Source organism: Atractosteus spatula, chromosome 13, assembly GCF_055471065.1.
Source record: "Atractosteus spatula isolate fAtrSpa1 chromosome 13, fAtrSpa1.hap1, whole genome shotgun sequence".
NCBI classification, from domain to species: domain Eukaryota; kingdom Metazoa; phylum Chordata; class Actinopteri; order Semionotiformes; family Lepisosteidae; genus Atractosteus; species Atractosteus spatula.
In genome coordinates this window covers 551422-618664 of record NC_142718.1, presented here as the reverse complement: position 1 = coordinate 618664, position 67243 = coordinate 551422, and the positions used below count along the sequence as shown (strand labels likewise).

General features: G+C 53.5%; 7 protein-coding genes across 8 annotated transcripts in view; 3 read left to right on the top strand and 4 right to left on the bottom strand.

Moving 5' to 3' along the window:
- Nucleotides 1-2181, top strand: part of LOC148821490 (heme-binding protein 1-like) — a 4941-nt gene extending 2760 nt beyond the window's left edge. Inside the window, exons 2-4 of the mRNA XM_088930952.1 lie at nucleotides 197-335; nucleotides 425-605; nucleotides 1022-2181. Coding sequence (XP_088787078.1) covers nucleotides 197-335; nucleotides 425-605; nucleotides 1022-1199 — 498 coding nt within the window. The 3' untranslated portion in view covers nucleotides 1200-2181. The remainder of the gene's footprint in view (nucleotides 1-196; nucleotides 336-424; nucleotides 606-1021) is intronic.
- A 311-nt stretch (nucleotides 2182-2492) lies between these two features.
- On the bottom strand, nucleotides 2493-12765 carry wbp2nl (WBP2 N-terminal like). Its single transcript, XM_088930930.1, has 8 exons — nucleotides 12172-12765; nucleotides 10007-10115; nucleotides 5686-5821; nucleotides 5471-5563; nucleotides 4349-4546; nucleotides 4021-4125; nucleotides 3753-3829; nucleotides 2493-3632 (listed from the first exon to the last, which is right to left on the bottom strand). The coding sequence occupies exons 1-8, from the start codon at nucleotides 12228-12230 to the stop codon at nucleotides 3576-3578; spliced, it is 834 nt and encodes a 277-aa protein (XP_088787056.1). The 5' UTR covers nucleotides 12231-12765; the 3' UTR covers nucleotides 2493-3575.
- A 530-nt stretch (nucleotides 12766-13295) lies between these two features.
- Nucleotides 13296-23337, bottom strand: septin3 (septin 3). The gene is given in 12 exon segments (XM_088930883.1): nucleotides 13296-15747; nucleotides 15749-15776; nucleotides 16230-16281; nucleotides 16725-16821; nucleotides 17481-17576; nucleotides 17682-17799; nucleotides 18024-18161; nucleotides 18914-18995; nucleotides 19292-19420; nucleotides 20691-20939; nucleotides 21972-22344; nucleotides 23285-23337. Coding segments are annotated over 10 exon segments (1092 nt in total). The 5' UTR covers nucleotides 20929-20939; nucleotides 21972-22344; nucleotides 23285-23337; the 3' UTR covers nucleotides 13296-15633.
- Nucleotides 23338-33262: 9925 nt separating this feature from the next.
- Nucleotides 33263-36206, top strand: cenpm (centromere protein M). Of its 2 annotated transcripts, none has more exons than XM_088930950.1 (6): nucleotides 33263-33570; nucleotides 33724-33803; nucleotides 34294-34392; nucleotides 34521-34600; nucleotides 35003-35094; nucleotides 35710-36206. In XM_088930950.1, the coding sequence occupies exons 1-6, from the start codon at nucleotides 33514-33516 to the stop codon at nucleotides 35872-35874; spliced, it is 573 nt and encodes a 190-aa protein (XP_088787076.1). In that variant the 5' UTR covers nucleotides 33263-33513; the 3' UTR covers nucleotides 35875-36206. The 2 variants fall into 2 exon arrangements, with proteins under 2 accessions (XP_088787076.1, XP_088787075.1); XM_088930949.1 differs by having other exon boundaries at nucleotides 33265-33570; nucleotides 35688-36206.
- Nucleotides 36207-36789: 583 nt separating this feature from the next.
- LOC148821486 (uncharacterized) lies at nucleotides 36790-56368 on the top strand. The gene is made up of 6 exons (XM_088930942.1): nucleotides 36790-37658; nucleotides 37902-38180; nucleotides 52730-52845; nucleotides 52936-53025; nucleotides 53380-53466; nucleotides 54520-56368. The coding sequence occupies exons 1-6, from the start codon at nucleotides 37604-37606 to the stop codon at nucleotides 54580-54582; spliced, it is 690 nt and encodes a 229-aa protein (XP_088787068.1). The 5' UTR covers nucleotides 36790-37603; the 3' UTR covers nucleotides 54583-56368.
- LOC148821485 (40-kDa huntingtin-associated protein-like) lies at nucleotides 56358-62673 on the bottom strand. The gene is made up of 12 exons (XM_088930913.1): nucleotides 62585-62673; nucleotides 61344-61390; nucleotides 60947-61019; nucleotides 59957-60116; nucleotides 59772-59840; nucleotides 59559-59679; nucleotides 58701-58793; nucleotides 58325-58389; nucleotides 58089-58170; nucleotides 57850-57896; nucleotides 57438-57493; nucleotides 56358-57348 (listed from the first exon to the last, which is right to left on the bottom strand). The coding sequence occupies exons 1-12, from the start codon at nucleotides 62671-62673 to the stop codon at nucleotides 57267-57269; spliced, it is 984 nt and encodes a 327-aa protein (XP_088787039.1). The 3' UTR covers nucleotides 56358-57266.
- A 1740-nt stretch (nucleotides 62674-64413) lies between these two features.
- On the bottom strand, nucleotides 64414-66008 carry LOC148821484 (germ cell-specific gene 1-like protein). The gene is made up of 3 exons (XM_088930953.1): nucleotides 65846-66008; nucleotides 65216-65327; nucleotides 64414-64744 (listed from the first exon to the last, which is right to left on the bottom strand). Exons 1-3 carry the CDS (start codon nucleotides 66006-66008, stop codon nucleotides 64414-64416), a joined length of 606 nt encoding a protein of 201 aa, XP_088787079.1.
- Between the last annotated feature and the right edge of the window lie 1235 nt (nucleotides 66009-67243).

Below are 67243 nucleotides of genomic sequence, written 5' to 3'. Positions count from 1 at the left end.
TCTCTCTCTCAGTGCAGTGTCAGTGTACAGTAGTGTGCAGGAGGAGTGTGTGTATTAACCCCTCTCTCTCAGTGCAGTGTCAGTGTACAGTAGTGTGCAGGAGGAGTGTGTGTATTAACCCCTCTCTCTCTCAGTGCAGTGTCAGTGTACAGGAGTGTGCAGGAGGAGTGTGTGTATTAACCCCTCTGTCTCTCAGGATGGCGTGAGCTACGAGGTGCGCAGGTACGAGGGCGGGCGCTTCGCCAGCGTGGAGTCGGAGGGCCGGGGGTTCGACGAGGTGGCGGGGGAGAGCATGAAGAAGCTGCTGAAATACGTGGGCGGCTCGAACGACAGAGGTGAGCGCGGGTTCGTCCGCTGGGCCGGGCCGGGCCGGGCCGCGGCGCCCGGTGGCTCACCCGCCTGTGCTGTCTGTCTGTCCTGCCAGGGCAGGGTCTGGGCATGACGGCGCCAGTCTGCATCACCGCCTTCCTGCGAGACGACGGCTCCTGGACGCGTCGCTTCATCTTCGGGCTTCGCGTCCCCAGCGGCTTCCAGGAGAGTCCGCCCGTTCCCACGGAAACGGGTGTCCGCATCGACGACCGGCCAGGAATGACCGTCTACGCCTTGTGAGTGTCCGTCCCTCCCTGTCTCCCTCTCTACCCCTGTTCCTCATCTATCTCCCGTCTCACTCTCTCCTCCCCGTCTCACTCTCTTCCCCTGTTCCTCGTCTACCTCCTGTCTCACTCTCTCCTCCCTGTCTCACTCTCCTCCCGTTCCTCCTCTTCCTCCTGCATCACTCTGCTCCTTTCTCACTCTCTCCCCTGTCTCACTCTCTCCTGCCCTTGTCTCACTTTCCTCCTGTCTCACTCTCTCCTGCCCCTGTCTCACTCACTCTCCTCTGTCTCACTCTCCTCCATCTCACTCTCTCTCCCCTGTCTCACTCTCTCCCGTCTCACTGTAACTCTCCTCCTGTCTCACTCTCTCCTCCCTGTCTCTCTCTCTCTCTCCCCCTGTCTCATTCTCTCTCTCCTCCTGCTCTCAGACAGTTCGGCGGGTTTGCCAAGGAGGTGGACTACCGGACACAGGCAGCGCGTCTGGCCACGGCCCTGGGAGACAGCGCCCCCTACCAGCGAGGGCTGTACCTGTGCTGCGGCTACGACCCGCCCATGAAGCCGTATGGCCGGCGCAATGAGGTGTGGTTCCTCCAGGAGGAGCCCTAGAGCTGTGTGGGGAGCCTCAGGAGACGCAGCTGGACTGGACTCAAGCGAGCGAGACTGGAGCCGTGTTTCAACTGGATTACACTGCTGTGGGCTGGACTGGATTCTATCTGCTCTGGACAGGACTGGACTGGACTGGACTTGATTCTATCTGCTCTGGACAGGACTGGTGTGGACTGGACTCTATCTGCTCTGGACAGGACTGGTGTGGACTGGACTGGACTCTATCTGCTCTGGACTGGACTCTTATCTGCGTTACATCAGTGAGGACTTGAGGACCCTAACAAACCACACAGGACAGAGCAACTGACACAATCACAGATACACTAACACAACTCCACACACAGTACAGTCCAGCATATGATTAAGTAGTTTAACTCTCTCTCTTCAAATTTAATGTGAAGATGTGACAATCATTCTAACTTCAGCATACTTCTGTATTAATGGATGTGTGTCAAATGTTATTTAGTGGGATTAGCAGTAGTAGAAAGTAAAATATCAGTTTGTATTGAAGATTTGGGGTTATGTATTTTATGCTGTTATATATTTTTATTATTGCAATTTCTGAGATCTATTTTTTCAGTGTGATTTTTCTGTGATTTGCGGCAATACCAGTTGTGCATCAGGACTGACCAATCGTGATTCTCATCTTCCGCGGTAGTGTGCGCAGGGCACACACTAGTGCACAGAGCTGGTAAACCGGGGCGCCACGCCAGGCACAACACAGATCAGACCCTAACACCTCAGCGCGGTCTCTGGTGCAGCCTACAGGGCCTGACAGGCACGAAGCTAGGACCGCCGCGCTCAGGAATTGCGCTGTGGAGGTCCGGGTTCGAGCCTGCAGTGTGGCGCTGAAGGATGGGACAATGATGTAACTCATGGGTGGGGCCAGCTCCTGTGGAGGACGTTACTGTATAAATCTGTAATGCGCGCTGTAGCTACCTTGTGAAGAGCACTGATGCAAATAAATTGATTGTTGAGTAATTGATTGATGGATTGATTACTGCTGCTTGGGATGACTGGCTTGCTGAGCTGCATCATGTTGTGAAATAATCTACCAGCACAAAGCAAACTGTGAGGTTCACCCAGAGAGCCCAGCCCAGCCCTGTGGTCCGACCTGCTGTCAACACAGCTGCTGGGGGTGTCTGGGGTGCAGTGGGGAGAGAGTGGGGTGTGGGCGACTGTGCACGAGGGAGGAGTGCGTGCTGGTGACCGTGCGCGAGGGAGGAGTGTGAGTGGGTGACTGTGCACAAGGAAGGAGTGCGTGTTATGAACTTATGAAAAGAAACAGTAGTCTTGGAAATAAAGCAGGTTTATTGAAAATCACTGCTGCCCTCTGTACTGTCACTAAGAGAGCCACAGGAGCAGCATCAGTATTTTGGAATGACTCACGCAAAGGAGACAAAAAAACAGGATTCTAGGGTAGATACAAAGTGCAGTTATATCTTAACATCAAAAAATCTGTGCAAAGAGTAAAAACAGCCCCAGCTCCCCAATCCCTACTGAACACAGCTCAGGGTACCCCACACCCCAGCGGCCAGACCGCAGCGCCCCAATCCCCACTGCACACAGCTCAGAGTACCCCACACCCCAGGTCAGTCAGTGCAGCCTGGCTCAGGTCAAAGGGTGCTGGGGGAGATGTGAGCCACACATTCCTGCATCCTACCCTCTGATACCGTCTGCACCGCGCGTGTGTCAGTACACAACACTGGAGCACCGGCTCAGCTCATCTGAGCCACACAGAGAATCCCTCAGCAGCAAACACACACAACAGGACAGGAGACGCAGCGAGAGAGAGAGGGGAGATCACAGGGAGTCCCTCAGCAGTAAACACACACAACAGGACAGGAGACACAGTGAGAGAGAGGAGACCGCAGAGACTCTCCTGGTAATAGACACACAGCACCGGACAGGAGACACATTGAGAGAGAGAGGAGATCACAGGGGATCCCTCAGCAGTAAACACACACAACAGGACAGGAGACGCAGTGAGAGAGAGGGGAGATCACAGGGGATCCCTCAGCAGTAAACACACACAACAGGACAGGAGACGCAGTGAGAGAGGAGATCACAGAGAGTCCCTCAGTGATAAACACTCATTAGGATAAGGGAGAAACAAGCAGTAGATGATATAACCTAAAGCTTTAAACTTGTGCACTGTTTGTATTGAAAGTTCAGTTAGTCTGCAGGCCAGAACAAAGTGCCCTAACTGGGACCCCAGCCAGTTCCTGTCTGAGGTTACAGGTGCGAGGGGGGTAAGCCAAGTCACTGCCTCGCGCCTGCAGCCTGTGTGGCCCGGCGGTCCAGGAGAACCGCTGCCTGGCCTGGTCCTGTGGGGGGGTGTCTGTGCTGAGGGAGTCAATCCAGCAGTTCAGTGCCTCAGTTGTTCTTCTTGTCCGGGGTGGGGGCACAGGGGGCGTAGGGGGGTGGCTGGTCCTGAGAGAGACAGACAGGACACAGGGGTCAGTGATACAGAGACAGACAGACAGGACACAGGGGTCAGTGATACAGCAACAGAGGGGTCAGTGGTACCGGTGGACAAACGGACGATCTTACCATGGGCATATAGACGCTGTGAGGGTTACTGGGGTTGTAGTAGGCACTGGCCGCAGCCTCGGCTGCCTTGGAGTTACCTGAGAGAGACACAGGGGTTAATACAGACACACGGGCAAGGACACTCAGGCAGAGAGACAGACAGGCATTAAGAGAGACGGGGGCAATGAGAGAGAGACGGGTGTGACAGGAGGGCAGTCAGAGAGAGAGACAGAGAGAGGTGTGACAGGAGGGCAGTCAGAGAGAGAGACAGGTATGACAGTGGGGTTACCTGCTGGGGGTGTCCAGGTGGAGGGGGCAGCGCTGGGGGGCCCAGGGTAGGGAGGAGGGGGTGGCATGTAGGCCGGATTCATGGGCGGAGCCGAGGGGTAGCCACCTGCAACACAATCCACCAATCAGAGCACAGCTTAAGGTACCAACCAATCATCAGCCCCGGGCTCCGGCCAATCAGAGACCAGCACACATTCAGAGGAACCAATCAGAGCAGCAGAACTCCTCCCCAAACAGCCAGCTGGAGGGAGTGGCCTGACACTGCGAGAGAACATGGCGCCGCAGTCCGCAGCTGGGAGTCTCGTCAGCCAACCCAACGCCAGGCTTACCTGCTGCAGGGGGGGGGTAGGGATAGCCCACGTTGCCCTGTGCTGGAGGGGGGGCGGGGTAGAATCCATTTGCCGGGGGAGGTGGGGCATAGGGGTACATGCTTGGAGCTGGAGCGGGGCCGTATCCATTTGACACCCCCCCTGGAGGGCAGTACCCAAACGAGGGACCTCCACTTTGAGCTGGAGGGGTTCGAGACGCTGAAGAGAGAGAGAGAGAGAGAGGGGTTAATACAGACACACTGACTGGACACTCCAGTACATTAACACTGCACTGAGAGAGAGGGGTTAATACAGACACACTGACTGGACACTCCAGTACATTAACACTGCACTGAGAGAGAGAGGGGTTAATACAGACACACTGACTGGACACTCCAGTACATTAACACTGCTCTGAGAGAGAGAGGGGTTCATACACACACACTGACTGGACACTCCAGTACATTAACACTGCACTGAGAGAGAGAGGGGTTAATACAGACACACTGACTGGACACTCCAGTACATTAACACTGCACTGAGAGAGAGAGGGGTTAATACAGACACACTGACTGGACACTCCAGTACATTAACACTGCACTGAGAGAGAGAGGGGTTCATACACACACACTGACTGCACACTCCAGTACATTAACACTGCACTGAGAGAGAGGGGTTAATACAGACACACTGACTGGACACTCCAGTACATTAACACTGCACTGAGAGAGAGAGGGGTTAATACACACACACACTGACTGGACACTCCAGTACATTAACACTGCACTGAGAGAGAGAGAGGGGTTAATACAGACACACTGACTGGACACTCCAGTACATTAACACTGCACTGAGAGAGAGAGGGGTTAATACAGACACACTGACTGGACACTCCAGTACATTAACACTGCACTGAGAGAGAGAGGGGTTAATACAGACACACTGACTGGACACCCCAGTACATTAACACTGCACTGAGAGAGAGAGGGGTTAATACAGACACACTGACTGGACACTCCAGTACATTAACACTGCACTGAGAGAGAGAGGGGTTAATACACACACTGACTGGACACTCCAGTACATTAACACTGCTCTGAGAGAGAGGGGTTAGCGTTGTGCATATAGCATGGCTCTCCTTACCATTGGTAGCAACTTTGAACATCAATTGGCCAAACTCAATAGCGCCCCCACTGTTGAAGGATAACTTGAAGTTGGCCTGGCCCTCCCAGCCCCCTGCAGGAGGAAGAGAGTGTATCAGCTCAACAGGAAGTCAGACTGCGGTGTGGTATTCCACCCGAGACGGAGACACACTCGCAGACGTGCACACGTGCGCACACGCACACCGCTTCACTGACCTCCAGGCTCCGCCTTCACCGTGCCCCGGATGTAGTTGGCAGCGAAGACTGGCTGTTCGATGGAGCAGCCCTTCACCAGATAGAAGGGCATCATGAAAGACTGAAGAACATCCTTCCCCCGAGACACAAACACCAGCTGACAGAGAGAGAGAGAGGGGTTAATACACACACTCCTCCTGCACACTACTGTACACTGACACTGCACTGAGAGAGAGAGGGGTTAATACACACACTCCTCCTGCACACTACTGTACACTGACACTGCACTGAGAGAGAGGGGTTAATACACACACTCCTCCTGCACACTACTGTACACTGACACTGCACTGAGAGAGAGAGGGGTTAATACACACACTCCTCCTGCACACTACTGTACACTGACACTGCACTGAGAGAGAGAGGGGTTAATACACACACTCCTCCTGCACACTACTGTACACTGACACTGCACTGAGAGAGAGAGGGGTTAATACACACACTCCTCCTGCACACTACTGTACACTGACACTGCACTGAGAGAGAGAGAGGGGTTAATACACACACTCCTCCTGCACACTACTGTACACTGACACTGCACTGAGAGAGAGAGGGGTTAATACACACACCCCTCCTGCACACTACTGTACACTGACACTGCACTGAGAGAGAGAGAGGGGTTAATACACACACTCCTCCTGCACACTACTGTACACTGACACTGCACTGAGAGAGAGAGAGGGGTTAATACACACACTCCTCCTGCACACTACTGTACACTGACACTGCACTGAGAGAGAGAGAGGGGTTAATACACACACTCCTCCTGCACACTACTGTACACTGACACTGCACTGAGAGAGGGGGTTAATACACACACTCCTCCTGCACACTACTGTACACTGACACTGCACTGAGAGAGAGAGGGGTTAATACACACACTCCTCCTGCACACTACTGTACACTGACACTGCACTGAGAGAGAGGGGTTAATACACACACTCCTCCTGCACACTACTGTACACTGACACTGCACTGAGAGAGAGGGGTTAATACACACACTCCTCCTGCACACTACTGTACACTGACACTGCACTGAGAGAGAGAGAGGGGTTAATACACACACTCCTCCTGCACACTACTGTACACTGACACTGCACTGAGAGAGAGAGGGGTTAATACACACACCCCTCCTGCACACTACTGTACACTGACACTGCACTGAGAGAGAGAGAGGGGTTAATACACACACTCCTCCTGCACACTACTGTACACTGACACTGCACTGAGAGAGAGAGAGGGGTTAATACACACACTCCTCCTGCACACTACTGTACACTGACACTGCACTGAGAGAGAGAGGGGTTAATACACACACTCCTCCTGCACACTACTGTACACTGACACTGCACTGAGAGAGAGAGAGGGGTTAATACACACACTCCTCCTGCACACTACTGTACACTGACACTGCACTGAGAGAGAGAGGGGTTAATACACACACTCCTCCTGCACACTACTGTACACTGACACTGCACTGAGAGAGAGGGGTTAATACACACACTCCTCCTGCACACTCCTGTACACTGACACTGCACTGAGAGAGAGAGGGGTTAATACACACACTCCTCCTGCACACTACTGTACACTGACACTGCACTGAGAGAGAGGGGTTAATACACACACTCCTCCTGCACACTGCTGTACACTGACACTGCACTGAGAGAGAGAGGGGTTAATACACACACTCCTCCTGCACACTACTGTACACTGACACTGCACTGAGAGAGAGAGGGGTTAATACACACACTCCTCCTGCACACTACTGTACACTGACACTGCACTGAGAGAGAGGGGTTAATACACACACTCCTCCTGCACACTACTGTACACTGACACTGCACTGAGAGAGAGAGGGGTTAATACACACACTCCTCCTGCACACTACTGTACACTGACACTGCACTGAGAGAGGGGTTAATACACACACTCCTCCTGCACACTACTGTACACTGACACTGCACTGAGAGAGAGAGGGGTTAATACACACACTCCTCCTGCACACTACTGTACACTGACACTGCACTGAGAGAGAGAGGGGTTAATACACACACTCCTCCTGCACACTACTGTACACTGACACTGCACTGAGAGAGAGAGGGGTTAATACACACACTCCTCCTGCACACTACTGCACACTGACACTGCACTGAGAGAGAGGGGGTTAATACACACACTGCTCCTGCACACTGCTGTACACTGACACTGCACTGAGAGAGAGAGGGGGGTTAATACACACACTCCTCCTGCACACTACTGTACACTGACACTGCACTGAGAGAGAGAGGGGTTAATACACACACTCCTCCTGCACACTACTGTACACTGACACTGCACTGAGAGAGAGGGGTTAATACACACACTCCTCCTGCACACTACTGTACACTGACACTGCACTGAGAGAGAGGGGTTAATACACACACTCCTCCTGCACACTACTGTACACTGACACTGCACTGAGAGAGAGAGGGGGGTTAATACACACACTCCTCCTGCACACTACTGTACACTGACACTGCACTGAGAGAGAGAGGGGTTAATACACACACTCCTCCTGCACACTACTGTACACTGACACTGCACTGAGAGAGAGGGGTTAATACACACACTCCTCCTGCACACTACTGTACACTGACACTGCACTGAGAGAGAGAGGGGTTAATACACACACTCCTCCTGCACACTACTGTACACTGACACTGCACTGAGAGAGAGGGGTTAATACACACACCCCTCCTGCACACTACTGTACACTGACACTGCACTGAGAGAGAGAGGGGTTAATACACACACTCCTCCTGCACACTACTGTACACTGACACTGCACTGAGAAAGAGAGGGGTTAATACACACACTCCTCCTGCACACTACTGTACACTGACACTGCACTGAGAGAGAGGGGGGTTAATACACACACTCCTCCTGCACACTACTGTACACTGACACTGCACTGAGAGAGAGAGAGGGGTTAATACACACACTCCTCCTGCACACTACTGTACACTGACACTGCACTGAGAGAGAGAGAGGGGTTAATACACACACTCCTCCTGCACACTACTGTACACTGACACTGCACTGAGAGAGAGAGGGGTTAATACACACACTCCTCCTGCACACTACTGTACACTGACACTGCACTGAGAGAGAGGGGGGTTAATACACACACTCCTCCTGCACACTACGGTACACTGACACTGCACTGAGAGAGGGGGGTTAATACACACACTGCTCCTGCACACTACTGTACACTGACACTGCACTGAGAAAGAGAGGGGTTAATACACACACTCCTCCTGCACACTACTGTACACTGACACTGCACTGAGAGAGAGGGGGGTTAATACACACACTCCTCCTGCACACTACTGTACACTGACACTGCACTGAGAGAGAGAGAGGGGTTAATACACACACTCCTCCTGCACACTACTGTACACTGACACTGCACTGAGAGAGAGAGAGGGGTTAATACACACACTCCTCCTGCACACTACTGTACACTGACACTGCACTGAGAGAGAGAGGGGTTAATACACACACTCCTCCTGCACACTACTGTACACTGACACTGCACTGAGAGAGAGGGGGGTTAATACACACACTCCTCCTGCACACTACTGTACACTGACACTGCACTGAGAGAGAGAGAGGGGTTAATACACACACTCCTCCTGCACACTACTGTACACTGACACTGCACTGAGAGAGAGAGGGGTTAATACACACACTCCTCCTGCACACTACGGTACACTGACACTGCACTGAGAGAGGGGGGTTAATACACACACTGCTCCTGCACACTACTGTACACTGACACTGCACTGAGAGAGAGAGAGGGGTTAATACACACACTCCTCCTGCACACTACTGTACACTGACACTGCACTGAGAGAGAGAGGGGTTAATACACACACTCCTCCTGCACACTACTGTACACTGACACTGCACTGAGAGAGAGAGGGGGGTTAATACACACACTCCTCCTGCACACTACTGTACACTGACACTGCACTGAGAGAGAGGGGTTAATACACACACTGCTCCTGCACACTACTGTACACTGAGAGAGAGGGGTTAATACACACACACTCCTCCTGCACACTACTGTACACTGACACTGCACTGAGAGAGAGAGGGGTTAATACACACACTCCTCCTGCACACTACTGTACACTGACACTGCACTAAGAGAGGGAGGGGTTAATACACACACTCCTACTGGACTGAAAGAGAAGGGTTAATAGGAGAGACAGGCAGAGAGGCGGAGAGACAAGTACTATACCCGGTAGGGGGTCAGGTAGATGGTGCCTTTCTTGGTGCCTCGAAAGGCATCTGTCTTGGACGTGACTTCGCTGAAGGACAGTTCCACATCCTTGCACTCCTTCAACACACTGTGGGAGAGGAGACAGACCAGCATGTAACTGGCTCAGGCCAACTGTAACTTGCTTGTTTCAGCTCTCTGCTGCACTACTGCTGTCAGCTCTGTCACACACAGGTCCCACACCAGACCTGTTTCAGCTCTCTGCTGCACTACTGCTGTCAGCTCTGTCACACACAGGTCCCACACCAGACCTGTTTCAGCTCTCTGCTGCACTACTGCTGTCAGCTCTGTCACACACAGGTCCCACACCAGACCTGTTTCAGCTCTCTGCTGCACTACTGCTGTCAGCTCTGTCACACACAGGTCCACACCAGACCTGTTTCAGCTCTCTGCTGCACTACTGCTGTCAGCTCTGTCACACACTGGTCCCACACCAGACCTGTTTCAGCTCTCTGCTGCACTACTGCTGTCAGCTCTGTCACACACAGGTCCCACACCAGACCTGTTTCTGGGTATCTCTCACATCCCCTTTGTTTCCAACAGGAAATCTAGTTTCCTCACTTCATGGTCTGTCAATAAGGCACAGGAACAGTGTTTTGTCACCCCCACACACTCACATACTTGCAAAGGGTCTGGAGGGCTGTCTGGTGTTTGCTAACAGGTGAAGAAATCTTTTCCCTCTAAGTTTCACAACACATGACACTGTTCCTCTGAGTTACCCTGCGTGCCCAAGAACAGCAGTGTTGTGTCATTTTGTTTGTGTAGCAGTGTTGTGTAGTCTCTAGAGTGCAGCTGTTTCCTTGGATGTGTAGCAGTGTTGTGTAGTCGCCAGAGCATGGCTGTGTTGTCTTGTCAGTGTGTAGCAGTGCTGTGTAGTCACTGGAGCGTAGCTGTGATGTTTTGTCAGTGTTTTGTAGCGTCTAAAGCACATTTATGCTGTCTTGCCAGTGTGTGGCAGTTGTGTAGTGTAGTCTCTGGAGCGCAGCTGTTGTTATGTCAGTGTTTAGCAGCGTGTGTAGCGTCTAGAGCACATTTATGCTGTCTGGCCAGTGTGTAGCCGTTGTGTAGTGTAGTCTCTGGAGCGCAGCTGTTGTTATGTCAGTGTTTAGCAGTGTTGTGTAGCGTCTAGAGCACATTTATGCTGTCTGGCCAGTGTGTAGCCGTTGTGTAGTGTAGTCACTGGAGCGCAGCTGTTGTTATGTCAGTGTTTAGCAGTGTTGTGTAGCGTCTAGAGCACATTTATGCTGTCTGGCCAGTGTGTAGCCGTTGTGTAGTCTGTGGCGCACAGCTTGCAAGAGCGACCAACACCGGGCCGCAGTGAGCTCGCGGCGTCTCGGACCTTCTACGATCTCGTGACTGCCCGGGCCTGTCACGCACTGTTTACATCCGGGACTGTGGCCCACTTTAAAGCCCAAACAGACGGACAGTTCATACAACCAATAGAAAGGCGGTTAAGAGACACTGGCCAATTTCGTCACAGTACACACGTGATTGACAGTAAAGCGTTCTCACGTGAAAGCCAATCAAATAGGCAGACTCCCGGAAGGGGTGGGACTTAGGGAAGTAAACACCTAGCAGTTCTCATATATTATGAAATATTTAGATTTTAGTCACCTCGACGGTTTAAACAGTCAAAACTCCAGCCATAGAGACAAATCCCAGTACAGATTTACACGTTAATCGGAAGCATTTACATTCTTTTAAAAAATATTAGTCATTTTAACAGATCAGCCCCTAAAAAATCAGAGTGCGCGATTACACGAAAGATCCTGTTTTTAGTGTTCTTTAAGTTGTCAACACAGCCAAAAAACACAGTTACACAAGCAGAATAACACTGGCTTTCTTTACAGATCCACCAAAGTCGAAAGCGAAAACGTGCTTCAGTGCTTTTACGGTGAAAAACAATGTCCTCGCCTTGCTCGCTATCCCCCACCTAGAAGCTTCACGGCGCAAACTAGGCGTCCTGTCAGCCTGCGCTGCGCCGCCGGTTAGTTTAAAACCGTTCAACACACTTCAGAGGGGACTGGCACCCGGGACACGGCCCCATCGGCGAACCCGACCGAGTCCGGACCCTGTCGACGGCTTTGCCGTGAATTATTTCCCTGCAGGTGCTGCCTGCGCCTTACCTCTCGCCGTTAAAGATGACAACTCCGCCGGTCTGCGAGTGGTTCCTGTTCAGCGCCATGTCTGCTCGGAAACTAACTCCCTCTCTCTCCCTCCCCCGGCGTCACCCCTCACCGCCACTCGTCGGTTCCCGAACAGTGTTGGGAAACACCTGACGGGCAGACAGAGCTGGGATAGGACACGTATTAATTGAACAGACCCGCAGTTCTGCTGGAGGGAGTTACTGTAGCGGCCACGGCGTCGCTAATTACGGCTCCCGACAGTGTTTCTATGAGGAGCTTATTACACTGGTTCCTCTTGCTCGGAAAGCAACGGAGAAAAAAGACGGCGTTGCTCGTTTTTCGACTGCCCCTCTCAATCTCGGGGTGTACATACCAGTGAGCGTCTGCCTCAAGCCCTGCAGGGTGCCCACAGGCCTCAGAGGTACCTGATTCAGCGCTGCTGTGTTGGTGTCTGCTCCGCTTTGAGCTCGGTGTTGTGAGCCACTGTAAGTTCGCAGTGTGAACCGCAACAGCAGATCAGAAAGGGCTGAACTGGTCCAACTGGGGAAGCAATTACTGCCTGACCTGGCTTCATTATTCAGCCAACAGGAGATCAGTTACATGGCTGCCGGCCCTGATGCAGTACCCCAGTGGTCCAGTACTCCAGTACCCCAGTGCTGCAATGTTGCAGTACCCCAGTACACCAGTACACCAGTGCTGCAGTGCTCCAGTTCCCCAGTGCTCCAGTGCCCCAGTGCTCCAGTGCTCCAGTACCCCAGTGCTCCAAGTACTCCAGTGCCGCAGTGCTCCAGTACCCCAGTGCTCCAGTGCCCCAGTACTCCAGTACCCCAGTGCTCCAGTGCCCCAGTGCTCCAGTGCCCTAGTGCCCCAGTGCCCCAGTACTCCAGTGCCGCAGTGCTCCAGTGCCCTAGTGCCCCAGTGCTGCAGTGCTCCAGTACCCCAGTGCTCCAGTACTCCAGTGCCCCAGTACTCCAGTGCCCCAGTGCCCCAGTGCCCCAGTGCTCCAGTGCCCCAGTGCTCCAGTACTCCAGTACCCCAGTGCTCCAGTGCCCCAGTACTCCAGTGCTGCAGTGCTGCGATGAGGATTGTAAGGTGAGAGGAAGCAGACACGTCGCCCCTCAGAGTCATCACAAGTGCTCTTTATTGTTCTGGTTCCAGTCTGGCCTTATTAAAAATAATCATCATAACAATAATAATAACAACAACTATAGCAACACCAAACACACTGAAGAACACACTCACACGGCCTGTCTGCTCAGAGCACACAGCCCGTTTGGCAACAGAGAACAGGGTCACACAGTGAGAGGCGAGGAAAGGGGGTTACAGTGTGACGGAGGGGGAGAGATGAGGGGGTGACAGAGAGAATGGCGGAGATGGGGGTCACACAGAGTGGGGGGGTAATGGTCACATGACAGCACCTGTTGTAAGGGGGTCACAGGGAAGAGGGGTGAGTAAGACGGGAGTCAGGAATTCACCCCACAGACACAGAGAGGGATGGGAGACACAGTGTGAGAGAGCGCACTCCCTCTCCCAAATATTGATCCCTTATTACATTTGTAGAAACATTAAATAAAACTCTTACAAAATCTACAATGGGGTACCCTGCCCCAGAGCTGGGGACCCCCACACCTGCGGGTTTCACCCCCACTGAGCTCAGCCATCACCTTACTGAGAGCACAGTCTCCACTCCCTCTCTTCTTCTCCCTCTCTCTCTCTCTCTCCCTCCCTCTCACTCTCTCTCTCCCCCTCCCTCTCTCTCTCTCTCCTCTTGTTCTCTCTCCTCTCCCTCTCTCTCTCCCTCTCACTCTCTCTCTCTCCCTCCCTCTCTCTCTCCTCTTGTTCTCTCTCTCTCTCCCTCTCTCTCCTCCCTCTCCCTCTCCCTCCCTCTCTCTCCCTCTCCCTCCCTCTCTCTCTCCCTCTTGTTCTCTCTCTCTCTCCCTCTCTCTCTCTCTCCCTTTCTCTCTCTCTCCCTCTCTCTCTCTCCCTTTCTCTCTCTCTCCCTCTCTCTCTCTCTCCCTTTCTCTCTCTCTCCCTCCCTCTCTCCCTCTCTCTCTCTCCCTCTCACTCTCACTCTCTCTCTCTCCCTCCCTCTCTCTCTCTCTCCCTCTCCCTCTCTCTCTCCCTCTCCCTCCCTCTCTCTCCCTCCCTCTCTCTCTCCCTCTCACTCTCTCTCTCCCTCCCCTCTCCCCCTCTCACTGTCTCTCTCTCCCTCTCCCTCCCTCTCTCCCCTCCCTCTCTCTCTCCCCTCTCTCTCTCCTGCTGGGATTGAGCCCCACTGAGAGCCCAGTCTCCACTCCTGGCTCCTCAGTCAGAACAGACTCGCAGAGTGGGCAGGAGCCCCATCAGCTCCGTTAACGACCCCCTGAAGACACGAGCTCGGGGCTGGAAGGACCCGCAGGAATGGGGGACGCCGGGACCGGGCGGGGGAGCCCCTGACCTATGAGACGTCTTGCATGCACACACACCCCCGCACTCACACACACATCAAAACGAAAGGTGTGCCCCCCACAAAGTCGGGGGACACCTGGTGAGAGACCGGGGTGCGGGGTGGAGGGAGTGGACGATCAGAGCCGAGGGGCGGGGGGACACGGGGGCTCAGCGGGGCGCGCTGGTCTGTCCTGGGGGTGTCCTGGTCCGTGGGCTGGGCTGACTCAGTGAAACAGGTCTCTACGCACAGCGTGGTGGGAGTGTGGAACAGGCAGCTGAAGCCGATGCCCCGGACTCCTTCAGGAAGTGGCGGGGTGAGGTCCTGGGGTCCCTGGGGTCCGCAAGCCTCCAGTCCAGCCGGAGGGGGTTGAACAGCGCCCCCCTGTGGCTGGCTGGGACAGGAGACACACCGCTGCTGGCTGTGCTGTGCTGGTTAAGGAGGAGGTGATGGGTTGGGTGGGGGTCAGGGTCAGGGTTAGGGTCAGCTGGGGGTCAGGACTGGGGGTCAGGGTGGGGGTCAGCTGGGGGGTCTCCTGTGAGTCTGGGCTGTGTGAGTCACGGAGAGGCGCAGCCTGGGATCTCTCACACAGCACAGCTCACTCCCAGAGCTCCAGGAGTCTCCCAGGACACCTCCCCCAGGCAGGCCAGGCCCTGCAGGGTACAGCCCCGGCCCGAACCCGCGGCCGGCGGGACGTCCCGACTGCAGGGGGGCGGTGTGTGACTGTGCCGGAGACACGGGAGGCAGGAACTGGGTTAGAGCTGAATTCGCCTGGAAGGGCCTGGCCTGCAGCACAACACTGGGCACAAGCCAGAGTAGACTCCAACACCACAGTGCCGGATCCGGTACATCCTGCAGGGCCCGACATGGAAGCTCAAGAAGAAGCCGTTGCAGCCAGCGGAGTCTGAGGACGAGCAGCGGCGTCACTGTGGCGCCCATGGAGTGGAGGGGGGGGGTCAGCTGACCCCGACTCTGATTCTGCGTTGTAATACTGGGGGCGCAGTGCTGTCCGCTGGCCAGAGGAGGTCGCTGTGTGCTTACAGGTTGCTCTCATGCGGCTCCTCGCTGTCGGGGGCGGAGCTGACAGGAGGCAGGCCGCCGTTGTCGTTGAGACGTTTGGCGCGGTACGTCTCATAGTGGATATTGTGAGTGGACCTCCTTCAGGTCCTGCAGGTGAGACCTGGACAGACAGACAGAGAGGGGGGTTAATACACACACTCCTCCTGCACACTGCTGTACACTGACACTGCACTGAGAGAGAGAGGGGTTAATACACACACTCCTCCTGCACACTACTGTACACTGACACTGCACTGAGAGAGAGGGGTTAATACACACACTCCTCCTGCACACTACTGTACACTGACACTGCACTGAGAGAGAGGGGTTAATACACACACTCCTCCTGCACACTACTGTACACTGACACTGCCCTGAGAGAGAGAGGAGTTAATACACACACTCCTCCTGCACACTGCTGTACACTGACACTGCACTGAGAGAGAGAGGGGTTCATACAGACACACTGACTGGACACTCCAGTACATTAACACTGCACTGAGAGAGAGAGGGGTTAATATAGACACTAATGGGACACTACAGTACAAGAAGAACAGAACCAGTAGTTGCTTACCTGATGAGAAAATCTCGCAGCCGGGCAAACTCACAGTGACTCGGATTTTCAACTGGAGAAAAATAAGATATTGAACAAACAAGAGTAAGTTACAGATACACTCCTGACTGGACTGGAGACACTGCTGTCCCTCTCCTCTCACACTGCCCCTGAATTCACACACTGACACTCCTGACTGGACTGGAGACACTGCTAGAGACACTGCTGTCCCTCTCCTCTCACACTCTCCCTGAATTCACACACTGACACACTCCTGACTGGACTGGAGACACTGCTAGAGACACTGCTGTCCCTCTCCTCTCACACTGCCCCTGAATTCACACACTGACACTCCTGACTGGACTGGAGACACTGCTGTCCCTCTCCTCTCACACTGCCCCTGAATTCACACACTGACACACTCCTGAATGGACTGGAGACACTGCTAGAGACACTGCTGTCCCTCTCCTGTCACCCCACCATTCCACTAACTTTAACCCCTTATATGTCTCTCACCCTCCACAACTCCCCAGGGTGTCTTCCTGCCCAACACTCTCTTCCCATTGACCTGATATTCCTTGTCACTGCCTACTACAGCAAATGGCATGAACTCCTGAAAGAGAGAGAGAGGGGTTAATACAGACACACTGACTGGACACTCCAGTACATTAACACTGCACTGAGAGAGAGAGAGGGGTTAATACAGACACACTGACTGGACACTCCAGTACATTAACACTGCACTGAGAGAGAGAGGGGTTAATACAGACACACTGACTGGACACTCCAGTACATTAACACTGCACTGAGAGAGAGGGGTTCATACAGACACACTGACTGGACACTCCAGTACATTAACACTGCACTGAGAGAGAGGGGTTAATACAGACACACTGACTGGACACCCCAGTACATTAACACTGCACTGAGAGAGAGAGGGGTTAATACAGACACACTGACTGGACACTCCAGTACATGAACACTGCACTGAGAGAGAGAGGGGTTCATACAGACACACTGACTGGACACTCCAGTACATGAACACTGCACTGTGAGAGAGAGAGGGGTTAATACAGACACACTAACTGGACACTCCAGTACATTAACACTGCACTGAGAGAGAGAGGGGTTAATACAGACACACTGACTGGACACTCCAGTACATTAACACTGCACTGAGAGAGAGAGGGGTTAATACACACACTGACTGGACACTCCAGTACATTAACACTGCACTGAGAGAGAGAGGGGTTAATATGGAGGAAGACTTACTCTGATCTTGTCGTTATCAGCCTTGTCCTCCATGTCTTCATCAAACTCCTTCTGAGGATAAAACTCTATCCCCTGAGTCTCCAGCTCCTTCCGCACCTATGAGAGAGGGGAGAGAGACAGAGGAGGCTCAGCCCAGGGCTCTCAGAGACAGCCCGTCCGGTGCTGCTGTTGCTGGTGAAAGCAGGCCGCCAGCCCCCTCACCCTCTGTTTGAACTCGGCCTTCTCCTCCACGGTCAGCGTGTCGGCCTTGGCGATGACCGGGATGATGTTGACCACGCGGCTCAGGTGCCTCATGAACTCCATGTCCAGGGTCCGCAGTCTGCAGGGAGAGAGGGAGGCAGGGCGATTGGTACAAGCCGGAGATAACAGACAGACTGTCCCCCCGATGCCTCATCCTGCCCGACACCATCTGCAGAGGACAGCCGGCCACAAGGCGGCACTGCTGTCCAGCGAGCTGGACCCGCCCAGCCCCTGCACACAGAACCAGGCCTGCGATCTCGGTGCGAGTGTCCCCTACGAGTGTCGGGGTCGAGCTGTACTCACGAGTGTCCGGTGGGGGAGATGAAGTACAGGCAGCAGTGCACGCGTGTGTCCGGGATGCGCTTCTTCCGCGCGATGTTCACCTCCTCCTTCAGGAACTTCTCATACTGCTCATTGATGTACTTCGCAATGGGCTCCCAGCTGCAGCGAGACAACGCATCGTCAGAGCACCGAATTCACACTGTTACTGCAGTGTAATAACACTGTAATAGCACTGTATTCCTACTGTAAATGCAATGTAATTACACTGTAACAGCACCATATTCACACTGTTACTGCAGTGTAATAGTACCGTATTCACACTGTTACTGCAGTGTAATAGCACTGTTTCTACACTGTTACTGCAGTGAAATAACACCATAATAGCACTGTATTCAGTCTGTCACAGCACTGTGTTAACAATGTTACTGCAGTGTAATAACACTGTAATAGCACCATATTCACACTGTCACTGCAGTTTAATAACACTGCTATAGCACCTTATTAACATCATTATACCACTGTATTTACACTGTTACTACAGTATAATAAAACTGTAATAGCACCATATTCATTCTGTCACTCCACTGTAACAACACAGTAATAGCACTGTATTCATACTGTCTCTGCACTAATAATACCCACTAATTAACATTTCATGTCTATATTTATAGCCTATAGCTTTCTAATGCATTGTGGCATAGGAAAGAGTGCCAGTGGTGTATTATACTTACTATCCTGTGCATATACTGTACATGCACACCATTCTGATTTACACCAAGACCAGCACTGTGGGATGAGCTGTAATATCTATGATATCTGGTTACAGGACAGTGTTACAGTATCACACACACTGGACCAGAGCCCTGGTGAAGGAAGGGGAGGTTAAAGGTGAGAGGTTGTGGGTCACGTACCAGTTGTCGTTGTTAATCTGATCCCCAAAGCCTGGAGTGTCAATGACCGTGAGCTTCATCTTCACTCCACCCTCCTCGATCACTGGAAAACAGTACCAGCAGCTCACTGTCAAATCAAATCTTCACCATCACCACCACCACCCTCATCATCATACTTCCCACCATCAACATCATCTTCATCACCACCACCTTCACCATCACTGCCCTGTTCTTCATCAGCATCATCGTCTTTATGATTCCGATCTTCATCGCTAGAATCACACCATTATTGTTACTGTTCAGTTCCTGAAAGCTGTTGCTCACAAGAGCCACGGTAATATTGTCTCCTCCTCCCCTCTCTGCCCCCAGTCCTGACCCGACCCGGCCCGGCCCGCTCACCGTGCGACACGGCCTTGATCTCCACCGTTCGGGGAATCTTGTCCTCACGGCTCCAGCCAGTGGACCTGCGGCTGACCTGCGACTTGAAGAGCGTGTTGACCAGAGTGGACTTCCCCAGGCCGCTGTGCCCTGAGAGAGAGACAGGTCACAGACACAGTGAGAGAGAGACAGGACACAGACACAGCGTGTTGACCAGAGTGGACTTTCCCAGGCCGCTGTGCCCTGAGAGAGAGACAGGTCACAGACACAGCGAGAGAGAGACAGGACACAGACACAGCGAGAGAGAGACAGGGTACTGACACAGCGAGAGAGAGACAGGTCACAGACACAGCGAGAGAGAGACAGGACACAGACACAGTGAGAGAGAGACAGGGTACTGACACAGCGAGAGGGAGACAGGGTACTGACACAGACACAGTGAGAGAGAGACAGGACACAGACACAGCGAGAGAGAGACAGGTCACAGACACAGTGAGAGAGAGACAGGTCACAGACACAGAGAGAGAGAGACAGGTCACAGACACAGCGTGTTGACCAGAGTGGACTTCCCTAGGCCGCTGTGCCCTGAGAGAGAGACAGGTCACAGACACAGCGAGAGAGAGACAGGACACAGACACAGCGAGAGAGAGACAGGTCACAGACACAGAGAGAGAGAGACAGGTCACAGACACAGCGTGTTGACCAGAGTGGACTTCCCTAGGCCGCTGTGCCCTGAGAGAGAGACAGGTCACAGACACAGAGAGAGAGAGACAGGACACAGACACAGTGAGAGAGAGAGACAGGACATAGACACAGTGAGAGAGAGACAGGTCACAGACACAGCGTGTTGACCAGAGTGGACTTCCCCAGCCCGCTGTGCCCTGAGAGAGAGACAGATCACAGACACAGAGAGAGAGAGACAGGACACAGACACAGTGAGAGAGACAGGGTACTGACACAGCGAGAGGGAGAGAGACAGGACACAGACACAGCGAGAGAGAGACAGGTCACAGACACAGCGAGAGAGAGACAGGACACAGACACAGTGAGAGAGAGACAGGGTACTGACACAGTGAGAGAGAGACAGGGTACTGACACAGCGAGAGAGACAGAGTACTGACACACCGAGAGAGAGACAGGGTACTGACACAGTGAGAGAGACAGACAGGACACAGACACAGTGAGAGACAGACACAGTGAGAGAGTCAGATACTGTGAGACAGACAGACAGGATACAGACACAGTGAGAGAGAAAGAGAGGATATAGACACAGTGAGAGAGAGACAAGATATAGACACAGTGAGAGAGATGGGCTGCTGAGAGAGACAGATAGGCTGTAGCCACAGTTAGAGAGACAGACAGGCAGTAGACAAGAGAAACACTGGGGAAACAGAGGAGCGAGAGAGACAGTCAGTCTCACCGACGACCATGATGTTGAAGTCGAACCCTGTCTTCATGGTCTTCCTCCTCATCTGCTCGATGATGGTGTCGATGCCCACGTACCCCAGGAGCGCTGACCCCCCTGAGCCCAGCGACCCCAGCGAGGACCCCAGCGAAGACCCCCCTGGCACCTGTGATAGCCCCGCCACCCCCACGCCGGGGGGCTTGACTGGGACGGCCGGTTTGGGCCGGACTTCAGGGGGAACCACCTCAGACATCCCTGAACACCCTGAGGACAGACAAGGTGTGGGGGGGCGTTAATACAGACTGTTGGCTGGAAGAGAGACACACCCCAGACACGCCCCTCACAGACCCCCCCCCAGACACACCCCCATAGACCCCAACCCAGACACACACCCATAGACCCCCCCCAGACATGCCCCTCCTAGACCCCAACCCAGACACACCCCCATAGACCCCCCCCAGACATGCCCCTCATAGACCCCCCCAGACACTCTGCCACACCCACTGACCGACACACCCACTGACACTACCTGACAGTCTCAATTCTCACACACATTGTATACTCACATGCACAATCACACTCACACATACTCACACACTGACACACCCTACACCAGCTCACATATACATGCACACACAATCACACTCACACACATATACTAACACTCACAATCACACTCACAGAATTACAATCACACTCACAATTACACACTCACACGACTACACTAACTCACACATACACGCAAACACAACCACACAAACACATATACTAACGCATGATCACACACACTCACACAATTATAATCAAATTCACACACACAACAATTGCACTCACACAGTTATAATCACATTCACACTCACACAATCGCACTCACACAATTATAATCACATTCACACACACTCACACAATCGCAGTCACACAGTTCTAATCACATTCACACACACACACACACAATCGCAGTCACTCAGTTCTAATCACATTCACACACACACAGCTAACAGCCTCCGATGCCCCTCGCGTTGTGGGCGCTTATCGCCGACACTAGACGCACAGAACCGCACCGACCCGCCCCCCCGGTTCCGAACAGCGGCCGAACCCGAGCATTCGCAGGAACCGCACGCGTGTTCGGGACCTGGCGTGGGTCGGTAGCCCTGCAGACGCTCGGCTGCGCCCGCCCTCGGAGCCCCGGGCTGCAGACCCACGGCGCAGCGGGGCGGAACCGGATCGGCGGCGGACCGGAGAACCGCTCCTGGCCTCCACCGGGCCGGGCCGCCGGCGGAGCGGGTCCGACGGTACCTGGGCGGTCGCGACAGAGCTGCTGGCCGGCCTGCTGGAGTCCGTCTGTCGGTATATCCGCTCGCCACAGCGCGCCCCTGCCCCCTTTGTCCGGGACGGAGCCCACGGATGCGCGCTGTCGTGCGTGTGCGTGTGCGTGTGCGGGTCACGCAGGCGCCGGACGGCTGGCCGGGGCTCTCCGCGGGGCTGCGGGATGTCGCTTTCTCGCCTCTTTTTTTGAAAACACGCAAGAAGCGACGGTGATGTGCCCTCGAGGGAGGCTGGCGAGGTCACGTGATCGGGGCTGGGTACCTCTCTCTCCCTCTCTCGCGCCGAGCCCCTTGGTTGCCGTGGTGACGGGAGGAGAGTGGGGGGGCTGCGCTCGTGCACGGGGCTTTGTGAGCGTGAGCGATGGGGACAGTCAGTGTTGCCACAGCAAATAAAATAATGAAATTCACATGAAACAAAACAAAAAATAAAAATAAAATCTACAGAGATGTTACAGACATTTACAACAGAGACACTCTCTCATCTACCTTTTTATCTCTCCTCGACCCTCTCTCACTCCTCTCTCACTCTCCACTCACTCCTCTGGCCAGGCTGTGGTCACTGAGGTGAGGTCTCTCTGTCTCTCTGTCTCTCTCCTTGTCTCCCTTGTCTCTCTCTCTGTGTGTCTCTGTGTGTCTGTCTCTCTGTCTCTCTCTGCCGGAAGCCGTAGACCTCACTCTGCACACAGCTCTTTCCTGAGTTTCAGGAAACTGTGGTCTGTCAGAAAGAAGGACAGACAGACAGAATATTAATTAGTAGTCAACATGCAGCAGAGAGCACTACAGCCCCAGTCACCCCTGAGAACCAGTGAGCACAGCTCCCAGCATCACAAGACCCTGCTGAGCCAGAGCTCAGCCCAGAGAAGAGCCCTCAGCCAGCTGAGCTCACTGACAGCAGCCAGCTACAGCAACACCCACCACACACACACTGAACAGCACTGCCTCCCCTACAGGGACACACACACACACACTGAACAGCACTGCCTCCCCTACAGGGACACAGACACACACTGAACAGCACTGCACTGCCTGAGAACAGGCTCAGTGACCACAGCCTGGCCAGAGACACTGGACACAGGCAGACCTGGCTGCCCAGAGGGGACAGGCTCAGTGACCACAGCCTGGCCAGAGACACTGGACACAGGCAGACCCGGCTGCCCAGAGAGGACAGGCTGTGCTCCCACTGCCAGTGGGGAGAAACAGAAACATACACACACTTCCTACTGCACTGCGACAAATACCCTCGGACTAGACAAACATTCTACCCAAAATAACAAATTAACTCACACTGCCCAGCTCCAGCACAGAGCTGTGAAGGACACACAGCACCAAACCCACACTGATCGGCTCCAGCACAGAGCTGTGAAGGGCACACAGCACCAAACCCACACTGATCGGCTCCAGCACAGAGCTGTGAAGGACACACAGCCCCAAAGCCAAACCGACCCCAGTGCCCAGCTCCCCAGTCCTGTGGTCCTGCTCGGTGCGTCAGGGTGTCTGTGTGTGAGCTTGGCGCTCCTACTCCCTATCGCTGTCTCACCCTGCCTGAGCCCCTCTGTCCGGCGCTTGATAAGAGACACTGGGTCACGAGTCTTTGTGCACATCAGCCTGTGTCTTTATGTGTGGGAGTGTATCTCAATTTGTGTGTGAGTATGAGTGTGTGTCTCAGTGTGTGACAGTGTGTGGTTGATTGTCAGTGTATGTTAGGGTGTGTGAGAGTGTGTCTGTGTGTTAGTGTGTGCGACAGTGTGTTAGTGTGTGTGAGAGTGTGCATATCAGTGTGCTAGCACGTCAGTGTGTGTGTGTGTCAGCATTTGATTGAGCGTGTGTCTATATGAGTGAATGTTAGTGTGTCAGTGTGTGTAAGTGTGAGTGTGTTTGTCAGTGTGAATGTGTGTGTTAGTGTGTCAGTGTAAATGTGTGTCAGTGTGAATATGTGTATCAGTGTGTGTGTGTATCAGTGTGAGGTGTCAGTGTGTGTGTGTGTGTCTATCAGTGTGTGTGTGTATCAGTGTGTGTGTGTGTGTGTCTATCAGTGTGTGCATCAGTGTGTGTGTGTGTGTGTGTGTGTATCAGTGTGAGGTGTCAGTGTGTGTGTGTCTATCAGTGTGTGTATCAGTGTGTGTGTGTGTGTGTGTGTGTGTGTGTGTGTATCAGTGTGAGGTGTCAGTGGGGCTCCTCTCCCCTGCTCAGTGACACAGCCTCTCGGACTCCCCTCTCTGTCCAGCCCCCCGGCCGTGTCCTCCTGGCCTGGCCTGGACCGGGGCGCTCGTCCGTGTGGGAGCCAGGAGCGGGGGTCTCCGCAGGCTCGGGGGTCGCAGGGGCTGCTGGGAAGAGCAGGCCCCGGAGGAGCCTGGGGCTGGAGTTGGGGGCCCAGCCGCGGCCCGGTGCCCTGCCCTGGGCCGCCCTCGGGACCTGCAGCGCCTGCGGGATGTGGAAGATCTGCTTCCTGACGAGGGCGGCGGGCAGCCGGACGAGGCCCCCTGGACGCCAGGGCTCGCCGGGGGGGAGATGCGGAAGGCGACTGTGGGGAGAGAAAGGAGCAGGAGAGTCACAGCCCGCCAGTTAAACCCCCCTCTGGAGAAGAGCGCCCCCTACAGCTGGTCACCACACTGGGGAGGGGGCCGGGAGCTCTGGTCCGGACACGGACACAGACAGGTCAGACTGAGGCAGGCAGGACCTGCGGGGCTGACCCCTGTCCAGCGGCCTGTAAAGTCCGAGAGCACTGGACAGCGCACAGGTGTCCACACCCCCCGCGGGCCGAGACAGTGTCCACTCCCAGACCGCTGCTTCCTCTCGAAAAGACCAAACAAGAGCGATCAATTATTCACGCACCTGAGATCGATCTGTCTGCCTCGGAGTCCTGTCCAGCAGTGTCTCTGTGTCTCTCAGAGTCCTGTCCAGCAGTGTCTCTGTGTCTCTCAGAGTCCTGTGCAGCAGTGGTCAGTGTCTCTCAGGGTCCTGTCCAGCAGTGGTCAGTGTCTCTGTGTCTCTCAGAGTCCTGTCCAGCAATGGTCAGTGTCTCTGTGTCTCTCAGAGTCCTGTGCAGCAGTGGTCTGTGTCTCTCAGAGTCCTGTCCAGCAGTGGTCAGTGTCTCTGTGTCACTCAGAGTCCTGTGCAGCAGTGGTCAGTGTCTCTCAGAGTCCTGTCCAGCATTGGTCAGTGTCTCTGTGTCTCTCAGAGTCCTGTGCAGCAGTGGTCTGTGTCTCTCAGAGTCCTGTCCAGCAGTGGTCAGTGTCTCTGTGTCTCTCAGAGTCCTGTGCAGCAGTGGTCAGTGTCTCTCAGAGTCCTGTCCAGCATTGGTCAGTGTCTCTGTGTCTCTCAGAGTCCTGTGCAGCAGTGGTCTGTGTCTCTCAGAGTCCTGTCCAGCAGTGGTCAGTGTCTCTGTGTCTCTCAGAGTCCTGTGCAGCAGTGGTCAGTGTCTCTCAGAGTCCTGTCCAGCATTGGTCAGTGTCTCTGTGTCTCTCAGAGTCCTGTGCAGCAGTGGTCTGTGTCTCTCAGAGTCCTGTCCAGCAGTGGTCAGTGTCTCTGTGTCTCTCAGAGTCCTGTGCAGCAGTGGTCAGTGTCTCTCAGAGTCCTGTCCAGCATTGGTCAGTGTCTCTGTGTCTCTCAGAGTCCTGTGCAGCAGTGGTCTGTGTCTCTCAGAGTCCTGTCCAGCAGTGGTCAGTGTCTCTGTGTCTCTCAGAGTCCTGTGCAGCAGTGGTCAGTGTCTCTCAGAGTCCTGTCCAGCAGTGGTCAGTGTCTCTGTGTCTCTCAGAGTCCTGTTTGGTCTGTGGCTGGTCTCACACTGACCAGTGAAGGCGGAGAAGAGAGGGACGATCAGAATGTCCCTCACCCACACAGCCAGCTTCAGCGCAGCAGTCCACCACACTGACCGGCTCAGTTCATACTGACCTCCCCGAGCTCACAGCAGTGTCCAGTCTCGTCTCCGTTACTGGTTAACACTGCTGGACATCGTGTTCAGCTGGACCACAGCAGGACACCACACACACACCACTGTCTGGACCAGCACTGACAGGAGAAACAGGAGACACAACGCACACACACACCTCTGTCTGACTGGCGGGGTGAGAGGAGGGATAGGAGACACAACACACACACCTCTGTCTGACCGGCGGTGTGAGAGAAGGGATAGGAGACACAACTCACACACACCTCTGTCTGACCAGCAGTGTGAGAGGAGGGATAGGAGACACAACGCACACACACCTCTGTCTGACCAGCAGTGTGAGAGGAGGGATAGGAGACACAACGCACACAGCTCTTCTTCAGGAATGTCCTGTTTTATTGGGTTTCACTCAGCATGAAGCTCAAGTCTCCTGGCAGGAAGGATGGTGACAGAATGTTTGTGGTTTAGATACAAAAATAAGTTTCATTTCCCCCCGAAAAGTCTCTGCTCCTCGTCTTTCTCCTTGATCCCAGGTCTGCTCCCAGTGCTGGTGCTCCACTGGCACGCTCCCGTCCCAAACGGTCATGGGGTCCCCCGGGGAGACACCCCCTCACTCACACCCCCGAGCCTGCGAGCTGTCTCAGTCCTAGGGTCGCCCGGGGAGACACCCCCTCACTCACACCCCCGAGCCTGCGAGCTGTCTCAGTCCTAGGGTCGCCCGGGGAGACACCCCCTCACTCACACCCCCGAGCCTGCGAGCTGTCTCAGTCCTAGGGTCCCCCGGGGAGACACCCCCTCACTCACACCCCCGAGCCTGCGAGCTGTCTCAGTCCTGGGGTCCCCCGGGGAGACACCCCCTCACTCACACCCCCGAGCCTGCGAGCTGTCTCAGTCCTGGGGTCCCCCGGGGAGACACCCCCTCACTCACACCCCCGAGCCTGCGAGCTGTCTCAGTCCTGGGGTCCCCCGGGGAGACACCCCCTCACTCACACCCCCGAGCCTGCGAGCTGTCTCAGTCCTGGGGTCCCCCGGGGAGACACCCCCTCACTCACACCCCCGAGCCTGCGAGCTGTCTCAGTCCTAGGGTCCCCCGGGGAGACACCCCCTCACTCACACCCCCGAGCCTGCGAGCTGTCTCAGTCCTAGGGTCCCCCGGGGAGACACCCCCTCACTCACACCCCCGAGCCTGCGAGCTGTCTCAGTCCTAGGGTCCCCCGGGGAGACACCCCCTCACTCACACCCCCGAGCCTGCGAGCTGTCTCAGTCCTAGGGTCCCCCGGGGAGACACCCCCTCACTCACACCCCCGAGCCTGCGAGCTGTCTCAGTCCTGGGGTCCCCCGGGGAGACACCCCCTCACTCACACCCCCGAGCCTGCGAGCTGTCTCAGTCCTAGGGTACCCCGGGGAGACACCCCCTCACTCACACCCCCGAGCCTGCGAGCTGTCTCAGTCCTGGGGTCCCCCGGGGAGACACCCCCTCACTCACACCCCCGAGCCTGCGAGCTGTCTCAGTCCTGGGGTCCCCTGGCGAGCGCAGGGTCTCGGTGAGGAGGTGTCATTCAGGATCTTCCACTTGGACATGCCCGGGCGCTGACCTCCTGACTCCTTGAACCCGGAGCCCGTGATCCAGCCCACAGCAGGAGACGAGCACAGGAGACACACCAGGGTCCTGGGCTGACTCACAGATGTTCAATAGCACACATCCTGCTCAGTTCTGGACTGTTGCGTTACAAGCCTGGCCTGCAGACTCCAGTTTCACAGCAGTCTGATCCACTCCAGGTTTTACAGCATGGTCTGAATGGTACCAGAGTAAACACTGGAGTGGATCAGACTGCTGTGCACTGGGAGTCTGACTGACAGCACTGTCACACCTGGAGTGGATCAGACTGCTGCGCACTGGGAGTCTGACTGACAGCACTGTAAACCCTGGAGTGGATCAGACTGCTGCGCACTGGGAGTCTGACTGACAGCACTGTCACACCTGGAGTGGATCAGACTGCTGCGCACTGGGAGTCTGACTGACAGCACTGTCACACCTGGAGTGGATCAGACTGCTGCGCACTGGGAGTCTGACTGACAGCACTGTAAACCCTGGAGTGGATCAGACTGCTGTGCACTGGGAGTCTGACTGACAGCACTGTCACACCTGGAGTGGATCAGACTGCTGCGCACTGGGAGTCTGACTGACAGCACTGTCACACCTGGAGTGGATCAGACTGCTGCGCACTGGGAGTCTGACTGACAGCACTGTCACACCTGGAGCGGATCAGACTGCTGTGCACTGGGAGTCTGACTGACAGCACTGTAAACCCTGGAGTGGATCAGACTGCTGCGCACTGGGAGTGTCAGTGTCCCCCAGCCCCTCAGCGTTCAGTGGGACGCAGGGCGGGTCCTGGGGGCGACCCAACGGGGCTGGGGTCACTGCAGGCACCAGCCTCCACAGGCACCCCCTGCTGAAAACACCTGAGATCACTTCACACCCCTGCAGAATACAAAAATATAGTGATCCTGATGTGTATCACCGTCTCCCAGTCTGTTTCTATGTGTCCAGTTGAACAAACTGACACTATTATTATTATAATTAATAATAATTAATAATTGCTTACACTTATATAGCGCTTTTCTGGACACTCCACTCAAAGCGCTTTACAGGTAATGGGGATCCCCTCCACCACCACCAGTGTGCAGCCCCACCTGGATGGTGCGACGGCAGCCATAGTGCACCAGAACACTCCCCACACACCAGCTCTCAGTGGGGAGGAGAGCAGAGTAATGAAGCCAATTCATAGATTCATAATTCATTATTATTATTATTATTATTACTCCCTAATTGATTAACAAAACACACCCCAGGAACTGTGTCAGGGCTTCAGTCATTGACATTCCAAACTGAAAGGGACCTGTTTAGTCCATCTGATGCACGTCAGTTACCATAGCAACTAATTAAATAATTAACTGATCCTACAGGATTATTTTTTTATATATATATCTCTTTAAAAGCCTCAGGCAGTCAGAGCAGAGTGTAACTCAGGGAGTAGAAGACACATGTTCAAGTGTTATTTGGTATGAAGATGAAGATGATGGAGATGGTGAAGGTGTTACTCTGAGAGGCAGTGGTCAGTGAGTGACCGGGTCAGTGAGTGAGGGTGTCAGTGGGTCAGTATGTCTGTGGGTCAGTGAGTGAGGGTGTCAGTGGGTCAGTGAGTGACCGTGTCAGCGGTCAGCAGGACAGTGCTGACACAGGCAGTGAGCTGTTCTCTCCACAGCTGTGGACTCAGCTCCTAGCCCCACCATCTCCATCTGGAAAGCTTGTGAAGTTTTGGCACATTTTGTTTCTGGCACTGTTTTCATAAAATTGTCTTTGTCGCCGATGGCCTCCTTGATTGCCAATCCTCCCAGCAACTTCCTGTCCTCCTCTCTGCTCCTCCACCTGTCTTCCTGTCTCTCTGACTCCTCCCCCGACCCCTCCCCTTTCTCTCACACCCTCACCAAAACACACAGTCCCCACCGAGACCACGCCCATTTTCTTAGCTCCTCCCATCGACACCCCCTCCTGACCACTCCCCCTTTCCAGACCCTCCCCATTCTCAGCCCACCCTGACACCTCCCCCTCTGTCAGCCCCTCCCCCGCCCTTCCCTATTTCAAACATCGGGCTCCCTGAATCCCAGGTTGTCCTGCACCAGCAGGGTCTTGCACTTTTGGTCCCTGCCCACCAGGGGGCGGTGTGTCCTCCACTTATGAGCCTCCTGCAGTCCAGGTTCAAAATAGTAGATACAGGCGCCGAACCCAACAAGAACCAGCACCGAGATCAGCAGGTACAGTGGGACGAACCACTCCAGGAAATGGCCCATCACTGAACAGAGGAGAAAATCACAGGTAGGAGGAGAGAGAGAGATAGAGGGGTTAATACAGACACACTGACTGGACACTCCAGTAAATTAACACTGCACTGAGAGAGAGAGGGGTTAATACACACACACTGACTGGACACTCCAGTACATTAACACTGCACTGAGAGAGAGAGGGGTTAATACAGACACACTGACTGGACACTCCAGTACATTAACACTGCACTGAGAGAGAGAGGGGTTAATACAGACACACTGACTGCACACTCCAGTACATTAACACTGCACTGAGAGAGAGAGGGGTTAATACAGACACACTGACTGGACACTCCAGTACATTAACACTGCACTGAGAGAGAGGGGTTCATACAGACACCCTGACTGGACACTCCAGTACATTAACACTGCACTGAGAGAGAGGGGTTAATACAGACACACTGACTGGACACTCCAGTACATTAACACTGCACTGAGAGAGAGAGGGGTTAATACAGACACACTGACTGGACACTCCAGTACATTAACACTGCACTGAGAGAGAGGGGTTAATACAGACACACTGAGGAACCAGGAAAAGATTTTGTACGTGAGGTTATCAGCACGCTACCTGCTCCAGGGTCTCCCCTGTAGATCAGAGTTACAACTGCGGCCCCCTGGCGGCCTTCCTGGGTAACTGCAACCGGTAAAGCCCAGCGGCGTGGCTTGAGTGAGGAGTCAATCTGTCAAGCAAAGCAAACGGCGATGCAGCGAGTGATTCTCAAACAGCTGCGATTTCCACGCGTGCTGGATTCCTGCCGCCCGCAGCCCGTGCGCCTGTCCTGTCCTGACAGGGGGCAGCCGGAGGGGGCGCTGTCTGGCCGGAGGGAGAGGACTGCAGGTTCGCACGGCGCCGGCCGCGTCTCTGTCACTGGCGGCGCCCGGGAGCGGTCAAGCGCGGCAGGAGGGGGGGCAGTGAGTTATTCCTCGTCCCGAGTGGATCCCGCTCCCTGCAGTCAGGAGACAGAGAGATGTCAGCGCCGCCGTGTCCCGCAAACGATCAACCATCACCCCCCCCAGTTCTGTCACCGGCTTCCTCTCCGCCCGCCGCCTCTTGAAACCGCACTGATCCAGCTGCAGTGTTCGTGTAATCCGGTGTGAAATGCGCTCCCTACCTGCTGTCACCGGCCTGCTCGCACACGGGCTGTCCGGTTCCGCACGGGGATGAGCCGCAGAGAAACTGTCCGCTCCGGCCGCGCGCCGCTGCCCGCAGCGCTGCTCGGGCCGGTGACGTAATCTCTGGTAGCTTCTAATGAGATGCGGTTGCCGTGGAAACCCGCAGTGATACGGCGGCGGTGCTGAGGCTGGGAGAGAGGCACGAGACGTTGGGGGGTCGTCTTGTGCGCCGAAGAACATTCAACCACATTCACAAGCAGAGATAGGCATGCGTAGGGCTCTGCTGTTTCACTGTTTAACCCCTCTCTCTCTCAGTGCAGTGTTCATGTACTGGAGTGTCCAGTCAGTGTGTCTGTATTAACCCCTCTCTCTCTCAATGCAGTGTTCATGTACTGGAGTGTCCAGTCAGTGTGTCTGTATGAACCCCTCTCTCTCTCAGTGCAGTGTTAATGTACTGGAGTGTCCAGTCAGTGTGTCTGTATGAACCCCTCTCTCTCTCTCAGTGCAGTGTTAATGTACTGGAGTGTCCAGTCAGTGTGTCTGTATTAACCCCTCTCTCTCAGTGCAGTGTTAATGTACTGGAGTGTCCAGTCAGTGTGTGTGTATTAACCCCTCTCTCTCAGTGCAGTGTTAATGTACTGGAGTGTCCAGTCAGGGTGTCTGTATTAACCCCTCTCTCTCTCAGTGCAGTGTTAACGTACTGGAGTGTCCAGTCAGTGTGTCTGTATGAACCCCTCTCTCTCTCAGTGCAGTGTTAATGTACTGGAGTGTCCAGTCAGTGTGTCTGTATGAACCCCTCTCTCTCTCAGTGCAGTGTTCATGTACTGGAGTGTCCAGTCAGTGTGTGTATTAACCCCTCTCTCTCTCAGTGCAGTGTTAATGTACTGGGGTGTCCAGTCAGTGTGTCTGTATTAACCCCTCTCTCTCAGTGCAGTGTTAATGTACTGGAGTGTCCAGTCAGTGTGTGTGTATTAACCCCTCTCTCTCAGTGCAGTGTTAATGTACTGGAGTGTCCAGTCAGGGTGTCTGTATTAACCCCTCTCTCTCTCAGTGCAGTGTTAATGTACTGGAGTGTCCAGTCAGTGTGTCTGTATGAACCCCTCTCTCTCTCAGTGCAGTGTTAATGTACTGGAGTGTCCAGTCAGTGTGTCTGTATGAACCCCTCTCTCTCTCAGTGCAGTGTTCATGTACTGGAGTGTCCAGTCAGTGTGTGTATTAACCCCTCTCTCTCTCAGTGCAGTGTTCATGTACTGGAGTGTCCAGTCAGTGTGTCTGTATGAACCCCTCTCTCTCTCAGTGCAGTGTTAATGTACTGGAGTGTCCAGTCAGTGTGTGTATTAACCCCTCTCTCTCTCAGTGCAGTGTTCATGTACTGGAGTGTCCAGTCAGTGTGTCTGTATTAACCCCTCTCTCTCTCAGTGCAGTGTTAATGTACTGGGGTGTCCAGTCAGTGTGTCTGTATGAACCCCTCTCTCTCAGTGCAGTGTTAATGTACTGGAGTGTCCAGTCAGTGTGTCTGTATGAACCCCTCTCTCTCTCAGTGCAGTGTTAATGTACTGGAGTGTCCAGTCAGTGTGTCTGTATTAACCCCTCTCTCTCTCTCTCTCTCAGTGCAGTGTTAATGTACTGGAGTGTCCAGTCAGTGTGTCTGTATTAACCCCTCTCTCTCTCAGTGCAGTGTTCATGTGTCTTTCCTGAATTTCTTTCCGCGGGTCACTGGCCAGGGGTGAGTGTAAACGTTTGAAATGATCGTGTTCAGTTTTGTAATAACCTCTGGCTACATAGTGCTCAGTACGGACTCGCTTTGCTGCCATCAAAGAATAAAATATATAAGATTAAGATCACTTCATTAGCCGTATCCAATTCCTTGCATTAGGAATGTGTCTTCTCACAAACCCAGCTTGCTCTCCGTGACACACACACACGAGGCTACTTCAGATTCACACTGTCCGTATTCTATTATTCCTCACCCCGTTTCCACTCGTGGATATTCGTTCACCTGCAGTGTGTTTTGTACACGGAATGTTTACAAGGGCCGGTGTATAGTAGCACACAGCTCGGAGGTACCGTCAAGTCGACCTGATCGAGTGGACTGCGAGTGAACACGCACTGTTGTTGTACTGGGTCAGAGGGCTGTTTCGATGACGTCGGGTGGATGTGACGACTGGGCTGTCGCGTCATTATCGTGTTAAGTACCTGATAAAAGTGTACACGTGACTTTTTTTTCTTTCTTTGATGGCAGCAAGGCGCTTCCGTAGCTCTGTGTTGGTTTTTTTCCACTTGTCTTTTTCGGATACCTTTGTCTCCTGTCATTGCACGTTTGCATGGTCGATACAACTTAGCAAGTGAGGTTCCTGACCGTCGCCCAAGAGCGGCTGGGCGGTGTCCGCACTGCCGCCTGGGGGACGGTCAGGAACCTCACTTGCTAATGCGCAGGCGCAGGCGCAGGCTCGCCCCCCCCCCCCCCCCCCGTGACGTCATGACGCAGAGGATTTGAGCGCGGCGGGCGGGAGGCGGCAGCTTACCTTCGCTCTGCTTCCTGTTTGTCTCCCGTTTCCGGGTGTTTATTTACTGTTTTTTTTTTCCGTTTTTGGGTGTTTGTCTCCTGTTTGTTCGCCCGGGAGACATGTCGGCGCCGAGACCCTTCAGTAAACTACCGGAGCTGAACACGGCCAACGTCCTGGTGAGGCCGACCGGACCGGGCCGGACCGGGGTGTGGGGGTGTGTTACTGACCGTTACTGACCAGGCCGGGGTGTGGGGGTGTGTTACTGACCGGGATATGGGGGTGTATTGGGGTGTGGGGGTGTCTTGTATTACTGACTCTGCTCTCATTAGCTGGTGGAGAACGAGATGTCGCTGCAGAAGACATTAGCGGAGGCGATTCTGCAGGAGAACAGGGACTGTACTGTCAACGTGTGAGTGTGTAAGACAAGATACAGGCAGGGTGTCTGTATGAACCCCTCTCTCTCTCAGTGCAGTGTTGATGTACTGGAGTGTCCAGTCAGTGTGTGTGTATTAACCCCTCTCTCTCAGTGCAGTGTTAATGTACTGGAGTGTCCAGTCAGTGTGTCTGTATTAACCCCCCTCTCTCTCAGTGCAGTGTTAATGTACTGGAGTGTCCAGTCAGTGTGTCTGTATGAACCCCTCTCTCTCTCAGTGCAGTGTTAATGTACTGGAGTGTCCAGTCAGTGTGTCTGTATTAACCCCTCTCTCTCTCTCAGTGCAGTGTTAATGTACTGGAGTGTCCAGTCAGTGTGTCTGTATTAACCCCCCTCTCTCTCAGTGCAGTGTTAATGTACTGGAGTGTCCAGTCAGTGTGTCTGTATTAACCCCCCTCTCTCAGTGCAGTGTTAATGTACTGGAGTGTCCAGTCAGTGTGTCTGTATTAACCCCTCTCTCTCTCAGGCGGTTGGCTCGCTGTCTTCCTCTCCCAGTGGAGAATGAAGAGTCTCGACCCCGGATTGACCTGCTGGTGTTCATTGTGAACCTGCGCAGCGAACAGAGGTACAGGTGACCTGCTCAGGGTGTGCCTGGAGGGGCTGACCTTCCCTTGCCTGGACTATTGATACCTCTGACAGTCGCAAAGCAGGAGCAGCGTTAGTGACCTCCTCTCACTCCTCTCCCCGTCTCAGCCTGTCCGCAGCAGAGTCCTCTGTCAGACACATGGAGCCGGGGTACTGCCTGGGCAAGGCCTGCTTCCTGGCAGCAGAAGGTAAGGAGTGTGTGTATTAACCCCTCTCTCTCAGTGCAGTGTCAGTGTACAGTAGTGTGCAGGAGGAGTGTGTGTATTAACCCCTCTCTCTCTCAGTGCAGTGTCAGTGTACAGTAGTGTGCAGGAGGAGTGTGTCTATTGACCCCTCTCTCTCTCAGTGCAGTGTCAGTGTACAGTAGTGTGCAGGAGGAGTGTGTGTATTAACCCCTCTCTCTCTCAGTGCAGTGTCAGTGTACAGTAGTGTGCAGGAGGAGTGTGTGTATTAACCCCTCTCTCTCAGTGCAGTGTCAGTGTACAGTAGTGTGCAAGAGGAATGTGTGTATTAACCCTTCTCTCTCAGTGCAGTGTCAGTGTACAGTAGTATGCAGGAGGAGTTTGTGTATTAACCTCTCTCTCTCTCAGCTCGCTGTGATTTAGTTCCTCCTGAGCGTCTCTCCAGTCTGATGAGACTGGCTGCCTCCTGCCACTGCCCCCTCCTGTTTGCCGAGGCCCAGGTCAGTGTGTCTCTCTGTGTGAGCTCAATTCAAGCAGCTTTCTCCTCTTTCTCTGTGTGTCTCTCTGTCTCGTTCTCAGTGTGGGCTCCTCTCTCTCTCTCTGTGTCTCTCTGTCTCACTCTCAGTGTGGGCTCCTCTCTCTCTCTCTCTCTCTCTCTCTCTCTCTCTCTCTCTCTCTCTCTCTCTGTGTGTCTCTCTGTCTCACTCTCAGTATGGGCTCCTCTCTCTGTCTCTGTCTCTGTCTCTGTCTCTGTCTCTGTCTCTGTCTCTGTCTCTGTCTCTGTCTCTGTCTCTGTCTCTGTCTCTGTCTCTGTCTCACTCTCAGTGTGGGCTCCTCTCTCTCTGTGTGTCTCAATTCAATTTAATTCAAGGTGCTTTATTAGCATGACCGATGGGTACAATCAGTGTTGCCAAAGCAAATGAAAGTAATGATATTTACATGAAACAAAACAAAAATAGAAGTAAAATAAAATCTACAGACATTTACAACAAAGACATATTATAAAATATTGACATATTCTGTAGGCGGCTGGAGCATTATTGGGAGACAGACTCACTGTTCCTCAGGCTGTGTCTCTCTGTATCTCTCTCAGCGTGGGCTCGTCTGTGTTTCAGACTGCAGAGGGGGTGAGGGTGGCGGCTCAGAGGCTCCTGCGTGTCCTGAAGGTGTCAGCTGGGCTCGTCCCTGGTACCACCGGGCTGTACATGAGCACACTGACCCGGAGCACCGTGCCCGCGGACCTGCTGGCCGACACGCCCGCAGACTGGCTCTCCAGCTGACCGGTCTGTACAGTGACCGGCGCGCTCGCTAACATGAACACTAGCTGACCTGTCTGTACAGTGACTGGTGCGCTCGCTCACTGATCTGTACAGTGACTGGCTGGCTGATGCGCACGCTGGCTGACCAGATGACGGGCACAGTGAGATTGGTCTCCGGCCAGTCTACTGCCCCCCGGTGGACTGTACTACAGCGTGATTCTCGGTGCTTTGTCTTCAGCTAGGCTGTAAATAAGTTTGTTAGGAACTGCTTTCTGAATCTGATTGTTTCTGTTAAACATTGCTTTTTAAACACCTGTCCACACAATTGAATTAAAGTTCTTTATTTTCTACCATTTCTTGATATTTTATGTGATCTCATCCAGTTTCACTCTTACTTCTACTGAAACCCAAAACAGTGAAGATTCTGTCCCTCCACTAAGTGTCTCTGAGCCTCAGCAGTGCTTTCACACTGAATCTGTGAGAAACATCTCTGTTCACACTGCATCAGTGAGCAACACCCACTGCAACCTCTGCTCTACAGATGATGATGATGAAGGGTGTCAGTGTGGGGCTCTGGGTGACTCTATCCTCTCTCCAGCTGCAGTGTCCAGTCTCTGTAACCCCACTGTCCCCCTGACTGCAGGACACAGGTGCAGACGTGTTGTTACACACTGAGTCTAAGCTGTGAGAGGGTGGTGGTGTGTTTGTCCTCTGGGTCTCCTCCAGTGTTCCCTCCAAACTCTGTGCATGTGCGCACGCACACAGGTTATGAAATCAGCGCACACAGGCCATTAAAAATGAGAGGGAACATTGGTCTCCCCCTCCCTCTCTCTCTGGGTGTGGGGTCACTCCTCTGAGCTGCAGCAGCACAACGACATTTTAGGGAAGTTTCAGAGAAACGGGAACAATGTTTCTACAACAGCACAGCCCCGGACACACAAGACAGCCAGAGAGAGAGAGGGAGGAGACAGAGACAGAGAGGCTAATACACAGACTTCTCCAGCAAGAGGAAGAGACAGGTTACAGCGAGAGAAAGAGACCCAGGCCTGAGGAGAGAGACGGGGACAGCGAGAGAAAGCGAGACAGACTCGAGGAGAGAGGGACGGGGACAGCGAGAGAGAGACACAGGCTCGAGGAGAGAGACTGAGAGGGACAGAGAACAGCGAGAGAGAGAGACACAGACTCGAGGAGAGAGACTGAGAGGGACGGGGACAGCGAGAGAGAGACACAGGCTCGAGGAGAGAGACTGAGAGGGACGGGGACAGCGAGAGAGAGACACAGGCTCGAGGAGAGAGACTGAGAGGGACAGAGAACAGCGAGAGAGAGAGACACAGGCTCGAGAAGAGAGACTGAGAGGGACGGGGACAGCGAGAGAGAGACACAGGCTCGAGGAGAGAGACTGAGAGGGACGGGGACAGTGAGAGAGAGAGACACAGGCTCGAGGAGAGAGACTGAGAGGGACAGAGAACAGCGAGAGAGAGAGACACAGGCTCGAGAAGAGAGACTGAGAGGGACGGGGACAGCGAGAGAGAGACACAGGCTCGAGGAGAGAGACTGAGAGGGACGGGGACAGTGAGAGAGAGAGACACAGGCTCGAGGAGAGAGACTGAGAGGGACGGGGACAGTGAGAGAGAGAGAGACAGGGTCGAGGAGAGAGACTGAGAGGGACGGGGACAGCGAGAGAGAGACACAGGCTCGAGGAGAGAGACGCCCTCTGGAAGGAGGAGGCCTGCTTGTCGTTGCCACGGAAATGCTGTCTCTCCTCCTCCTCGCCAGCCTCCTTTCCTCTGCGGTCACAGCTGACGGTAGGTGGAGTTGAGCATTGGAAACTGTCTGTCCGGCCGGGTCCGAGTCTCCGAAGGGTCCGACACAGGGCCGCGGGGAGCCGGGGAGTCTGGGGCCAGGCGCTTAGCTCCTTCCTCTGCTCGGGGGGGGTACGGAGCTGGGATCTGTGCAGCATCACTATGACAACACAACAGCTGAGGTGTCCGAGCTGTGTCACAGGCTCTGGTCCGGACCGGTCCGAGACTCAGGCTCCTCTCCTGCAGGTCTGCTGCTGGTACACCTGCAGGGAGACCCGATTCTTGTGGCCCTGGCTGGGGAACACGTGAGGTTCAGATTCACTGTCCAGCTGCCCCCGAACCGGACCATCAGCACCATCAACTGCTGGCACAGCCTGACCCAGATAGGCCCGGCGACACCGGACCAGGGGGCCGTCTGGGTTCTGGCCGTGCAGGCGGAGAACTCGTCCTCCAGCGGACCCTACAGCTGCACCTTCACCTCCAGAGGGGACAGCGGCCAGGACAGCGCCTACTTGCTGGTCAGAGGTGAGCACACACCTCACCCCCCCTCTCTCTCAGTGTACAGCAGTGTGCAGGAGGAGTGTGTGTATTAACCCCTCTCTCTCAGTGCAGTGTCAGTGTACAGCAGTGTGCAGGAGGAGTGTGTGTATTAACCCCTCTCTCTCAGTGCAGTGTCAGTGTACAGCAGTGTGCAGGAGGAGTGTGTGTATTAACCCCTCTCTCTCTCAGTGCAGTGTCAGTGTACAGCAGTGTGCAGGAGGAGTGTGTGTATTAACCCCTCTCTCTCTCAGTGCAGTGTCAGTGTACAGCAGTGTGCAGGAGGAGTGTGTGTATTAACCCCTCTCTCTCTCAGTGCAGTGTCAGTGTACAGCAGTGTGCAGGAGGAGTGTGTGTATTAACCTCTCTCTCTCAGTGCAGTGTCAGTGTACAGTAGTGTGCAGGAGGAGTGTGTGTATTAACCCCTCTCTCTCTCAGTGCAGTGTCAGTGTACAGTAGTGTGCAGGAGGAGTGTGTGTATTAACCTCTCTCTCTCAGTGCAGTGTCAGTGTACAGTAGTGTGCAGGAGGAGTGTGTGTATTAACCCCTCTCTCTCAGTGCAGTGGCAGTATACAGTAGTGTGCAGGAGGAGTGTGTGTATTAACCCCTCTCTCTCTCAGTGCAGTGTCAGTGTACAGTAGTGTGCAGGAGGAGTGTGTGTATTAACCCCTCTCTCTCTCAGTGCAGTGTCAGTGTACAGTAGTGTGCAGGAGGAGTGTGTGTATTAACCCCTCTCTCTCTCAGTGCAGTGTCAGTGTACAGTAGTGTGCAGGAGGAGTGTGTGTATTAACCCCCCTCTCTCAGTGCAGTGTCAGTGTACAGTAGTGTGCAGGAGGAGTGTGTGTATTAGCCCCTCTCTCTCTCAGTGCAGTGTCAGTGTACAGTAGTGTGCAGGAGGAGTGTGTGTATTAACCCCTCTCTCTCTCAGTGCAGTGTCAGTGTACAGTAGTGTGCAGGAGGAGTGTGTGTATTAACCCCCCTCTCTCAGTGCAGTGTCAGTGTACAGTAGTGTGCAGGAGGAGTGTGTGTATTAACCCCTCTCTCAGTGCAGTGTCAGTGTACAGTAGTGTGCAGGAGGAGTGTGTGTATTAACCCCTCTCTCTCTCAGTGCAGGGTCAGTGTACAGTAGTGTGCAGGAGGAGTGTGTGTATTAACCCCTCTCTCTCTCAGTGCAGTGTCAGTGTACAGTAGTGTGCAGGAGGAGTGTGTGTATTAACCCCTCTCTCTCTCAGTGCAGTGTCAGTGTACAGTAGTGTGCAGGAGGAGTGTGTGTATTAACCCCCCTCTCTCAGTGCAGTGTCAGTGTACAGTAGTGTGCAGGAGGAGTGTGTGTATTAGCCCCTCTCTCTCAGTGCAGTGTCAGTGTACAGTAGTGTGCAGGAGGAGTGTGTGTATTAACCCCTCTCTCTCAGTGCAGTGTCAGTGTACAGTAGTGTGCAGGAGGAGTGTGTGTATTAACCCCTCTCTCTCAGTGCAGTGTCAGTGTACAGTAGTGTGCAGGAGGAGTGTGTGTATTAACCCCTCTCTCTCAGTGCAGTGTCAGTGTACAGTAGTGTGCAGGAGGAGTGTGTGTATTAACCCCTCTCTCTCAGTGCAGTGTCAGTGTACAGGAGTGTGCAGGAGGAGTGTGTGTATTAACCCCTCTCTCTCTCAGTGCAGTGTCAGTGTACAGTAGTGTGCAGGAGGAGTGTGTGTATTAACCCCTCTCTCTCTCTCAGTGCAGTGTCAGTGTACAGTAGTGTGCAGGAGGAGTGTGTGTATTAACCCCTCTCTCTCAGTGCAGTGTCAGTGTACAGTAGTGTGCAGGAGGAGTGTGTGTATTAACCCCCCTCTCTCTCTCAGTGCAGTGTCAGTGTACAGTAGTGTGCAGGAGGAGTGTGTGTATTAACCCCTCTCTCTCTCAGTGCAGTGTCAGTGTACAGTAGTGTGCAGGAGGAGTGTGTGTATTAACCCCTCTCTCTCTCTCAGTGTACAGTAGGGTGTATTAACCCTCTCTCTCTCTCTCTCTCTCTCAGTGCAGTGTCAGTGTACAGTAGTGTGCAGGAGGAGTGTGTGTATTAACCCCCCTCTCTCTCTCAGTGCAGTGTCAGTGTACAGTAGTGTGCAGGAGGAGTGTGTGTATTAACCCCCTCTCTCTCAGTGCAGTGTCAGTGTACAGTAGTGTGCAGGAGGAGTGTGTGTATTAACCCCTCTCTCTCTCTCAGTGCAGTGTCAGTGTACAGTAGTGTGCAGGAGGAGTGTGTGTATTAACCCCCTCTCTCTCTCAGTGCAGTGTCAGTGTACAGTAGTGTGCAGGAGGAGTGTGTGTATTAACCCCTCTCTCTCTCAGTGCAGTGTCAGTGTACAGTAGTGTGCAGGAGGAGTGTGTGTATTAACCCCTCTCTCTCTCAGTGCAGTGTCAGTGTACAGTAGTGTGCAGGAGGAGTGTGTGTATTAACCCCTCTCTCTCAGTGCAGTATCAGTGTACAGTAGTGTGCAGGAGGAGTGTGTGTATTAACCCCTCTCACTCAGTGCAGTGTCAGTGTACAGTAGTGTGCAGGAGGAGTGTGTGTATTAACCCCTCTCTCTCAGTGCAGTGTCAGTGTACAGTAGTGTGCAGGAGGAGTGTGTGTATTAACCCCTCTCTCTCTCTCAGTGCAGTGTCAGTGTACAGTAGTGTGCAGGAGGAGTGTGTGTATTAACCCCCTCTCTCTCTCAGTGCAGTGTCAGTGTACAGTAGTGTGCAGGAGGAGTGTGTGTATTAACCCCTCTCTCTCTCAGTGCAGTGTCAGTGTACAGTAGTGTGCAGGAGGAGTGTGTGTATTAACCCCTCTCTCTCTCAGTGCAGTGTCAGTGTACAGTAGTGTGCAGGAGGAGTGTGTGTATTAACCCCTCTCTCTCTCAGTGCAGTGTCAGTGTACAGTATTGTGCAGGAGGAGTGTGTGTATTACCCCTCTCTCTCTCAGTGCTGTGTCAGTGTACAGTAGTGTGCAGGAGGAGTGTGTGTATTAACCCCTCTCTCTCAGTGCAGTGTCAGTGTACAGTAGTGTGCAGGAGGAGTGTGTGTATTAACCCCTCTCTCTCAGTGCAGTGTCAGTGTACAGTAGTGTGCAGGAGGAGTGTGTGTATTAACCCCTCTCTCTCAGTGCAGTGTCAGTGTACAGTAGTGTGCAGGAGGAGTGTGTGTATTAACCTCTCTCTCTCTCTCAGTGCAGTGTCAGTGTACAGTAGTGTGCAGGAGGAGTGTGTGTATTAACCCCTCTCTCAGTGCTGTGTCAGTGTACAGTAGTGTGCAGGAGGAGTGTGTGTATTAGCCCCTCTCTCTCAGTGCAGTGTCAGTGTACAAGTATGGGCAGGAGGAGTGTGTGTATTAACCCCTCTCTCTCTCAGTGCAGTGTCAGTGTACAGGAGGAGTGTGTGTATTAACCCCTCTCTCTCTCAGTGCAGTGTCAGTGTGCAGTAGTGTGCAGGAGGAGTGTGTGTATTAACCCCTCTCTCTCTCAGTGCAGTGTCAGTGTACAGTAGTGTGCAGGAGGGAGTGTGTGTATTAACCCCCCTCTCTCTCTCAGTGCAGTGTCAGTGTACAGTAGTGTGCAGGAGGAGTGTGTGTATTAACCCCTCTCTCTCTCAGTGCAGTGTCAGTGTACAGTAGTGTGCAGGAGGAGTGTGTGTATTAACCCCTTCTCTCTCTCTCAGTGCAGTGTCAGTGTACAGTAGTGTGCAGGAGGAGTGTGTGTATTAACCCCTCTCTCTCTCAGTGCAGTGTCAGTGTACAGTAGTGTGCAGGAGGAGTGTGTGTATTAACCCCTCTCTCTCAGTGCAGTGTCAGTGTACAGTAGTGTGCAGGAGGAGTGTGTGTATTACCCCTTTCTCTCTCTCAGTGCAGTGTCAGTGTACAGTAGTGTGCAGGAGGAGTGTGTGTATTAACCCCCTCTCTCTCAGTGCAGTGTCAGTGTACAGTAGTGTGCAGGAGGAGTGTGTGTATTAACCCTCTCTCTCTCAGTGCAGTGTCAGTGTACAGTAGTGTGCAGGAGGAGTGTGTGTATTAACCCCTCTCTCTCTCAGTGCAGTGTCAGTGTACAGTAGTGTGCAGGAGGAGTGTGTGTATTAACCCCTCTCTCTCTCAGTGCAGTGTCAGTGTACAGTAGTGTGCAGGAGGAGTGTGTGTATTAACCCCTCTCTCTCAGTGCAGTGTCAGTGTACAGTAGTGTGCAGGAGGAGTGTGTGTATTAACCCCTCTCTCTCTCAGTGCAGTGTCAGTGTACAGTAGTGTGCAGGAGGAGTGTGTGTATTAACCCCTCTCTCTCAGTGCAGTGTCAGTGTACAGTAGTGTGCAGGAGGAGTGTGTGTATTAACCCCTCTCTCTCAGTGCAGTGTCAGTGTACAGTAGTGTGCAGGAGGAGTGTGTGTATTAACCCCTCTCTCTCTCAGTGCAGTGTCAGTGTACAGTAGTGTGCAGGAGGAGTGTGTGTATTAACCCCTCTCTCTCTCAGTGCAGTGTCAGTGTGCAGTAGTGTGCAGGAGGAGTGTGTGTATTAACCCTCTCTCTCTCAGTGCACAGCAGTGTGCAGGAGGAGTGTGTGTATTAACCCCTCTCTCTCTCAGTGCAGTGTCAGTGTACAGTAGTGTGCAGGAGGAGTGTGTGTATTAACCCCCTCTCCTCTCAGTGCAGTGTCAGTGTACAGTAGTGTGCAGGAGGAGTGTGTGTATTAACCCCTCTCTCTCTCAGTGCAGTGTCAGTGTACAGTAGTGTGCAGGAGGAGTGTGTGTATTAACCCCTCTCTCTCTCAGTGCAGTGTCAGTGTACAGTAGTGTGCAGGAGGAGTGTGTGTATTAACCCCTCTCTCTCTCAGTGCAGTGTCAGTGTACAGTAGTGTGCAGGAGGAGTGTGTGTATTAACCCCTCTCTCTCTCAGTGCAGTGTCAGTGTACAGTAGTGTGCAGGAGGAGTGTGTGTATTAACCCCTCTCTCAGTGCAGTGTCAGTGTACAGTAGTGTGCAGGAGGAGTGTGTGTATTAACCCCTCTCTCTCTCTCAGTGCAGTGTCAGTGTACAGTAGTGTGCAGGAGGAGTGTGTGTATTAACCCCTCTCTTCTCAGTGCAGTGTCAGTGTACAGTAGTGTGCAGGAGGAGTGTGTGTATTAACCCCTCTCTCTCTCTCAGTGCAGTGTCAGTGTACAGTAGTGTGCAGGAGGAGTGTGTGTATTAACCCCTCTCTCTCAGTGCAGTGTCAGTGTACAGTAGTGTGCAGGAGGAGTGTGTGTATTAACCCCTCTCTCTCAGTGCAGTGTCAGTGTACAGTAGTGTGCAGGAGGAGTGTGTGTATTAACCCCTCTCTCTCTCAGTGCAGTGTCAGTGTACAGTAGTGTGCAGGAGGAGTGTGTGTATTAACCCCCTCTCTCTCAGTGCAGTGTCAGTGTACAGTAGTGTGCAGGAGGAGTGTGTGTATTAACCCCTCTCTCTCTCAGTGCAGTGTCAGTGTACAGTAGTGTGCAGGAGGAGTGTGTGTATTAACCCTCTCTCTCTCAGTGCAGTGTCAGTGTACAGTAGTGTGCAGGAGGAGTGTGTGTATTAACCCCTCTCTCTCAGTGCAGTGTCAGTGTACAGTAGTGTGCAGGAGGAGTGTGTGTATTAACCCCTCTCTCTCAGTGCAGTGTCAGTGTACAGTAGTGTGCAGGAGGAGTGTGTGTATTAACCCCTCTCTCTCTCAGTGCAGTGTCAGTGTACAGTAGTGTGCAGGAGGAGTGTGTGTATTAACCCCTCTCTCTCTCAGTGCAGTGTCAGTGTACAGTAGTGTGCAGGAGGAGTGTGTGTATTAACCCCTCTCTCTCTCAGTGCAGTGTCAGTGTACAGTAGTGTGCAGGAGGAGTGTGTGTATTAACCCTCTCTCTCTCTCAGTGCAGTGTCAGTGTACAGTAGTGTGCAGGAGGAGTGTGTGTATTAACCCCTCTCTCTCTCTCAGTGCAGTGTCAGTGTACAGTAGTGTGCAGGAGGAGTGTGTGTATTAACCCCTCTCTCTCTCAGTGCAGTGTCAGTGTACAGTAGTGTGCAGGAGGAGTGTGTGTATTAACCCTTCTCTCTCTCAGTGCAGTGTCAGTGTACAGTAGTGTGCAGGAGGAGTGTGTGTATTAACCCCTCTCTCTCTCTCAGTGCAGTGTCAGTGTACAGTAGTGTGCAGGAGGAGTGTGTGTATTAACCCCTCTCTCTCTCAGTGCAGTGTCAGTGTACAGTAGTGTGCAGGAGGAGTGTGTGTATTAACCCCTCTCTCTCTCTCAGTGCAGTGTCAGTGTACAGTAGTGTGCAGGAGGAGTGTGTGTATTAACCCCTCTCTCTCTCAGTGCAGTGTCAGTGTACAGTAGTGTGCAGGAGGAGTGTGTGTATTAACCCCTCTCTCTCTCAGTGCAGTGTCAGTGTACAGTAGTGTGCAGGAGGAGTGTGTGTATTAACCCCTCTCTCTCTCAGTGCAGTGTCAGTGTACAGTAGTGTGCAGGAGGAGTGTGTGTATTAACCCCTCTCTCTCTCAGTGCAGTGTCAGTGTACAGTAGTGTGCAGGAGGAGTGTGTGTATTAACCCCTCTCTCTCTCAGTGCAGTGTCAGTGTACAGTAGTGTGCAGGAGGAGTGTGTGTATTAACCCCTCTCTCTCTCAGTGCAGTGTCAGTGTACAGTAGTGTGCAGGAGGAGTGTGTGTATTAACCCCTCTCTCTCTCAGTGCAGTGTCAGTGTACAGTAGTGTGCAGGAGGAGTGTGTGTATTAACCCCTCTCTCTCTCAGTGCAGTGTCAGTGTACAGTAGTGTGCAGGAGGAGTGTGTGTATTAACCCCTCTCTCTCTCAGTGCAGTGTCAGTGTACAGTAGTGTGCAGGAGGAGTGTGTGTATTAACCCCTCTCTCTCTCAGTGCAGTGTCAGTGCAGTGTCAGTGTACAGTAGTGTGCAGGAGGAGTGTGTGTATTAACCCCTCTCTCTCTCAGTGCAGTGTCAGTGTACAGTAGTGTGCAGGAGGAGTGTGTGTATTAACCCTCTCTCTCTCTCAGTGCAGTGTCAGTGTACAGTAGTGTGCAGGAGGAGTGTGTGTATTAACCCCTCTCTCTCTCAGTGCAGTGTCAGTGTACAGTAGTGTGCAGGAGGAGTGTGTGTATTAACCCCTCTCTCTCTCAGTGCAGTGTCAGTGTACAGTAGTGTGCAGGAGGAGTGTGTGTATTAACCCCTCTCTCTCTCAGTGCAGTGTCAGTGTACAGTAGTGTGCAGGAGGAGTGTGTGTATTAACCCCTCTCTCTCTCAGTGCAGTGTCAGTGTACAGTAGTGTGCAGGAGGAGTGTGTGTATTAACCCCTCTCTCTCTCAGTGCAGTGTCAGTGTACAGTAGTGTGCAGGAGGAGTGTGTGTATTAACCCCTCTCTCTCTCAGTGCAGTGTCAGTGTACAGTAGTGTGCAGGAGGAGTGTGTGTATTAACCCCTCTCTCTCTCAGTGCAGTGTCAGTGTACAGTAGTGTGCAGGAGGAGTGTGTGTATTAACCCCTCTCTCTCTCAGTGCAGTGTCAGTGTACAGTAGTGTGCAGGAGGAGTGTGTGTATTAACCCCTCTCTCTCAGTGCAGTGTCAGTGTACAGTAGTGTGCAGGAGGAGTGTGTGTATTAACCCTCTCTCTCTCAGTGCAGTGTCAGTGTACAGTAGTGTGCAGGAGGAGTGTGTGTATTAACCCCTCTCTCTCTCAGTGCAGTGTCAGTGTACAGTAGTGTGCAGGAGCAGTGTGTGTATTAACCCCTCTCTCTCAGTGCAGTGTCAGTGTACAGTAGTGTGCAGGAGGAGTGTGTGTATTAACCCCTCTCTCTCTCAGTGCAGTGTCAGTGTACAGTAGTGTGCAGGAGGAGTGTGTGTATTAACCCCTCTCTCTCTCAGTGCAGTGTCAGTGTACAGTAGTGTGCAGGAGGAGTGTGTGTATTAACCCCTCTCTCTCTCAGTGCAGTGTCAGTGTACAGTAGTGTGCAGGAGGAGTGTGTGTATTAACCCCTCTCTCTCTCAGTGCAGTGTCAGTGTACAGTAGTGTGCAGGAGGAGTGTGTGTATTAACCCCTCTCTCTCTCTCAGTGCAGTGTCAGTGTACAGTAGTGTGCAGGAGGAGTGTGTGTATTAACCCCTCTCTCCAGTGCAGTGTCAGTGTACAGTAGTGTGCAGGAGGAGTGTGTGTATTAACCCCTCTCTCTCTCAGTGCAGTGTCAGTGTACAGTAGTGTGCAGGAGGAGTGCGTGTATTAACCCCTCTCTCTCTCAGTGCAGTGTCAGTGTACAGTAGTGTGCAGGAGGAGTGTGTGTATTAACCCCTCTCTCTCTCTCAGTGCAGTGTCAGTGTACAGCAGTGTGCAGGAGCAGTGTGTGTATTAACCCCTCTCTCTCTCAGTGCAGTGTCAGTGTACAGTAGTGTGCAGGAGGAGTGTGTGTATTAACCCTTCTCTCTCTCAGTGCAGTGTCAGTGTACAGTAGTGTGCAGGAGGAGTGTGTGTATTAACCCCTCTCTCTCTCAGTGCAGTGTCAGTGTACAGTAGTGTGCAGGAGCACTATGAGTGTGTGTATTAACCCCTCTCTCTCTCTCAGTGCAGTGTCAGTGTACAGTAGTGTGCAGGAGGAGTGTGTGTATTAACCCCTCTCTCTCTCAGTGCAGTGTCAGTGTACAGTAGTGTGCAGGAGGAGTGTGTGTATTAACCCCTCTCTCTCTCAGTGCAGTGTCAGTGTACAGTAGTGTGCAGGAGGAGTGTGTGTATTAACCCCTCTCTCTCTCAGTGCAGTGTCAGTGTACAGTAGTGTGCAGGAGGAGTGTGTGTATTAACCCCTCTCTCTCTCAGTGCAGTGTCAGTGTACAGTAGTGTGCAGGAGGAGTGTGTGTATTAACCCCTCTCTCTCTCAGTGCAGTGTCAGTGTACAGTAGTGTGCAGGAGGAGTGTGTGTATTAACCCCTCTCTCTCAGTGCAGTGTCAGTGTACAGTAGTGTGCAGGAGGAGTGTGTGTATTAACCCCTCTCTCTCAGTGCAGTGTCAGTGTACAGTAGTGTGCAGGAGGAGTGTGTGTATTAACCCCTCCTCTCAGTGCAGTGTCAGTGTACAGTAGTGTGCAGGAGGAGTGTGTGTATTAACCCCTCTCTCTCAGTGCAGTGTCAGTGTACAGTAGTGTGCAGGAGGAGTGTGTGTATTAGCCCCTCTCTCTCTCAGTGCAGTGTCAGTGTACAGTAGTGTGCAGGAGGAGTGTGTGTATTAACCCCTCTCTCTCTCAGTGCAGTGTCAGTGTACAGTAGTGTGCAGGAGGAGTGTGTGTATTAACCCCTCTCTCTCTCAGTGCAGTGTCAGTGTACAGTAGTGTGCAGGAGGAGTGTGTGTATTAACCCCTCTCTCTCAGTGCAGTGTCAGTGTACAGTAGTGTGCAGGAGGAGTGTGTGTATTAACCCCTCTCTCTCTCAGTGCAGTGTCAGTGTACAGTAGTGTGCAGGAGGAGTGTGTGTATTAACCCCTCTCTCTCTCAGTGCAGTGTCAGTGTACAGTAGTGTGCAGGAGGAGTGTGTGTATTAACCCCTCTCTCTCTCAGTGCAGTGTCAGTGTACAGTAGTGTGCAGGAGGAGTGTGTGTATTAACCCCTCTCTCAGTGCAGTGTCAGTGTACAGCAGTGTGCAGGAGGAGTGTGTGTATTAACCCCTCTCTCTCAGTGCAGTGTCAGTGTACAGCAGTGTGCAGGAGGAGTGTGTGTATTAACCCCTCTCTCTCTCAGTGCAGTGTCAGTGTACAGTAGTGTGCAGGAGGAGTGTGTGTATTAACCCCTCTCTCTCTCAGTGCAGTGTCAGTGTACAGTAGTGTGCAGGAGGAGTGTGTGTATTAACCTCTCTCTCTCAGTGCAGTGTCAGTGTACAGTAGTGTGCAGGAGGAGTGTGTGTATTAACCCCTCTCTCAGTGCAGTGTCAGTGTACAGTAGTGTGCAGGAGGAGTGTGTGTATTAACCCCTCTCTCTCAGTGCAGTGTCAGTGTACAGTAGTGTGCAGGAGGAGTGTGTGTATTAACCCCTCTCTCTCTCAGTGCAGTGTCAGTGTACAGTAGTGTGCAGGAGGAGTGTGTGTATTAACCCCTCTCTCTCTCAGTGCAGTGTCAGTGTACAGTAGTGTGCAGGAGGAGTGTGTGTATTAACCCCTCTCTCAGTGCAGTGTCAGTGTACAGCAGTGTGCAGGAGGAGTGTGTGTATTAACCCCTCTCTCTCAGTGCAGTGTCAGTGTACAGCAGTGTGCAGGAGGAGTGTGTGTATTAACCCCTCTCTCTCTCAGTGCAGTGTCAGTGTACAGTAGTGTGCAGGAGGAGTGTGTGTATTAACCCCTCTCTCTCTCAGTGCAGTGTCAGTGTACAGTAGTGTGCAGGAGGAGTGTGTGTATTAACCTCTCTCTCTCAGTGCAGTGTCAGTGTACAGTAGTGTGCAGGAGGAGTGTGTGTATTAACCCCTCTCTCAGTGCAGTGTCAGTGTACAGTAGTGTGCAGGAGGAGTGTGTGTATTAACCCCTCTCTCTCAGTGCAGTGTCAGTGTACAGTAGTGTGCAGGAGGAGTGTGTATTAACCCCTCTCTCTCTCAGTGCAGTGTCAGTGTACAGTAGTGTGCAGGAGGAGTGTGTGTATTAACCCCTCTCTCTCAGTGCAGTGTCAGTGTACAGTAGTGTGCAGGAGGAGTGTGTGTATTAACCTCTCTCTCTCTCAGTGCAGTGTCAGTGTACAGTAGTGTGCAGGAGGAGTGTGTGTATTAACCCCTCTCTCTCTCAGTGCAGTGTCAGTGTACAGTAGTGTGCAGGAGGAGTGTGTGTATTAACCCCTCTCTCTCTCTCAGTGCAGTGTCAGTGTACAGTAGTGTGCAGGAGGAGTGTGTGTATTAACCCCTCTCTCTCAGTGCAGTGTCAGTGTACAGTAGTGTGCAGGAGGAGTGTGTGTATTAACCCCTCTCTCTCTCAGTGCAGTGTCAGTGTACAGTAGTGTGCAGGAGGAGTGTGTGTATTAACCCCTCTCTCTCAGTGCAGTGTCAGTGTACAGTAGTGTGCAGGAGGAGTGTGTGTATTAACCCCTCTCTCTCAGTGCAGTGTCAGTGTACAGTAGTGTGCAGGAGGAGTGTGTGTATTAACCCCTCTCTCTCTCAGTGCAGTGTCAGTGTACAGTAGTGTGCAGGAGGAGTGTGTGTATTAACCCCTCTCTCTCTCAGTGCAGTGTCAGTGTACAGTAGTGTGCAGGAGGAGTGTGTGTATTAACCCCTCTCTCTCTCAGTGCAGTGTCAGTGTACAGTAGTGTGCAGGAGGAGTGTGTGTATTAACCCCTCTCTCTCAGTGCAGTGTCAGTGTACAGTAGTGTGCAGGAGGAGTGTGTGTATTAACCCCTCTCTCTCAGTGCAGTGTCAGTGTACAGTAGTGTGCAGGAGGAGTGTGTGTATTAACCCCTCTCTCTCTCAGTGCAGTGTCAGTGTACAGTAGTGTGCAGGAGGAGTGTGTGTATTAACCCCTCTCTCTCTCAGTGCAGTGTCAGTGTACAGTAGTGTGCAGGAGGAGTGTGTGTATTAACCCCTCTCTCTCTCAGTGCAGTGTCAGTGTACAGTAGTGTGCAGGAGGAGTGTGTGTATTAACCCCTCTCTCTCAGTGCAGTGTCAGTGTACAGTAGTGTGCAGGAGGAGTGTGTGTATTAACCCCTCTCTCTCTCAGTGCAGTGTCAGTGTACAGTAGTGTGCAGGAGGAGTGTGTGTATTAACCCCTCTCTCTCTCTCAGTGCAGTGTCAGTGTACAGTAGTGTGCAGGAGGAGTGTGTGTATTAACCCCTCTCTCTCAGTGCAGTGTCAGTGTACAGTAGTGTGCAGGAGGAGTGTGTGTATTAACCCCTCTCTCTCTCTCAGTGCAGTGTCAGTGTACAGTAGTGTGCAGGAGGAGTGTGTGTATTAACCCCTCTCTCTCTCAGTGCAGTGTCAGTGTACAGTAGTGTGCAGGAGGAGTGTGTGTATTAACCCCTCTCTCTCAGTGCAGTGTCAGTGTACAGTAGTGTGCAGGAGGAGTGTGTGTATTAACCCCTCTCTCTCTCAGTGCAGTGTCAGTGTACAGTAGTGTGCAGGAGGAGTGTGTGTATTAACCCCTCTCTCTCTCAGTGCAGTGTCAGTGTACAGTAGTGTGCAGGAGGAGTGTGTGTATTAGCCCCTCTCTCTCAGTGCAGTGTCAGTGTACAGTAGTGTACAGTAGTGTGTGTATTAACCCCTCTCTCTCAGTGCAGTGTCAGTGTGCAGTAGTATGCAGGAGGAGTGTGTGTATTAACCCCTCTCTCTCTCGGTGCAGTGTCAGTGTACAGTAGTGTGCAGGAGGAGTGTGTGTATTAACCCCTCTCTCTCAGTGCAGTGTCAGTGTACAGTAGTGTGCAGGAGGAGTGTGTCTATTAACCCCTCTCTCTCTCAGGGCAGTGTCAGTGTACAGTAGTGTGCAGGAGGAGTGTGTGTATTAACCCCTCTCTCTCTCAGTGCAGTGTCAGTGTACAGTAGTGTGCAGGAGGAGTGTGTGTATTAACCCCTCTCTCTCTCAGTGCAGTGTCAGTGTACAGTAGTGTGCAGGAGGAGTGTGTGTATTAACCCCTCTCTCTCTCAGTGCAGTGTCAGTGTACAGTAGTGTGCAGGAGGAGTGTGTGTATTAACCCCTCTCTCTCAGTGCAGTGTCAGTGTACAGTAGTGTACAGTAGTGTGTGTATTAACCCCTCTCTCTCAGTGCAGTGTCAGTGTGCAGTAGTATGCAGGAGGAGTGTGTGTATTAACCCCTCTCTCTCTCGGTGCAGTGTCAGTGTACAGTAGTGTGCAGGAGGAGTGTGTGTATTAACCCCTCTCTCTCAGTGCAGTGTCAGTGTACAGTAGTGTGCAGGAGGAGTGTGTCTATTAACCCCTCTCTCTCTCAGGGCAGTGTCAGTGTACAGTAGTGTGCAGGAGGAGTGTGTGTATTAACCCCTCTCTCTCTCAGTGCAGTGTCAGTGTACAGTAGTGTGCAGGAGGAGTGTGTGTATTAACCCCTCTCTCTCAGTGCAGTGTCAGTGTACAGTAGTGTGCAGGAGGAGTGTGTGTATTAACCCCTCTCTCTCTCAGTGCAGTGTCAGTGTACAGTAGTGTGCAGGAGGAGTGTGTGTATTAACCCCTCTCTCTCTCAGTGCAGTGTCAGTGTACAGTAGTGTGCAGGAGGAGTGTGTGTATTAACCCCTCTCTCTCTCTCAGGGCAGTGTCAGTGTACAGTAGTGTGTGTATTAACCCCTCTCTCTCTCAGTGCAGTGTCAGTGTCCAGTAGTGTGTGTATTAACCCCCCTCTCTCTCAGTGCAGTGTCAGTGTACAGTAGTGTACAGCAGTGTGTGTATTAACCCCTCTCTCTCTCAGTGCAGTGTCAGTGTACAGTAGTGTGCAGGAGGAGTGTGTGTATTAGCCCCTCTCTCTCTCAGTGCAGTGTCAGTGTACAGTAGTGTGCAGGAGGAGTGTGTGTATTAACCCCTCTCTCTCTCAGTGCAGTGTCAGTGTACAGTAGTGTGCAGGAGGAGTGTGTGTATTAACCCCTCTCTCTCAGTGCAGTGTCAGTGTACAGTAGTGTGCAGCAGTGTGTGTATTAACCCCTCTCTCTCTCTCTCTCTCAGTGCAGTGTCAGTGTACAGTAGTGTGCAGGAGGAGTGTGTGTATTAACCCCTCTCTCTCTCAGTGCAGTGTCAGTGTACAGTAGTGTGCAGGAGGAGTGTGTGTATTAACCCCTCTCTCTCTCAGTGCAGTGTCAGTGTACAGTAGTGTACAGTAGTGTGTGTATTAACCCCTCTCTCTCTCTCAGTGCAGTGTCAGTGTACAGTAGTGTACAGTAGTGTGTGTATTAACCCCCCTCTCTCTCTCAGTGCAGTGTCAGTGTACAGTAGTGTACAGTAGTGTGTGTATTAACCCCTCTCTCTCTCTCAGTGCAGTGTCAGTGTACAGTAGTGTGCAGGAGGAGTGTGTATTAGCCCCTCTCTCTCAGTGCAGTGTCAGTGTACAGTAGTGTGCAGGAGGAGTGTGTGTATTAACCCCCCTCTCTCTCAGTGCAGTGTCAGTGTACAGTAGTGTGCAGGAGGAGTGTGTGTATTAACCCCTCTCTCTCAGTGCAGTGTCAGTGTACAGTAGTGTGCAGCAGTGTGTGTATTAACCCCTCTCTCTCTCTCTCTCTCAGTGCAGTGTCAGTGTACAGTAGTGTGCAGGAGGAGTGTGTGTATTAACCCCTCTCTCTCTCAGTGCAGTGTCAGTGTACAGTAGTGTGCAGGAGGAGTGTGTGTATTAACCCCTCTCTCTCTCAGTGCAGTGTCAGTGTACAGTAGTGTGCAGGAGGAGTGTGTGTATTAACCTCTCTCTCTCAGTGCAGTGTCAGTGTACAGTAGTGTGCAGGAGGGGTGTGTGTATTAACCCCTCTCTCTCTCAGTGCAGTGTCAGTGTACAGTAGTGTACAGTAGTGTGTGTATTAACCCCTCTCTCTCTCTCTCTCAGTGCAGTGTCAGTGTACAGTAGTGTACAGTAGTGTGTGTATTAGCCCCTCTCTCTCTCAGATGAAGGCTTTCGGGAGAGTCGCTCCTTGGTGGTTGCGGTTGTGATGGGCTTCCTGATGTCAGCGCTGCTGCTGTCCAGTCTGGCCGGGTCGCTGGTCCTGCTGCTGGACTGGAAGGCGAGTGTCCACACTGCCCGCTCCGCTCCGTGTCCCGGCCACCGAGAGTGTCCCCTGGCGGTAACGCTCACCCGTCCTGCCTCTCTCCAGGTGTGTCGCTCGTGCTCACAGCCCTGGGCCCGCCCCGGGGAGGAGGCCCAGCCCGAGGAGGCGACGGTCCGTCCCGGCTCTGTGTACACTGTGAGTGACCCCCTGACCAACCTGTTTCCAGGACAAGAGGAGCCACTCCCCCACCTGGCCTGGGGGGGTAGCCACTCTCTCACCCAGCTCTTTCCGGAAAGTGCCCAGGGTATCGGTTTGAATAACATGGCTGGGCCCTTGTTCCACTCTCCCACCTCCCTTTGTGTAGACACGCCTCCTGCTGCTCTCAGCTGGAACTGCTCCTCTGACGTTCTCTCCTGTGCTCTCTGGGTAGAGGTCCACCGTCGGCACTGAACAGGTCCGCAGGGTAACTCTGCCAGTGTCTTCCAGCATCATGAACACTGGTCTGCCGATAACTTTTCTCCCTGTCTCTCTCCCTTTCCCCCAAACTAGGCGCTGGAGCCCCACAATCCCTCCATCTACAACACCATCAGCCCCGCCACTCGGAAGGATGAGGGGAGGAAGAGGAAAGTAAATCCGGTGAGTTATCATCATCATCAGACTCCCAGTGCACAGCAGTCTGATCCGCTCCAGGTGTGACAGTGCTGTCAGTCAGACTCCCAGTGCACAGCAGTCTGATCCACTCCAGGTGTGACAGTGCTGTCAGTCAGACTCCCAGTGCGCAGCAGTCTGATCCACTCCAGGTGTGACAGTGCTGTCAGTCAGACTCCCAGTGCGCAGCAGTCTGATCCACTCCAGGTGTGACAGTGCTGTCAGTCAGACTCCCAGTGCGCAGTAGTCTGATCCACTCCAGGGTTTACAGTGCTGTCAGTCAGACTCCCAGTGCGCAGCAGTCTGATCCACTCCAGGGTTGACAGTGCTGTCAGTCAGACTCCCAGTGCGCAGCAGTCTGATCCACTCCAGGTGTGACAGTGCTGTGAGTCAGACTCCCAGTGCGCAGCAGTCTGATCCACTCCAGGGTTGACAGTGCTGTCAGTCAGACTCCCAGTGCACAGCAGTCTGATCCGCTCCAGGTGTGACAGTGCTGTGAGTCAGACTCCCAGTGCGCAGCAGTCTGATCCACTCCAGGGTTGACAGTGCTGTCAGTCAGACTCCCAGTGCGCAGCAGTCTGATCCACTCCAGGGTTTACAGTGCTGTCAGTCAGACTCCCAGTGGGCAGCAGTCTGATCCACTCCAGGGTTGACAGTGCTGTCAGTCAGACTCCCAGTGCGCAGCAGTCTGATCCACTCCAGGGTTTACAGTGCTGCCAGTCAGACTCCCAGTGCGCAGCAGTCTGATCCACTCCAGGTGTGACAGTGCTGTCAGTCAGACTCCCAGTGCGCAGCAGTCTGATCCACTCCAGGGTTTACAGTGCTGTCAGTCAGACTCCCAGTGCGCAGCAGTCTGATCCACTCCAGGTGTGACAGTGCTGTCAGTCAGACTCCCAGTGCGCAGCAGTCTGATCCACTCCAGGTGTGACAGTGCTGTCAGTCACACTCCCAGTGCGCAGCAGTCTGATCCACTCCAGGTCTTACACTGTGGTCTATCAGAGCCCCGGTGGTCAGTAGTGACTCCTCTTCCTCTCTCTCCAGGCTGCCCAGCCTCAACCCAGCGGAGGGGACGGTCTCTTCGAAACCGTCTACGAAAACCTGTGAAGGATTCCCAGCTCCGCCTGTCGGGCCTGCTCATCACAGCGGCAGAACCGAACCCCCCCTGTATTCAGTCAAGGGCTCTGTGCAGGATGCCCTTCTTTACCTAGAGAGTGGTGGGGGCAGGCACCACGAAACAGTCTGGTCAGTTGGACACAGAAGCTCTGAGTCTCTGGGAATCTCCAGGAAACCGCGGGATGAGACTGGTGAATCACGGAGAACAGGAGCAGCTCTGCCCTTTGTCCCCTGGGTCTCCCCCTCCCTCCCTCTCTCCCTGGGTGTGGGGTCACTCCTCTGAGCTGCAGCAGCACAACGACATTTTAGGGAAGTTTCAGAGAAACAGGAACAATGTTTCTACAACAGCACAGCCCCGGACACACAAGACAGCCGGAGAGAGAGAGGGAGGGAGGAGACAGAGACAGAACCAGGGAGACAGAGAGGTTAACACACAGACTCCTCCAGCCAGAGAAAGAGACAGAGAGGTTAACACACAGACTCCTCCCGCTGAGGAGAGTGAGACAGAGAGGTTAACACACAGACTCCTCCCGCTGAGGAGAGTGAGACAGAGAGGTTACAGCAAGACCAGTAAGAGTGAGACAGAGAGGTTAACACACAGACTCCTCCCGCTGAGGAGAGTGAGACAGAGAGGTTAACACACAGACTCCTCCCACTGAGGAGAGTGAGACAGAGAGGTTACAGCAAGACCAGTAAGAGAGAGTGAGACAGAGAGGTTAACACACAGACTCCTCCCGCTGAGGAGAGTGAGACAGAGAGGTTAACACACAGACTCCTCCCGCTGAAGAGAGTGAGACAGAGAGGTTAACACACAGACTCCTCCCACTGAGGAGAGTGAGACAGAGAGGTTACAGCAAGACCAGTAAGAGAGAGTGAGACAGAGAGGTTAACACACAGACTCCTCCCGCTGAGGAGAGTGAGACAGAGAGGTTAACACACAGACTCCTCCCGCTGAAGAGAGTGAGACAGAGAGGTTAACACACAGACTCCTCCCACTGAGGAGAGTGAGACAGAGAGGTTACAGCAAGACCAGTAAGAGAGTGAGACAGAGAGGTTAACACACAGACTCCTCCAGCCAGAGAAAGAGACAGAGAGGTTAACACACAGACTCCTCCCGCTGAGGAGAGTGAGACAGAGAGGTTAACACACAGACTCCTCCCACTGAGGAGAGTGAGACAAAGAGGTTACAGCAAGACCAGTAAGAGAGAGTGAGACAGAGAGGTTAACACACAGACTCCTCCCGCTGAGGAGAGTGAGACAGAGAGGTTACAGCAAGACCAGTAAGAGAGAGTGAGACAGAGACCGGGAGGCTGTGAGAGAGAATGGGAGACAGGGGGACTGAGAGTGGGGTGTAAACGTCTCATGCTGTGTCAATTCTCTGTGCTTTGGAGCAGTAATTCATCAGTCACGCGCATGAAGCTGTTTGCTCCTCCCCTCTCAGTGCAATTCGGAGAGAAGCAGATTGTCCACAGTGAGGGGGGTCTGACTGCCGGCCTCACGCCCCCCTGCGCCGCAGGCACTGTCAGGACTGTGTGCCGCTCACACAGCTCTCTCTCTCTCGCTGGGCGCTGCTCCTGGACTCCCACACCTCCCCGACAGCCGCCGCAGGGAACCGGCCAGAGAGACCGAGAGAACCCCAAGAAAGCCAGACCCCAAACCAGACACAGCCACAAGGGGGCGCCAACAACACGAAGTAGCTCAGGCTGTAAAACGTTTTTCCCACACTATGTAACCCATTAAACAAACAACATCTGGGATCACAGAGAGCCTCCAGAAAGTGCCTTTGTATCATTTATTTACACGTGAAAGACTCACGCCAGGGGAGCCCATCTGACTCCTGGTGCACAGCAGGCTGGGCCACTCCAGCGGTTACCTGCAGTCCTTACTCTGGGAAACAGGGGGTTAATTGCAGGTGGTCTCCTTTCTTCCCCTGTGAGCTTGTAGTAACACCAGGAGTGAATCGGACAGCTACACAGTGGGACTCTGCATCGTTTTCCCAGTAATTAGCCCACAGAACCACAGTACAAATGAAGACACTCAGTAACATGAACACACAAGGGCTTCAGAAACTCCGGTCCAGGATGTGGGTCGAGCCACACGGTTCTGTAACACTTCCTTTGGCTGGAGGCCCAGTTCAGCTTGAAGACCACAGTCCAACAAAACTGCTCCAGTGTCCACGACTAACCTCCTGCTGACCAGTCAGGACTGAACCCAGACCCCTCGGCGTCCTGCTGACCGGTCAGGACTGCCCCTAGACCCCTCAGGACCGAACCCAGACCCCTGAGCATCCTGCTGACCGGTCAGGACTGCCCCTAGACCCCTCAGGACCGAACACAGACCCCTCAGCATCCTGCTGACCGGTCAGAACTGCCCCTAGACCCCTCAGGACTGAACCCAGACCCCCTCAGGGCTGAACCCAGACCCCTCAGCGGCCCGCGGGCCGGTCAGGTGCAGGAGAAGAAACTCCACTTCACAAGCAGCTGAATCGATTCTTGTTCTTCCTCTCAAGTCTTTAAGGACGGAGCCGAGAGGGAGGGCTGGCTGTGACTGTCCGGCCAGCGCTGGGCTCCCCTGGCCAGCCCTCACTCACCCCAGGCCCCACTGCAGGAAGAGCTCGGGGCAGCAGCGCTCGGTCCTGCTGCTGCTGCTGCTGCCCCTGCATGGGGCAGGCTGTGTTAAATGCCCTGACCAGAGGGGGCGACTCTCTCCTGCACCACCAGGTGAAGGAGATGGTTCTGCTCTGGAGACAGGAGAGGCCTGAGAAGCAGAGATCAGGGTGAGAACACAGACTGCACTGAGAGAGGGGGCAATACAGAGCCTACTGGACACGGAGGAGACCGTCTTACCACAACTCTGTCTGCAACGACTTCAGAGACTCAATATCCTTTTCTTGACAAGCCATCTGCAAATTAACCCACAGAAATTAATTGGTAAAGGAGGTACTGACATCTTCACACTTCAAGATGGGGTGTCAGTGTGGGGCTCTGGGTGACTCTATCCTCTCTCCAGCTCCAGTGTCCAGTCTCTGTCTGTAACCCCACTGTCACCCTGACACAGGACACAGAGGTGCAGACGTGTTGTTACAGACTGAGGGTCTGTTCAGGAGTGATGATGATGATGAAGGGTGTCAGTGTGGGGCTCTGGGTGACTCTATCCTCTCTCCAGCTGCAGTGTCCAGTCTCTGTCTCTGTCTGTCCAGTTAGTGGGGTCAGTGCAGTTCGGGGTGTCGGGTCAGAGTGAAGGAGGCTGCAGACTCACCACTACAGACTGCAGGAGCAAGAAGACATTTTCAGGCAGGAACGTTACTGAAAGACACACATGAGAGAGAGAGCTTCACACACAGACAGACCAGCAGCTCTCCACACAGAGAGACAGACAGACCGGCAGCTCTCCACACAGGGACGCAGACAGACAGACCGGCAGCTCTCCACACAGGGACATAGACAGGACACAGAGAGACAGACAGGAGGCGGAGACAGGCTGACAGGCAGACTGACCCTGGCTGTGGGAGTCAAAGGACTCCCAGGCGTATCTCTCCAGAGTCTGTGCATGCTCCGGCAGCAGCTTCTGAGGAGGAGGCTGGCAGGAAGTAAGACAGACAGTCAGTGTCAGTCTCACCTCCAGCACCCCGTCAGACAGTCAGTGTCAGTCTCTCGCCTCCAGCACCCCCTCGGACAGTCAGTGTCAGTCTCTCGCCTCCAGCACCCCCTCGGACAGTCAGTGTCAGTCTCACCTCCAGCAGCATGAGCAGGAGGACTCTGGAGATCTCACAGCAAGCAACAATATCCAGGAACGCACCTGGGAGACAGAGGAGAGACAGGAGTACTGAGAGACAGGAGCAGTGACAGACAGAGGGTACAGAGGAGAGACAGGAGCCCTGAGAGACAGGGGGTGCAGAGAGTCAGAGGAGAGACAGGAGTATTGGGAGACAGGGGGTGCAGGGAGACAGGAGCCCTGAGAGAAAGGGGGTACAGAGGGGAGAGACAGGGGGTGTAGGGAAACAGAGGAGAGAAGGGAGTACTGGGAGAACGGGGGTGCAGGGAGACAGGAGCCCTGCAGGACTGCAGCCGTCAGTGGACAGTGTGGGAGTGGGTCAGGCAGTCACTCACCCACAGGAGTGTTGTGTCCAGGGACCTGCAGGCCTCCCTCCTGAGCCAGGAACTGCATGTCTGTCAGCACCGCCAGGGCTCCATCATAGTCACCTGAGAGAGGAGGGCACAGCAGCTCTCCTGTTAGAGCCATATCTGCACAGGGAGAAGGGCTGCAGCTCACGAACAATAATCTCATTTTCCTGCTCGATTGTAACACATGCAGAGGGCAGTAAACCCTGGAGGGGATCAGACTGCTGCGCACTGGGAGTCTGTCTGACAGCACTGTCACACCTGGAGCGGATCAGACTGCTGCGCACTGAGAGTCTGACTGACAGCACTGTAAACCCTGGAGTGGATCAGACTGCTGCGCACTGGGAGTCTGACTGACAGCACTGTCACACCTGGAGGGGATCAGACTGCTGCGCACTGAGAGTCTGACTGACAGCACTGTAAACCCTGGAGTGGATCAGACTATTGCGCACTGGGAGTCTGACTGACAGCACTGTCACACCTGGAGTGGATCAGACTGCTGCGCACTGGGAGTCTGACTGACAGCACTGTCACACCTGGAGTGGATCAGACTGCTGCGCACTGGGAGTCTGACTGACAGCACTGTCACACCTGGAGCGGATCAGACTGCTGTGCACTGGGAGTCTGACTGACAGCACTGTAAACCCTGGAGGGGATCAGACTGCTGCGCACTGAGAGTCTGACTGACAGCACTGTAAACCCTGGAGTGGATCAGACTGCTGCGCACTGGGAGTCTGACAGCACTGTCACACCTGGAGTGGATCAGACTGCTGCGCACTGGGAGTCTGACTGACAGCACTGTCACACCTGGAGTGGATCAGACTGCTGCGCACTGTGCAGACTCACGGGTCAGTATTTTGCAGGAGGCCAGCTGGCCCAGGGACAGCAGGCTCTCGATGGGGGTCTGGCTCTGCAGCTCGGCCGCTCTCTGGAAGTGGACGATGGCCTCTGCTGGCTTGTTCATCTCCTGTAGGCATACGACAGCAGTCAGCCGCCCAGCCACTGACCGGTCAGACGGGAAACTCGAAGGGCAGGTGCAAGAGAGGGAGCTGGAGTTACCTTGAGCGCATTGCCCAGCTCCAGGCACAGGCTGGCGGCCATTACAGGCTGGTTCACCTCAATGTACACCTGCAAGACAGCACACACAGCTCAATATACAACACACACAACACAGCGCATGCAGGTCAACATGCAACACAACTCAACACACAAGCCCTGTGCTCAGACCCTCTCCCTCGGCCCACCTTGATGGCGAAGCTGTAGCAGTTGATGGCGGCCTGCAGGTGCTCCTGGAAGCCTGGGGCTCGCAGAGCCTGGGTCTCCCACTCCGACTGCAGGAACAGGCGGCCGGCCTCCGTCAGAGCAAGGGCCTCCCCAGGGGCATTGAAGAGGGTCTGTTCACAGCTGAGACACACAGACAGGTCACTGAGAGAGAGGGCTTAATACACACACTCCTCCTGCACACTACTGTACACTGACACTGCACAGAGAGAGAGAGAGGGGTTAATACACACACTCCTCCTGCACACTACTGTACACTGACACTGCACTGAGAGAGAGAGGGGTTAATACACACACTCCTCCTGCACACTACTGTACACTGACACTGCACTGAGAGAGAGGGGTTAATACACACACTCCTCCTGCACACTACTGTACACTGACACTGCACTGAGAGAGAGAGGGGTTAATACACACACTCCTCCTGCACACTGCTGTACACTGACACTGCACTGAGAGAGAGGGGTTAATACACACACTCCTCCTGCACACTACTGTACACTGACACTGCACAGAGAGAGAGAGAGGGGTTAATACACACACTCCTCCTGCACACTACTGTACACTGACACTGCACCGAGAGAGAGAGGGGCTAATACACACACTCCTCCTGCACACTACTGTACACTGACACTGCACTGAGAGAGAGAGGGGTTAATACACACACTCCTCCTGCACACTACTGTACACTGACACTGCACTGAGAGAGAGGGGTTAATACACACACTCCTCCTGCACACTACTGTACACTGACACTGCACTGAGAGAGAGGGGTTAATACACACACTCCTCCTGCACACTACTGTACACTGACACTGCACCGAGAGTAGGACAGAGTAGGACAGTGATGAGGGAGGAGCAGTGAGACGGGTCTCTAGCGGTCAGCAGGAGACAGTGCAGGACGACAGAGAGCTGACAGACAGGTGCAGGAAGTGGCAGAGGTTCTGACGTACCGGGCAGTGGCCAGCTTGCAGAAGGCAGCGTACTGGAGACAGTCCTGCTGCTGCAGCTCCTTGGCCAGCTGACCTGAAGACACAACAGCATAGGGTCAGTCCAGGGCCGGTCACTGCGGGCACTGGGGTCAGTCCAGGGCCGGTCACTGCAGCACTGGGGTCAGTCTCAGACTGGTCCTGGGGCCAGTGCAGGGCCGGTCACTGCAAGATAGGGTCCATCTAGGACCGGTCATCATGGGGTCAGTCAGCGCTAGATGACCAGGACGTGGCATTGCCGTGAACGTGAACGTCGGGACTACAGGAAGCCGATCCCCTTGGGGGGGGGGGAGCTCTGCGGAGTCCTTATCACTCCGGTGGTCATCGTTCCTAAAGCGCCATCGTCATTCCCACTGCTCACCGAACTGCTCGCTGGCTTCCGCCACATTGGGCTTCCGCAGGAAACGCCTGGAAGAGAGGGACATCCCGACCGGACACAGTTAGGACAGCATCAGAGTACCAGGGCTACCGCGAACTACCACCCTCGCCGCATGACAGTAACAGGGCTACCGCCAACTACCACCCTCGCCGCATCAGAGTACCAGGGCTACTGCGAACTAGCACCCTCGCCGCATCAGAGTAACAGGGCTACCGCCAACTACCACCCTCGCCGCATGACAGTAACAGGGCTACCGCCAACTACCACCCTCGCCGCATGACAGTAACAGGGCTACCGCGAACTAGCACCCTCGCCGCATGACAGTAACAGGGCTACCACAAACTACCACCCTCGCCCCATCAGAGTACCAGGGCTACCACAAACTACCACCCTCGCCGCATCAGAGTACCAGGGCTACTGCGAACTAGCACCCTCGCCGCATCAGAGTAACAGGGCTACCGCCAACTACCACCCTCGTTGCATGACAGTAACAGGGCTACCGCCAACTACCACCCTCGCCGCATGACAGTAACAGGGCTACCGCCAACTACCACCCTCGCCGCATGACAGTAACAGGGCTACCGCCAACTACCACCCTCGCCGCATCAGAGTACCAGGGCTACCACAAACTACCACCCTCGCCGCATCAGAGTACCAGGGCTACCACAAACTACCACCCTCGCCCCATCAGAGTAACAGGGCTACCGCCAACTACCACCCTCGCCGCATCAGAGTAACAGGTAACTAACATTTTATGTTAATGCTATGAGTAACAGTAACATTTTCTGTTGATTGTATTTGTTTTGCTTTGGCAACACTGATTTTACTCATTGGTCATGCCAATAAACCATCTTGAATTAAACAGGACTACTGCGAACTACCACCGTTACCGCATCAGAGTAGCAACGCGACAAAATAACAGGCGTGTTGTGACACAACTCATTTTTTATAGTCATATTCAATCTGAAATTCAAACCGAAAAATCACGTCTACACTGCAAGTGTGTAAATCACCTTTTTCTAGGGGACAATAATGCGACGCATTGTGTCGATAGAAGACGCAGCGTAACACAAATGCAACCATGTTAATCTCCTGATACACGGTCTGTTGAAGATTTTGTCCACGTTCAACAATATTGGAGAAATTCAGAATTTACTTTTTTAATACAGACGTGCCTTAATTTAAACCCGAAACCCAACAGGTAAATAAAAATATCTGCTCACTTTTTCAGTTTATTGGAAACAGCTCGGTAGCGCACCAGGAAATCTCCCTCTGCCGCCATCTTCACTGAGGGCAAACGACGTCTTCTCATTGGTCATTCCTGGGGTGACGCTCTTTAATCCAGGAAGAATGGGAAAAGTGAAGCCTTCCGTATCTCCGCCATGTCCAGTGAGGGAAAGACGTTTAAATCGCGAAATTCACACTCATTCATGTGAAGTGTACGGTGAACAGTGTAAACAAATAATGTTTTTAAACTGAAAAAATACAAACACATTAATTTTATAAATTTTCAGGCGATATCAACTTAGGAGTAGTAGCAAGTACTGTAGAGCCTCCCAAAATATTTACACCTGTCAGAAAGCTTTGGACCCAATCTCTGTCAGAGTGTGCAGCAGACTAGCACAGGGTAAAGACACAAGATGAGACAGACCGAACCTGAAGAGGCTACTTATGAGAAAGACAGAGGTGTTGCTGTTCACACATCATGACAATCTGAGACACTGCGGGGAAGCGACACACTATGGGCAGCAGTGCTGGGTCACGGGCGGAACTGTTGTGCTGAAACTGCTCTGCACCAGAGCTGCCTGAGGAATATTTCAGGGAAAAGAATTCAGGCACAGGGACACAAATATGATTTACAGCATACTGCTGCTCTGGAATCAGAGAAGACAAAGTCATTTACTGACAGGCTGGGGGAACTGAGTCTCTTCAGTCTGAAGGGAGTGTCCCACACTGACAGGCTGGAGGAACTGAGTCTCTCCTGTCTGAAGGGAGTGTCCCACACTGACAGGCTGGAGGAACTGAGTCTCTTTAGTCTGAAGGGAGTGTCCCACACTGACAGGCTGGAGGAACTGAGTCTCTCCTGTCTGAAGGGAGTGTCCCACACTGACAGGCTGGAGGAACTGAGTCTCTCCTGTCTGAAGGGAGTGTCCCACACTGACAGGCTGGAGGAACTGAGTCTCTTCAGTCTGAAGGGAGTGTCCCACACTGACAGGCTGGAGGAACTGAGTCTCTTCAGTCTGAAGGGAGTGTCCCACACTGACAGGCTGGAGGAACTGAGTCTCTTCAGTCTGAAGGGAGTGTCCCACACTGACAGGCTGGAGGAACTGAGTCTCTTCTGGCTGAAGGGAGTGTCCCACACTGACAGGCTGGAGGAACTGAGTCTCTTCAGTCTGAAGGGAGTGTCCCACACTGACAGGCTGGAGGAACTGAGTCTCTTCAGTCTGAAGGGAGTGTCCCACACTGACGGGCTGAGGGAACTGAGTCTCTTCTGTCTGAAGGGAGTGTCCCACACTGACAGGCTGGAGGAACTGAGTCTCTTTAGTCTGAAGGGAGTGTCCCGCACTGACAGGCTGGAGGAACTGAGTCTCTTTAGTCTGAAGGGAGTGTCCCACACTGACAGGCTGGAGGAGATGTGATACAAGTGTTCAAATTGCTCACAGACGCTGACTGCAGTTGACTATATGTTTCTGTGCTCAAGACACAGCTGGATGAGATCCACCAGTCAGGACAGGAGGCAGGTGTCTACACAAAGAGTGGTGGGAGTGCCAAACGAGCTGGACGGGCTAGGTGAGGTCAAAGTTCAGATGAGTGACTCTCTGATTCGGGTCTGGACCTGAGATTCGGGTTTGATTCTCACAGAAGAGCTGATTGGGTTGTTGCTCTCGTTTGAACCAAGAAGAAACTAAACTTCAAATAAAAACAGAGCAGAGGTGCTGTCTTTGTCTTTACAAGGAGATAGTTTATTAGAAACAATATTAGCAGGAGCAGGAGAGGAAGAGGGGAGAGAGGAGGAGGAAGAGGGGCGAGAGTCTCTACACACCACACAGCCTCACAGGGGCTCTCCAGGCTCCTCTTCCTCCCCAGAGGACTCTGGGATGCCTGTGAGGTCACTGGGCTCTGGGGGGAGGGGGGGCGGCAGGGGTGGGGGGGGCGGCGGTGGGGGCAGGGGGGGCTCGGACAGGCTGTAATAGGGGCTGAGGGGGGACAGAGGGGGTGGGGGCGGTGGGGGCGCAGGGCTGGGGCAGTAGCCCGGCCGGGGCAGTTCACAGGGACAGCTCCACTCGGGCCGGCACAGGCGCCCCCGCAGCAGGACCTTGGTGTAGCTGTTCAGGGTGGACACGCCGGACGCCATGCAGCAGGTGAAGGAGGCCCAGGCCACACTGAGGGGAGGGAGAGCCAGAGTGACCGCACTGTCCGTCTCAGAATGACCACACCCACCCAGAGAGCTCACAGAGTGACCCCAGTGACACCCACTCACAGACCGGACACAGTGACCCCACTGACAGCCACTCACAGACCGGACACAGTGACCCCACTGACAGCCACTCACAGACCGGACACAGTGACCCCACTGACACCCACTCACAGACCGGACCCAGTGACCCCACTGACAGCCACTCACAGACCGGACACAGTGACCCCACTGACAGCCACTCACAGACCGGACACAGTGACCCCACTGACAGCCACTCACAGACCGGACACAGTGACCCCACTGACACCCACTCACAGACCGGACACAGTGACCCCACTGACACCAACTCACAGACTGGACACAGTGACCCCACTGACAACGCCCCAGAGTTTGGACAGACTGACCGCGCCTGGGTCCTGTCCAGCTTGACACTCACTAGAATGACCAGGAGTAGTCCCAGCTGTGGGGCTTCCAGTCCTCTGGGCCCAGAGAGGCTGTCACCTGGAAGACCTGCGTGTACATCATGTGAGCGACCATCCCCAGCAGCCCTGAGAAAGAGACAGGTCAGCACACTCGTACGGTCCCCAGAGAGAGAGAGACAGGTCCGTACAGTGTGATAGAGAGAGAGACTGATTAATACACTCTGAGACTGTCACCAGCGAGAGAGACAGGTCGGTACACTCTGATCCTGAGAGAGAAAGAGAATGGATCAAACACTCATACTGGCACCAGAGAGAGACAGGTCAATACACTCTAATAAAGTCTGATACCACAGTGAAGAAAGACAGACAGTACCGGAGAGCACAGTGGGACAGATAGAACCAGAGAGCACAGTGAGACAGACAGTCAGTACCAGAGAGCACAGAGAGACAGACAGACAGTACTGGAGAGCACAGTGAGACAGATAGAACCAGAGAGCACAGTGAGACAGACAGTCAGTACCAGAGAGCACAGTGAGACAGAGAGACAGTACCAGAGAGCACAGTGAGACAGACAGTCAGTACCAGAGAGCACAGTGAGACAGACAGACAGTATCAGAGAGCACAGTGAGACAGACAGACAGTACCAGAGAGCACAGTGAAGACGGCAGCGAAGGCGCTCAGCTGCAGCCCACAGTGCAGGCAGTGTGGAAATCGCTCTGAGAGAAACAGCTCCCCACTCAGCAGCATGAAACTGAGAGCCAGCAGAGAGATGTACACCACCTCTGTCACCACAGACAGCCAGATCATACCTGAGAGAGAGAGGGGTTAATACACACACTGCTCCTGCACACTACTGTACACTGACACTGCACTGAGAGAGAGAGGGGTTAATACACACACTGCTCCTGCACACTACTGTACACTGACACTGCACTGAGAGAGAGGGGTTAATACACACACTCCTCCTGCACACTACTGTACACTGACACTGCACTGAGAGAGAGAGGGGTTAATACACACACTGCTCCTGCACACTACTGTACACTGACACTGCACTGAGAGAGAGAGGGGTTAATACACACACTGCTCCTGCACACTACTGTACACTGACACTGCACTGAGAGAGAGGGGTTAATACACACACTCCTCCTGCACACTACTGCACACTGACACTGCACTGAGAGAGAGGGGTTAATACACACACTCCTCCTGCACACTACTGTACACTGACACTGCACTGAGAGAGAGAGGGGTTAATACACACACTCCTCCTGCACACTACTGTACACTGACACTGCACTGAGAGAGAGAGAGGTTAATACACACACTCCTCCTGCACACTACTGTACACTGACACTGCACTGAGAGAGAGAGGGGTTAATACACACACTCCTCCTGCACACTACTGTACACTGACACTGCACTGAGAGAGAGAGGGGTTAATACACACACTCCTCCTGCACACTACTGTACACTGACACTGCACTGAGAGAGAGGGGTTAATACACACACTCCTCCTGCACACTACTGTACACTGACACTGCCCTGAGAGAGAGAAGGGTTAATACACACACTCCTCCTGCACACTACTGTACACTGACACTGCACTGAGAGAGAGAGGGGTTAATACACACACTCCTCCTGCACACTGCTGTACACTGACACTGCACTGAGAGAGAGAGGGGTTAATACACACACACTCCTCCTACACACTACTGTACACTGACACTGCACTGAGAGAGAGAGAGGGGTTAATACACACACTCCTCCTGCACACTACTGTACACTGACACTGCACTGAGAGAGAGAGAGGGGTTAATACACACACTCCTCCTGCACACTACTGTACACTGACACTGCACCGAGAGAGAGAGGGGTTAATACACACACTCCTCCTGCACACTACTGTACACTGACACTGCACTGAGAGAGAGAGAGGGGTTAATACACACACTCCTCCTGCACACTACTGGACACTGACACTGCACTGAGAGAGAGAGGGGTTAATACACACACTCCTCCTGCACACTACTGTACACTGA

What these genes read in the sequence shown, in the direction of transcription:
- LOC148821484 (XM_088930953.1), bottom strand. Translation starts at nt 66,008, where the DNA reads ATGATCTGGCTGTCTGTGGTGACAGAGGTGGTGTACATCTCTCTGCTG. An exon ending in CGTCTTCACTGTGCTCTCTG is followed by an intron (nt 65,328 to 65,845) that starts GTACTGTCTGTC and finishes TCTCTTTCTCAG; the next exon opens with GGCTGCTGGGGATGGTCGCT. An exon ending in GACTACTCCTGGTCATTCTA is followed by an intron (nt 64,745 to 65,215) that starts GTGAGTGTCAAG and finishes CCCTCCCCTCAG; the next exon opens with TGTGGCCTGGGCCTCCTTCA.
- LOC148821486 (XM_088930942.1), top strand. Translation starts at nt 37,604, where the DNA reads ATGCTGTCTCTCCTCCTCCTCGCCAGCCTCCTTTCCTCTGCGGTCACA. An exon ending in GTCCCGGCTCTGTGTACACT is followed by an intron (nt 53,026 to 53,379) that starts GTGAGTGACCCC and finishes CCCCCAAACTAG; the next exon opens with GCGCTGGAGCCCCACAATCC. An exon ending in GGAAGAGGAAAGTAAATCCG is followed by an intron (nt 53,467 to 54,519) that starts GTGAGTTATCAT and finishes CTCTCTCTCCAG; the next exon opens with GCTGCCCAGCCTCAACCCAG.
- wbp2nl (XM_088930930.1), bottom strand. Translation starts at nt 12,230, where the DNA reads ATGGCGCTGAACAGGAACCACTCGCAGACCGGCGGAGTTGTCATCTTT. An exon ending in GTCATCTTTAACGGCGAGAG is followed by an intron (nt 10,116 to 12,171) that starts GTAAGGCGCAGG and finishes CCTCTCCCACAG; the next exon opens with TGTGTTGAAGGAGTGCAAGG. An exon ending in ACAGCGTCTATATGCCCATG is followed by an intron (nt 3,633 to 3,752) that starts GTAAGATCGTCC and finishes TGTCTCTCTCAG; the next exon opens with GACCAGCCACCCCCCTACGC.
- cenpm (XM_088930949.1), top strand. Translation starts at nt 33,514, where the DNA reads ATGTCGGCGCCGAGACCCTTCAGTAAACTACCGGAGCTGAACACGGCC. An exon ending in TGAACACGGCCAACGTCCTG is followed by an intron (nt 33,571 to 33,723) that starts GTGAGGCCGACC and finishes TGCTCTCATTAG; the next exon opens with CTGGTGGAGAACGAGATGTC. An exon ending in AGGGACTGTACTGTCAACGT is followed by an intron (nt 33,804 to 34,293) that starts GTGAGTGTGTAA and finishes TCTCTCTCTCAG; the next exon opens with GCGGTTGGCTCGCTGTCTTC.
- LOC148821485 (XM_088930913.1), bottom strand. Translation starts at nt 62,673, where the DNA reads ATGAGAAGACGTCGTTTGCCCTCAGTGAAGATGGCGGCAGAGGGAGAT. An exon ending in TGCAAGCTGGCCACTGCCCG is followed by an intron (nt 60,117 to 60,946) that starts GTACGTCAGAAC and finishes TGTGTGTCTCAG; the next exon opens with CTGTGAACAGACCCTCTTCA. An exon ending in TGCTCCTGCAGTCTGTAGTG is followed by an intron (nt 57,494 to 57,849) that starts GTGAGTCTGCAG and finishes GTTAATTTGCAG; the next exon opens with ATGGCTTGTCAAGAAAAGGA.